The following is a 72089-nucleotide window of genomic DNA, read 5'->3' as shown; positions in this document are numbered from 1 at the left end:
CAACCCAATCCGCTGTATATATCACCCAGTATATCATGTAATAGCGTATAGCTCATCCAGTGCTAGTCAACCCAATCCGCTGTATATATCACCCAGTATATCATGTAATAGCGTATAGCTCATCCAGTGCTAGTCAACCCAATCCGCTGTATATATCACCCAGTATGTCATGTAATAGCGTATAGCTCATCCAGTGCTGCTAGTCAACCCAATCTGCTGTATATATCACCCAGTATGTCATGTAATAGCGTATAGCTCATCCAGTGCTAGTCAACCCAATCCGTTGTACATATCATCCAGTATGTCATGTAATAGCGTATAGGTCATCCAGTGTTAGTCAACCCAATCCGCTGTATATATCACCCAGTATGTCATGTAATAGCGTATAGCTCATCCAGTGCTGCTAGTTAACCCAATCCGCTGTATATATCACCCAGTATGTCATGTAATAGCATATAGCTCATCCAGTGCTAGTCAACCCAGTCTGCTGTATATATCGCCCAGCATGTCATGTAATAGCGTATAGCTTATCCAGTGCTAGTCAACCCAATCCGCTGTATATATCACCCAGTATATCATGTAATAGTGTATAGCTCATCCAGTGCTAGTCAACCCAATCCGCTGTATATATCACCCAGTATATCATGTAATAGCGTATAGCTCATCCAGTGCTAGTCAACCCAATCCGCTGTATATATCACCCAGTATATCATGTAATAGCGTATAGCTCATCCAGTGCTAGTCAACCCAATCCGCTGTATATATCACCCAGTATGTCATGTAATAGCGTATAGCTCATCCAGTGCTGCTAGTCAACCCAATCTGCTGTATATATCACCCAGTATGTCATGTAATAGCGTATAGCTCATCCAGTGCTAGTCAACCCAATCCGTTGTACATATCATCCAGTATGTCATGTAATAGCGTATAGGTCATCCAGTGTTAGTCAACCCAATCCGCTGTATATATCACCCAGTATGTCATGTAATAGCGTATAGCTCATCCAGTGCTGCTAGTTAACCCAATCCGCTGTATATATCACCCAGTATGTCATGTAATAGCATATAGGTCATCCAGTGCTAGTCAACCCAATCTGCTGTATATATCACCCAGTATGTCATGTAATAGAGTATAGCTCATCCAGTGCTAGTCAACCCAGTCTGCTGTATATATCGCCCAGCATGTCATGTAATAGCGTATAGCTTATCCAGTGCTAGTCAACCCAATCCGCTGTATATATCACCCAGTATGTCATGTAATAGCGTATAGCTCATCCAGTGCTAGTCAACCCAATCCGTTGTACATATCATCCAGTATGTCATGTAATAGCGTATAGGTCATCCAGTGTTAGTCAACCCAATCCGCTGTATATATCACCCAGTATGTCATGTAATAGCGTATAGCTCATCCAGTGCTGCTAGTCAACCCAATCCGCTGTATATATCACCCAGTATGTCATGTAATAGCATATAGGTCATCCAGTGCTAGTCAACCCAATCTGCTGTATATATCACCCAGTATGTCATGTAATAGAGTATAGCTCATCCAGTGCTAGTCAACCCAGTCTGCTGTATATATCGCCCAGCATGTCATGTAATAGCGTATAGCTTATCCAGTACTAGTCAACCCAATCCGCTGTATATATCACCCAGTATATCATGTAATAGCGTATAGCTCATCCAGTGCTAGTCAACCCAATCCGCTGTATATATCACCCAGTATGTCATGTAATAGCGTATAGCTCATCCAGTGCTGCTAGTCAACCCAATCCGCTGTATATATCACCCAGTATGTCATGTAATAGCGTATAGGTCATCCAGTGCTAGTCAACCCAATCTGCTGTATATATCACCCAGTATGTCATGTAATAGCGTATAGCTCATCCAGTGCTAGTCAACCCAATCCGTTGTACATATCATCCAGTATGTCATGTAATAGCGTATAGGTCATCCAGTGTTAGTAGACCCAATCCGCTGTATATATCACCCAGTATGTCATGTAATAGCGTATAGCTCATCCAGTGCTAGTCAACCCAATCTGCTGTATATATCACCCAGTATGTCATGTAATAGCGTATAGCTCATCCAGTGCTGCTAGTCAACCCAATCCGCTGTATATATCACCCAGTATGTCATGTAATAGCATATAGGTCATCCAGTGCTAGTCAACCCAATCTGCTGTATATATCACCCAGTATGTCATGTAATAGAGTATAGCTCATCCAGTGCTAGTCAACCCAGTCTGCTGTATATATCGCCCAGCATGTCATGTAATAGCGTATAGCTTATCCAGTGCTAGTCAACCCAATCTGCTGTATATATCGCCCAGCATGTCATGTAATAGCGTATAGCTCATCCAGTGCTAGTCAACCCAATCCATTGTATATATTATCCATTATGTCATGTAATAGCGTATAGGTCATCCAGTGTTAGTCAACCCAATCCGCTGTATATATCACCCAGTATGTCATGTAATAGCGTATAGCTCATCCAGTGCTAGTCAACCCAATCCGCTGTATATATCATCCAGTATGTCATGTAATAGAGTATAGCTCATCCAGTGCTAGTCAACCCAGTCTGCTGTATATATCGCCCAGCATGTCATGTAATAGCGTATAGCTTATCCAGTGCTAGTCAACCCAATCTGCTGTATATATCGCCCAGCATGTCATGTAATAGCGTATAGCTCATCCAGTGCTAGTGAACCCAATCTGCTGTATATATCACCCAGTATGTCATGTAATCGCATATAGCTCATCCAGTGCTAGTCAACCCAGTCTGCTGTATATATCACCCAGTATGTCATGTAATAGCGTATAGCTCATCCAGTGCTAGTCAACCCAATCTGCTGAATATATCACCCAGTATGTCATGTAATAGCGTATAGCTCATCCAGTGCTAGTCAACCCAATCTGCTGTATATATCATCCAGTATGTCATGTAATAGCGTATAGCTCATCCAGTGCTAGTCAACCCAATCCATTGTATATATCATCCATTATGTCATGTAATAGCGTATAGGTCATCCAGTGTTAGTCAACCCAATCCGCTGTATATATCACCCAGTATGTCATGTAATAGCGTATAGCTCATCCAGTGCTAGTCAACCCAATCTGCTGTATATATCACCCAGTATGTTATGTAATAGCGTATAGCTCATCCAGTGTACGCTGTCTAATGATACGCACAGGTGAAACAATAACACTATAATAATATGCACAAGCGCAATAATAAACAGGAGTCCAGAAGCTAAGCCAGAAACACAGTACTGAGACACAGACCAGAAAGGCTCAAACTCCCACAGGAACACAGGATACCAGACCAACAGCCTGGACCAGGACCTGGGGCCTTATTTTGGTTCATTCTTTCTGACAAAATCCTTCTTAGATGGGCAAAACCATGTGCACTGCAGGTGGGGCAGATGTAACATGTGCAGAGAGAATTAGATTTGGGTGGGGTTTTACTTCAAAGTGAGATCTATATTGCAGTGTAAAAATAAAGCAGTCAGTATTTTCCCTGCACAGAAACAAAATTACTCACCCAAATCTAATTCTCTCTGCACATGTTACATCTGCCCCCCCTGCAGTGCACATGGTTTTGTCCATCTAAGAAGGATTTTGTCAGAAAGAATGAACCAAATTAAGGCCCCTGGTGACAAGACTCTACAACCAGCATTGAGACTATGGGCTTTATTCTGGGTTACTCTTTCTGGCAAATTCCTTCTTAGATGGACAAAACCATGTGCACTGCTGGTGAGGTAGATGTTACTTTTGCAGAGAGAGTTAGATTTGGGTGGGGTTTTACTTCAAAGCGAGATCTATATTGCAGTGTAAAAATAAAGCAGCCAGTAGTACCTAGAGTCCTGGATCACTCCAAGCCGTGCTCTATTTCTCTATCAATGGTCCTGGTGACACAGCTTCACATTGGGATGTAGGAGGGTCCGCAAGAGCCAGGCACCTATCCTAAAGCTTTTGGAGGGTAGGCTCCTCCCCTACTGCATCCCAGACTCTTCAGTTCGTGTTAGGTGCCCACTGGAGTGGGTGCTATTCTAAAGGGCTGCTGGAGCAGCCGAAGGATTAGAGTAGTTAGGAGTTTTTATTATTTTATTAACTTTTACACTAGCTAGGTAGGCACAGTGTGAGGATTCTCATTAGTGAATCCTCACACTGCTAGCGCAGCAGGAGCTGACAGAAGCGCGTCCTGTCAGCTCACTGTGCACAGGGGAGATGCTGTCTGGCCTCCCTGTGCAGCGCTTACAGCTTCTTTTAAGAAGCTGCCTGGGCTCCGGGGCGCTCTGAAACCGGCTTCACGCTAGGTGGGGATCATGGGGGACAGGCGCTCTGTGATGGCGGTGGCCATTTTCTGCGGAGCTTACACACTGAGCTCCTATATGAGAGGACAGCAATGTGTTACAGGCATGTTCCGAGTGGTCCCCAGCTGAGGGGGAGATACTGGAACTTGGAGATCCTACAATGAGAGCGGCTGTCTGGGGGTAGTTGGTGCCAAAAGCCACAGACCCCGCAGCAGCAGGGACTTGGTCTCTTCCCTCACTCTGTTTTGGCGCCATTCGGAACGCTTGCAGCGGAGCTGAGCTGGCTTACAGATCCTGACAGAGTGATTGGATTTCCTGGGCATCGCTTTGCCTATTCTGAAGACTACAGACAGCTAAGTGATATATAATGTTTGTACATTTAATGCGCTGTGACTGTGTTATTTGAGAACATCATGTCTGAGCAACAGTCTGTAGTTTTGGGGGAGGGAGCCTAAAATGCATTGAGCGCTTGCAGTGGTTGTACACTGAAATTTACCCCGGAGCAGATGGCCAGGGGGGGCTTATGTATTTCTTGCGCTGCGGTGAAACCCATGGGGAGTGAACTCCAGAGGGTAGTGCTATCGGAGCTTGCGTGGGCCTAGTCCCTGGGCAGGTCTGTTAATGCTTTGGTGCATTGCTGGACAGGCAGAGTGATGGGCTGGTAACTTCCCCTAGACCATTGCCATTTTCTCAGCAGTCCTCTGGCTCCTTGCCTCTGACCCAGACAGATCCTGACTTATACAGGTCATGCAGGATACTGCTAAGGGAATCAGCAGGTTTAATTACTTGTGGGGCAAGTTTGATGAGATTCTGTGGGGACCCCAAAAAGGTCTTATTCAGTACCATTGTTAGCTGCTGATGAGAAAGGAGAGTACACAGACATACCCTGGGATCAGGGTGATGATTCTGAAGAATCCTCAGCCTCAGGGGTGGAGGATTTGATTACTGCTGTTAAACAGGCATTGAATTTGTCTGTGGATAAAACTCCTGCAAAGGGTGTTTTTAAGAGACAGCGTAAAGAAACTGATACTCTCCCTACAGACGAGGGTTTACAAGTTATTGGAAGGGGCCTGAAAAACCCCTGATAAAAGGCTTCAGATGCCTAAAAGATATTTAAGCCTGTATCCCATGCCTGAGACTCATGCAGACCTCTGGGAGAAAGTTCCAGTGGTAGATGCTTCTGTGGCACGTTTGTCAAAAGCCACTGTGCTACCAGTGCAAGGGGGAGCAGCTTGTAAGGACCCCGTAGACAAAAAGCTGGAGGGTAACCTCAAGGCAATATTTGAAGGGGTGGTGGGATACACCCTACGTCCTCTGATTGCTTCAGCCTGGGTCTCTAAGGCCATGATTGTGTGGGCCAATGATTTGTGCACTATGTTACACGCTGACCCTTGTCGGTTATTACTTGCGGAGAAGCTTAAAGCAGCTGCAGAGTATGTAATGGAAGCTGAGGAGGAAGCTCTCAAAATGGCCTTAGAGGCATTAGCTTTTAAAGAAAAGCTGTTATATGGTTCTGAACTGGAAGAGATTATTAAGCAGGCCACAGGTGACGAAAGTACCTTCCTGCCAGCCCCTGCAGCCAAGCAGACATCAAGGTTTTCTGCTTTCAGGCCGTCCTTTCGGCCCTCCCCTAGAGGAGGTGCGTCCTTTCGAGGGCAGTCTTTTAGGGGAAGATTTCAGTCCTCCAGGGGCAAGGCCCCAAAAGTCTAAATTTGGTTCCTTTCATAAGAAACCAAACACCAAAGGAGAGGACAAACCCTCCGCATGACTGCCAGGGGTTTTGTCCGGCGGTGGTCAAGGTGGGGGGACGTCTGACACTGTTCAGAGATGCATGGGCACTGTTAGACCGGGATTCTTGGGTGTTAGAAGTTATGGGGGACATTTACCAAAATGGATTCGTAGAAAAAAGGTGTATTCGTAGGGAGAAATACACCTTTTTTTTACGAATTTGTATTTTCGGGATTTACAATCCCAAAAATACAACAATTCATAGTCCTAAAGATGGGACATTCGTATTTGTAGTTACAAATACGAATGCCCTACACCATCGATAGGATACGACAGAAATTACCATTCAAAAGAATGGTGATTTCTGATTTACTAAGCAGCCGTACTGGTAATACGGCTGCTTAGTGGTGTGAAACACCCACGCAAATACGACAGGAAAATAGAACACCATTTTCCTGTTCTATTTGCGTTTTAGCCTGCACGGATCAGTCAGATCCGTGCAGGCTTCAGTGTAAAAAAATAGAAAAAAATTAAATATAAAAAAAAACGGCGTGGGGTCCCCCCCACAGCCGTAACCAGCACCAGGCTGACGGAGCCGGGGCCGGTAATTAAAAATCAGGGAACCCGACAAATAGGGGTTCCCCGATTTTTAACAACCAGCCCCAGGCTCCTGCTCTGGGGCTGGTTCCCAAAATACGGGGGACAAAATGACTAGGGGTCCCCCATATTTTAAGAACCAGCCCCAGGCAAAACCAGCCAGCAGGGTAATGTCACAGCCGGGGGACACTTATGATATAAGGTCCCGCGGCCAAAACATTAACCCCCTGACCGGTCAGCCTGGCCAGGGGCCCTGGGGGAGTGGGGACCCCCCCAATGAAGGGGTCCCCCCCCTCCAGGACTTACCTGACCAGGCTGAAGCCTGGTGCTGTCCTCGATGCCCCTGGGCGGTGGGCATCGAGCTGATTATCGTGTAAAAAAAAGATGAACCTATTGTTTTTTACTGTGGCACTACAAGTGCCAGCAAGCCTCCCCAGCAAGCTGGGACTTGGAGAACCACAAGTCCCAGCCTGCTGGGCATTAAAGGGCCTGCTGGCACTTGTAGTTCCACAGTTAAAAAAATAGTGCACAAAACACACTGACACACTTTTAAAATAAAACTTTATTACATACAAAGCCCACACATACTAATACTTACCTATCTTCTTTCCGTAGGTCGCCCTGGTCCTGTGTCGTCGTCTTCTGGTCCTGTGTCGTCTTCTTCCTCCATGTCGACCGTCGCTGTCGCCGTCCGGATCCGACGAAATCCATTTGGGAAGCTGTGGAAGGAAACCATACTCACCTGTCCCAGCGCGACGTAGTCCAGGTAAGTGTCTTGGCAAAAAAACAAACCGACAGCCCGAAACCAAGCGGACACGACGGAGACGCACGGTGTTTGTTTACATCGTGCGGCTCCGCCTCCCGAATGCCGCTATTGGCTGCCTTGCGGCCTAGCGGCCAATCAGGAGCCGCTAGGCCGCAAGGCAGCCAATAGCGGCATTCGGGAGGCGGAGCCGCACGATGTACACACCGTGCGTCTCCGTCGTGTCCGCTTGGTTTCGGGCTGTCGGTTTGTTTTTTTGCCAAGACACTTACCTGGACTACGTTGCGCTGGGACAGGTGAGTATGGTTTCCTTCCACAGCTTCCCAAATGGATTTCGTCGGATCCGGACGGCGACAGCGACGGTCGACATGGAGGAAGAAGACGACACAGGACCAGAAGACGACGACACAGGACCAGGGCGACCTACAGAAAGAAGATAGGTAAGTATTAGTATGTGTGGGCTTTGTATGTAATAAAGTTTTATTTTAAAAGTGTGTCAGTGTGTTTTGTGCACTATTTTTTTAACTGTGGAACTACAAGTGCCAGCGGGCCCTTTAATGCCCAGCAGGCTGGGACTTGTGGTTCTCCAAGTCCCAGCTTGCTGGGGAGGCTTGCTGGCACTTGTAGTGCCACAGTAAAAAACAATAGGTTCATCTTTTTTTTTACACGATAATCAGCTCGATGCCCACCGCCCAGGGGCATCGAGGACAGCACCAGGCTTCAGCCTGGTCAGGTAAGTCCTGGAGGGGGGGGACCCCTTCATTGGGGGGGTCCCCACTCCCCCAGGGCCCCTGGCCAGGCTGACCGGTCAGGGGGTTAATGTTTTGGCCGCAGGACCTTATATCATAAGTGTCCCCCGGCTGTGACATTACCCTGCTGGCTGGTTTTGCCTGGGGCTGGTTCTTAAAATACGGGGGACCCCTAGTCATTTTGTCCCCCGTATTTTGGGAACCAGCCCCAGAGCAGGAGCCTGGGGCTGGTTGTTAAAAATCGGGGAACCCCTATTTGTCGGGTTCCCTGATTTTTAATTACCGGCCCCGGCTCCTTCAGCCTGGTGCTGGTTTCGGCTGTGGGGGGGACCCCACGCCGGTTTTTTTTTAAATTTATTTATTTTTCTATTTTTTTTTACACCTTGCAGCCTGCACGGATCTGACTGATCCATGCAGACTGCTAGAAATAATTCGTATTAGCGGCCGTATATATGGCCGCTAATACGAATTGTTACACCATCGGAGGGTTACAAAGCAGTCGTATCTGGCTGCTTTGTAACTGACCCTCCGGAACACGAGTTTGCATACGACTTAAACAGTCGTATGCAACCGTAGGGGAAAACCCAATACGAAAAACTAGGTTTTTCATATTGGTAAATTTCCCCCTATATATCCAGGGTTACAGAATTCCCTTCAAAGGTCTTCCGCCGAGAATATTCATTCCCATACCACTACCAAAGGAGGCTCGGCTCCTTACGGCTCTTTTGGGAGCGGCTCACTCTCTTTTAGAGAAGGGCGTGGTAGTCCCGGTCCCCAGAGCGGAGTGGAAGAAAGGCTTTTATTCCACTCTGTTTTTGGTGCCCAAACCAGACGGGTCTTTCAGACCGATATTAAACTTAAAGTAATTGAATATCCATTCGTGGGTAGACCACAAAATGAGGAGACACAGGGGTTTTACTACTCGCACAGGACCCTCATCTATTGGAGGTTTATAGGACGGACCCCCACTTGATACATAGACTGTTCTGTATAAATTATTATGGGAGGTGTGCTACCACTGGACATCAAAAATTGGAAGATACAATGAAGAGAAAAAAGTATGTCCTTATGAGGTGCACCTATAAGGACATACTTTTTTCTCTTCATTGTATAGACCACAAAATGGAGTCTCTACGGTCAGTGCTGCTAAGCCTGGACCAGGGAGAATTTTTGGCGTCCATGGATGTCCAGGACGCATACCTTCATGTTCCCATCCACCCAGAACATCAGGCTCTATTGAGGTTTGCGATAGGAGACCTGCATTTGCAATTCCAGGCGTTGCTCTTCGGTCTGGCTACAGCGGCAGGGGTATTTAACAAGATAATGTCAGTAATGGCGGCGGTGCTTCGGCTGAGAAGAATCATGGTGATTCCATATTTGGACGACCTGCTGTTCAAAGCGGAGTCAGCAGAAAAGCTAAAGAGTCACTTGGCAGAAGCCATCGGGTTTTTGCAGGCTCACGGTTGGCTTTTAAATTTACAAAAGTCTCAGTTGGTGCCGTCACAGAGACTACAATTCCTGGGAGTTGTTCTGGATACCCACCTACATCGGGTATTTCTACCAGAGGCATAGGCCAGAGATCTGGCTGCCTTGGTCCAAGAGATCCTCGGGTCTCGGATAGAGGTGCCTCAAACTGCTGAGGAAGATGGTGGCATCTTTCGAGATGTTACAATTCGCCAGGTTCCACTCTCGAGTGTTCCAGTGGAACATTCAGACAGCCTGGTCAGGAAATACTCAGACCATGAAGTCAGAACCAATAGTGTTGTTGTCCCCAGAAACTCGATCCTCCCTGAAATGGTGTGGGGTCGGTCCCTACAGTCCCGGAACTGGCTGGTAGTCACTACCGACGCCAGCCTCAGGGGCTGGGGGGCAGTAGTCCTGGAACTGCGTCTGCAGGGCTGGTGGACTTCGGAAGAGTCTGTCTTACCGATCAACATCTTGAAACTGAGAGCGGTGTGGAAGGTGATTTCTCTGGCGGGAGAAAGACTGCAAGGGCTCCCTTTAAGGATTCAGACTGACAACTCCATAGCTGTGGCATATCTGAATCACCAATGAGGCACACGCAGCAAACTGGCTATGTGGGAGGTGTCCCGGATCTTCTGCTGGGCGGAACAGAATGTTCCAGCGTTATCAGCGATATTCATACCAGGAGTGGAGAATATAGAGGCCGACTTCCTGAGCAGGGAGGAGCTGATGGAAGGAGAATGGAACCTGAACCCACAAGTATTTCATCAGAATACTCTGAAATGGGGAACTCCGGAAGTAGACCGGATGACAAATCCAGGTTCAACCATCAGATACCCAGGTTCTATGCCAGGACGAGGTGTCCACTGGCAGAAGCAGTCGATGCTATGACCATCCCCTGGGAGGGGAATCTTCTTTATGCTTTTCCGCCAGTTCCAATGCTGGCAAGAGTTTTGAAAAAGATACAGGCCCAGGCAATCCCGGTGATTTTAGTGGCCCCAGATTGGCCAAGGAGGTCCTGGTTCTCGAGGCTTCAGAGATTGTCTGTGGACTCGTGGCGTCTACCTCTGAGGTCAGACCTTCTAAACCAAGGACCGTTCAACCATCGGGATTCAGCTCGGTTAAATTTGACGGCTTGGCTGTTGAAACCGCCATCTTGAAGAGCAAAGGGTTCTCAGAGGCTGTGGTTAACACTATGATTAAGGCTAGAAAGTCAGTGTCTTCTGCATATTATTATAGGGTCTGGAAGACCTATATTCGGTGGTGTGAGAGGCAGAAGTCACACACAGCACGATTTAGATTGGCTAAATTGCTAAAATTTTTGCAGGATGGTTTTTCCTAGGGGTTAAGCCTTCAGTCACTCAAAGTGCGGATCTCGGCCTTGTCAATTTATTTCCAAAGAAGGATAGCATTGTTACCGGAAGTACAGACCTTCCTACAGTGGGTTTCTCGATTGAAACCTCCCTACAAGCAACCAGTAGCACCATGGGATTTATCTCTGGTTCTGGAGTGCCTTCAAAAGGCTCCTTTTGAGCCGTTAAGGTCAGCTGACCTTAAATTCCTTTACATGGAAACTGGTATTTTTGTTGGCAGTGGCGTCAGCAAAAAGAGTATCGGTGTTGGGAGCATTGTCCTGCAAGTCTCCCTTCCTTATAATTCATGATGATAGGGCTGTTCTTCGGACAGTACCCCAATTTTTACCAAAAGTAGTCTCTGCTTTTCTTCTAAATCAGGAGATAATTCTGCCTGTGTTTCAACCCCCTAAGGGTTCAAGGAAAAGGGACAAATTGAGGAATTTGGATGTTGTGCGCGCGTTGAGCATTTATGTGGACAGAGTAAAAAGTGTCAGGAAGACTGATACTTTGTTAGTTTTGTATGATGTACACAAAATTGGTTGGCCTGCTTCTAAGCAGACCATTGCCAGATGGTTGCGTTCTGTAATTGCTTTTGCATATACTAAAGTTGGTAGGCCTGTGCCGGCCAGGATTAATGCGCATACCACCAGGTCAATCGCCACCTCTTGGGTGGTTCGTCATGGGGCAACAGCTGAGCAGGTTTGCAGGGCTGCCACTTGGTCATCTGTTCATACTTTTGCCAAATTCTATAGGTTCCATGAGTTTGTGTCGGAGGACGCATCATTCGGGTGAGCAGTGATGAGAGCTGCAGACCTGAGCGTACCCACCCAAAGGACCGGCTCTGGAACGTCCCAATGTGAAGCTTACCGTTAATTGAGAGAGAAGCTTGCATACTAAAGTGAAGCTTGAATATTTAAGTGACTTGTGAGTTGGAAACAGAAGCAGGTGAGTTAGAATACAGAAAAAGGTGAGTTTGAACACAAAAGCCAAAACATATTATTGTTATTACCTTACATCTGATACAATGTTTGGCCTGGTGCAGTGCAGTGGATGTAATGCATTTGTTTTGAGGGAGACATTCTGGAGACTCGGCTGCTGTCCAATCTGCAAACAATTTTCTTTGCTGCAGGAGGAGATAGCTAAACTGCATGCTGAGCTACGTAGGATGTCTTGTGTCCTTGCAACCACCACTGCCTCAGAGAGCCCCCAGAAGACATTCTGCCTGGACTGCTGTGGGCTCTGAAAGGCAGAGACTGACAGAGGGCATCAGACACATTCCCCAAGTGGTCACACTGCAAAACTCATATGCTGCTCTTGCAGGGTTGGAATGTATGACCAACATAGGCAATAAAGAACAGAAAGATATGAGGACTTCTACCTCTTCTAACTGTAGGACCAGGAAAATTTCACCTCCAAAAAGGACTGCACTTCTTTTGGGAGATTCCATAATTAGAGGAGTTAATCTGGGAAATGATACTAAAGTAGAGAAACAAGTAAGGTGCTTACCTGGAGCCACAGCTCCAAGAGATAAAGAACGCATGCTAAGAATTGTAAAGGCAGCAAGAAAAGATGGGGAGGTGGATGTCATCGTCCACCTTGGCACAAATGACCTGGTTAATGCTGAAGTCATGGCCGTAAAAGATGAATTTAGAAAGTTAGGAACTGCTCTAAAACAGGTGGCAACCACTGTAACTTTTTCAGAAGTATTGCCAGTACACCAAGGGGAAGATAGAACTCTGAGAATTAGAAACTTCAATGTTTGGCTAAGGAATTGGTGCAACGAGGAGATATTTGGATATTTAGGTCAAAGTCAAGCTACCTGGCAAGACAGAGCCTTATATAAAAGTGATGGCCTGCACCCATCTTCAAGGGGAACGAGAATATTAAGTGAGAAGTTTGGAAGCTTCATAAGCAATTATTTAAACTAGCAGAGGGGGGCAGTGAACCAAATAAGAATGAAGAAATCTGCTCCCCCAACCTAGAGGTATTTTCTCTGCAGGCAAATGGAACAGAAAGCCTATCCACTGCAACAGAAGATAATGCCGATAAAAAACGAATAGATATAGGCAGAAAGATGAACATAGCTAGCAGCAGGAGAAGCACAAACACAACTTTAAGAGCTATGTGTGCAAATGCTAGGAGCTTAGGAAATAAAATCCCAGAACTAATTGCAATAATGACAAGGGATGAACTGGATATTGTGGCTATTACAGAGACATGGTGCAATGAAAATCATGACTGGGACATAGCTATACCAGGATATAATTTATTTAGGAAGGACAGAATGGGAAAAATTGGAGGAGGGGTTGCAATATATGTGAAAAAATATATAAAGACTACCTTAATACAAAGTATTGAAGAAAAAACGGAGGCCCTTTGGGTGACCATAGAAACAGGGGAGAAGGCGATTCTTCGTATAGGGGTGATCTACAGACCACCAGGTCAGGAAGAGGAACTAGACAAGAGCCTATTGCAGGACATCAATAAAATGGCATTAAAAGGAGATGTGATAATCATGGGAGACTTTAATCTACCTGATGTAAACTGGGAGCTGCCTGTTGCAAGTTCCACCAGAAGTAGGGACATGCTGAATTCCTTGCAAGGAGCATCCCTCCAGCAATTGGTGAGGGAGCCCACTCGTAAGGACGCAATATTAGACTTAATACTTACAAATGGTGACAGAATATCTGACATAAATGTGGGTGAAAATCTGGGATCCAGTGACCATCAAGCAGTATGGTTCAAAATAAAGACAGAGACTGACTCATCGCACACAAAAACAAAGGTGTTAGATTTTAGGAAGGCTGATTTTGTAGAGATGGGAAACTCTGTAAGGGATTCTTTGGCAGAGTGGAAGAACTTGGAAGGAGTGCAGGATAAGTGGGACAAATTAAAAAGTGCAATTCTAAAAGCAACAGAACTTTGTGTCAAAAGAGTTAGGAAAAACACAAGAAAAAGAAAGCCATTGTGGTTTGCAAAAGAAGTAGCAAGTATTGTGAAAGCAAAAAAGTTGGCCTTTAAGAAATTTAAGCAGACGCAGAAGAATGAGGACAAAGAGGTGTATCTTGTTAGACAGAAGGAGGCTAAGAAAGTAATCAGATGTGCAAAAGCACAGGCTGAAGAGAAAATGGCCCAGTCAGTGGGTAAAGGGGGGAAAACTTTTTTTAGGTATATAAGTGAAAGGAGAAAAACAAAAAGTGGAATAATTAGACTGAAGACAGAGAGTGGAAGTTTTCTTGAGGGGGACAATGTAATAGCAGATAATATTAATAATTATTTTTGCTCAGTATTCACTGCTGAAAGAGAGGGGAAGGGGCCACAGTTAAGTTGCAAGTATAGTCAGAAAACTGAGGGAGAGACAAGTACATTTACAGAGGAGAAAGTCCTCACAGAACTCTCAAAACTGAAAGTGGATAAATCAATGGGGCCAGATGGGATACATCCAAGGATACTAAAAGAGCTTAAAGGGGAGCTGGTAAAACCAATAACAGAATTATTCAACCAGTCACTAGCTACTGGAGTAATCCCAGAGGACTGGAAAACAGCGAATGTAGTCCCACTGCACAAAAGTGGAAGCAAGGAAGAGGTAAGCAACTATTGACCAGTGAGCCTTACATCAGTAGTAGGGAAATTGATGGAAACACTCTTAAAACAAAGAGTTGTAGAATATCTCAAAACCAGCAATTTACAGGATCCAAAACAGCATGGGTTTACTGGGGGAAGATCATGTCAAACAAATCTTATTGACTTTTTTGACTGGGTGACTAAAGTAATAGATCAAGGTGGGGCTGTAGATGTAGCTTATCTAGACTTTAGTAAAGCTTTTGACACTGTCCCACATCGCAGACTGTTAAATAAACTTGAAAGCTTGGGATTGGATTCTAAGATAGTTGAATGGATAAGAGCGTGGTTGCAGGACAGAAAACAGAGAGTTGTAGTAAACGGAGTACAGTCAAAGGAGGGAAAGGTTACAAGTGGAGTACCCCAGGGATCTGTACTTGGACCGGTGCTATTTAATATCTTTATTGGTGATATTGCAAATGGAATTGAGGGTAAAATGTGCCTTTTTGCAGATGACACAAAGGTATGCAACAGGGTAGACACACCAGGAGGGGTAAAACAAATGATTGAGGATCTAGGCAGATTAGAGAAATGGTCAAGAGAATGGCAACTACAGTTTAATGCCAAAAAATGCAAAATCATGCACTTGGGTCTCAGAAATCCAAAGACTCAATATAGTATAAATGGCACTATAATGGAAACTACTGAGGAAGAGAGGGATCTAGGTGTCACTATTTCAGGGGGCTTAAAAGCAGGTAGGCAATGTAACAAAGCAATGAAGAAGGCAAGTCAGATGCTTGGTTGCATAGGGAGAGGTATCAGCAGTAGAAAGAAAGAAGTAATAATGCCACTGTATAGGTCATTGGTACGACCTCACCTAGAGTATTGTGTTCAGTTCTGGAGGCCATATCTCCAGAAGGATATAAATACATTAGAGACTGTACAAAGAAGAGCAACTAAAATGGTGCATGGCCTACATCACAAAACGTACCAGGAAAGACTAAAAGATCTTAATATGTATACTTTAGAGCAGAGAAGGGAAAGGGGGGACATGAAAGAAACTTTCAAATATATCAAGGGCTTTAACAAGGTACATTCTTCAGACATTCTTCACAGGAAGAGGAGCAACAGAACACGAGGACATGCACTGAAACTAGAGGGAGGAAGATTCAGGGGAAATGCGAGGAAGAATTTTTTCACAGAAAGAGTAGTAGATAAGTGGAATAGCCTCCCAACAGAGGTGGTAGACTCAAATACAGTAGTACAATTTAAACATGCTTGGGATAAGCATATTGATATCCTTACAAAAAAATAAGGATCAAATATGGTTTGAGGTAACATGTTTAAAAAAAGGGGCAGACTAGATGGGCCAAGTGGTTCTTATCTGCCGTCAAATTCTATGTTTCTATGAATCCCTTTCTCTGATATGGTCCTGGTGACACAGCGATCCCTCCCTTACGCTCAGTAAGTATGCCAAGTTCATGATGTTTCATGTTATATATGGTTGAGAAGTTATTTTAAAATTGTGCATATAATATGTGGCTTTGAAAGATTGAACTGGAGAGTCTGGGATGCAGTAGGGGAGGAGCCTACCCTCCAAAAGCTTTAGGATAGGTGCCTGGCTCCTGCGGACCCTCCTACATCCCAATGTGAAGCTGTGTCACCAGGACCATATCAGAGAAAGGGATTCGAACGGTAAGTTCTTACAAAAATCCCTTTTTCCTAGTCCTGGATTTCTCTGAGCAGCGCTCTATTTCATAGAGTCCTGGAGCCATCAGAGCAGCTCTCTATTTCCTATAGTCCTGGAGCTCTCCGAGCAGCGCTCTATTTCCTAGAGTCCTGGATCCCTCCAATCAGCGCTCTATTTCCTAGAGTCCTGGAGCTCTCCGAGCAGCGCTCTACTTGATAGAGTCTTGAAGCAATCAGAGCAGCACTCTATTTCCTAGAGTCCTGGAGTTCACCAGGCAGCGCTCAATTTCCTAGAGTCCTGGAGTTCTCAGAGCAACACTATTTCCTAGAGTCCTGGATCACTCCGAGCAGCGCTCTATTTCATAGAGTCCTGGATCACTCCGAGCAGCGCTCTATTTCCTAGAGTCCTGGAGCTCTCCGAGCAGCGCTCTACTTGATAGAGTCTTGAAGCAATCAGAGCAGCACTCTATTTCCTAGAGTCCTGGAGTTCACCAGGCAGCGCTCAATTTCCTAGAGTCCTGGAGTTTTCAGAGCAACACTCTATTACCTAAAGTCCTGGATCACTCCGAGCAGCACTCTATTTCCTAGAGACATGGATCACTCCGAGCAGCACTCTATTTCCTAGAGACGTGGATTACTCTGAGCAGCGCTCTATTTCCTAGAGACCTGGATCACTCCAAGCAGCGGTCTATTTCCTAGAGTCCTGGATCACTCCGAGCAGCTGTCTATTTCCTAGAGTCCTGGATCACTCTGAGCAGCGCTCTATTTCCTAGAGTTCTGGATCACTCCAAGCAGTGGTCTATTTCCTAGATTCCTGGATCACTCCGAGCAGTGGTCTATATCCTAGAGTCCTGGAGCTACATCTCATCTTAGTACATTTTCCCCCTACCTTTCCAGGTTTTATTGCTATCCAGGCTTGGGCACAGATGACTGAAGGCTATCCTTATACTGAGCCGCAGAGGTATAAAATACCAATCATCAGCTCCTAACTGTTATGATGCAGGCTGAATTTGAAAAATAGCAGTTAGGGGCTAGTTGGTTAGTATTTTATCTCTCCCCACTTTATCCCTCTCCAATAATTAGTACATAGGCCCTTATTTAGATCTGATCTCAGTACAAATTTGTTCTTAAAATGGGCAAAACCATGTGCACTGCAGGTGGTGCAGATGTAACATGTATAGAGAGAATTAGATTTGGGTGAGTTATTTTGTTTCTGTGCAGGGTAAATACTGGCTGCATTATTTTTGCACTGCAATTTAGATTTCAGTTTAAACAACACATCCACCCAAATTGAACTCTCACTTTACATCTGCCCCACCTGCAGTGCACATGGTTTTGCCCATTTTGAGAACAAATTTGTACTGCGATCAGATCTGAATAAGGGCTGTGAAATTCGCACCTTGCGAGTCAACCAGAATAAGGTCCAAAATCTCATCTTTATAGAGCACACAGCTACGGGTAACCTTGAGAGACTGCTACAGTACATCCACTGGAGTCCTGATGCTTCTCTTACAGAATTTAGGAACATGAACCAAACATTTGCTTCTCTGCAAAATTAATTGTGTCATAATTTTATTCTCCTGCGAATGTTGAATGTGAACAAGATCCCATAACACCGGCGATGCAAATTACAGCTTTATAGCGCTCCCACTATAAAATGGAAAATAAATTTAGCAAATAGCAGAATAGTCATTTACTGGTGAAGTCAAACAGTCGATGTTTCACTTTTTGCAATGCAAATGAAAAGTGTAAATGAGCAGCGGACATATCTGTGAGTATATATAGGTAACGTTGTACCCTCAATATACAGAGAAACCTTGATGATAGCTTGCGGCTTATTCATTATTTGCGCAAATGTGTGTAACCAAGATCTCTAAATTCTATAACAATGTATGATTTAAATCTGGTTACCGGTAACTTTCAGTGTGACATAATTAAACTAATTGAGCTTCTGCCACTATATAAAGGTAACGCTGTAGCACGGTGCCTCTGTTTCTTGATCCCCCTAAGTGACCTCACAGGAAGGTGGGTGCTGGGTGAATCCCCTCCAGGCAATTGGTGGCAGGCTGCCTTTTTGGGGTGCACCCTGGGCAGCAGTAAACAGTACGTTGTACATGCCCCTTTTTATAGGTGATGTACTGTAATAACTTCTCACCAGGGGCGGAACTACTGGCTGTGCAGACGGTGCAGTGCACCGGGGCCTGCACCGGGAGTAGCTGGCGCGCAGGCTGCCTGAGTGGAGACCAGAGCCAGCCACCCGCGCCGCAGCCGGTATCTCCATCCAGCCTGGCTTCTTGTGTGGTGGTAAGTCAGTGGCCACTGGCTACCAGAAGATGACCAACTTATCAAAAATAAATGTTATGTGGGATGTGAGGGTGATGGGTTGTGGTGTTGGGTACAGTAAGTGGAAGCAGGGTGTGTAATGGGAGTAGAGGGATTATAGGGTGTACATGGGTGGAACAGGGTGTGTGTGGCTGGGATAGAGGGTTATGGGGTGTATGTTAGGTGAAAGGAACTAAAGTGCAGGATGTGTTGGGTGTAGCAGTATATGGGGTGTTTGAAGGAAATAGGGGGAGTAGGGTATGTTGGAGTTAGGGGGGTATGGGGTGCAAGTGGCAAGAAATAGACAGCCTAGATGCTGGGTCCTGGGGGGGGGGGGGGGGGGCAGCACATGGCCACTCACCACCTGCTGCCATGGCTCTCTGTGGTGTGCGCTTAGCACCTTGGCTGTTGAGGGGCTCAAACCAGCATTGACGGACATTTGAAATATGGCACCTGCCCACCAGGTTCGCTAGTCTGCAATATATTTTAAATGTCTGTCAGCGATGGTATGAGCCACTCAGCAGCATAAGAGCTGAGCACACACCACACAGGGCTGCGGCATTGAGCCCTCTAATCCCCTCTTATATGGCCCTAATATGGTAATTCTGTAAGGGGCACTAATGTGGGCATTTTTTAAGGGTCAGTACTATGTGAATTATGTGTAAGGGACATTACTGGCATAATATGTAATGGACATCACGTGTGTGGCGTAATGTGTAATGGATAATATGGTGTGTAGCAATGTGTAATGGACATTAGGGTGTGCAACAATATGTAATAGGCACTACAGTGTGTAGCATAATGAGTAATGGGCACTGCAGTGTGCAGTGTAATTGGTACTGCGGTGTGTGGCAACATATAATTGGCATTACAGTGTATAACAATGTGTAATGGGCATTAGGGTGTTTTTAATCCTGGCACAGAATACGCTACCCCCAGTCATACATGGTAATTTGATCCTGGGTACAACCCTTTCACACTAAACCTGTGTCACCCATTATACACAGGGCAACCCGGGTTAAAATGCCGGGTTGGTTAAGCTGGTTATTCAGTTTAGCGCTTTCACATCTCACCTCGACTCGGCAATAACCCGGGTTATAAATACGATCTGAAAGGGTTGTGAGGGGCTCTGCCTGGCACAATTGGCCTTATTCAGATCTGAGCTCAGTACAAATTTGTTCGGCAAATGGGCAAAACCATGTGCTCTGCAGGTGGGGCAGATGTAACATATATAGAGAGTTAGAATTGGGTGAGTTATTTTGTTTCTGTGCAGGGTAAATATTGGCTGCATTATTTTTACACTGCAATTTAGATTTCAGTTTCAGCACACCCCACCCAAATGTAACTCTCTTTGCACAGGTTACATTTGCCCCACTTGCAGTGCACATGTTTTTGCCCATTTTCCGAACAAATTTGTACTGAGCTCAGATCTGAATAAGGGCCAATGTGTATATGTGTCACTGCTATGTGGTGTAATGTGGTTAACATTCCAACAAAACTATGCCCTAAATATTTGGCACCCGCCTTCGGCGCACACTGTTCCTGTTTTGAGTATGCAGGGGTGTGGGGGGTTAGGGGGGGTCAGGGGGCCTTGAAGCATATTTGTGCACCTGGGCCCACAACTCGCTAGTTCCGCCTCTGCTTCTCACCTGATAGAGGAGGCAGGATACCATACCCTTTATTATATACATTTTGCCATGCTGCCATGCCTGGGATTCAAATCTACAGCCCATTGCATTGCAGTCAGACACCCTAGTCCAGTGATTTTCAACCTTTTTACCTCGCGGCACATTGGCCCCCAAAGAACTAAAACCCAAATCTTATGGCCCCCATATAAAAAAAAAACAATCACACTGATCCCCACAGGTATCAAAAATAAAATACATTGGCCCTTTACATGAAAAGAAGAGACCAGTAAATAACAGATGAACTGGTGGTAGCTGTAAATTTGGTGTTGGCATCTCTAGATCTGGGGGCACACCTGAGAACAGCTCAAGGCACACTAGTGTGCCACGGCACAGTGGTTGAAAAACACTGCCCTAGTCATAGAGCTGTTTGATCCTGTATAACAACTCTTGAGAATTTTAACTATATGAAGTTGTTGTACTTTGTAAAATATAATCTACATTGCAATTGAGCAGATCTATGTAGTGTGCAGCCATTGAATAGAGTGTCTGGCTGCAGTGTCTCAGGTAGTAGGTTTGAGTATCGAGTGTGTGAATATCTTGATATATAATAAGGAGCTGGGTGGCAAAGAGCTCTCAAGTTGGGTTTATGAATGTTGTATAGATTATAACGAGGGAATCTATAACTGATTATAGCGAGGGAATCTATAACTGTCGGAAGATGTCGGGCTTCAAAGAAGGGAATCTATAACTGTCAGGAGATGTCGGGCTTCAAAGAAGGGAGGGAGGCTCCAAGTGAAAGCAATTAAAACACACTAGGTGATTCATCGCGCCCTACGGGCGCTCTTCACACCGTCGTAAGGGGCTGCGCCCTCTTAATTTGTGAATGCTTGTATATGAGAAATATGGTTAGAATTTATGAAAGATGGCCTGTATTGCAACTTGAGTTATAGGTGAAATGTGTTAAATAGAGAGCATACGATTTGGAAGGGGGTGTGTATTGTATTGTTTTGTTTAATTAAAAAGCGGTTACAGAGTAAGATGTACATTGATAGTGTGGATAGTACAGTGATATTTGTGGGTGTGGGGGGGGGGGGCTGTGTGTGCGTGTTGTTTAGGTGTGTGTGTGTGCAATAGTATAGTAGGGTGTTTTTGAGTCAGAGGCTCCCCACTGGCGGAGGTAACGACACAGGAAAACAGGAGGCTGGGTAGTGATAGGGGTGTGTGGGGGGTCACGGGGTGGGGGGGGTACCACAAATCGTGGGAGGGGGGGGGTCGTGGGGGGGGGCGTGAATCGCCACAAGAAAAATAAACACAGAAAGGTCAACGCATGTAAATGTTGACATAAGTGTGGCACTTCATTGGTGTCCATGTCGACACATGAGAATGAATATGAAAACATTCAAAAATTTAAAAATAAATCTTCAGAAACTCATGTCAACCTTTTTCATTGTCGACCATAGCCATGTCAGTGTTTTGCATGTGCCATTTAATCCTAGGGTTGCTGTGAATCGCGCTGGGGGGGGGGGCGTGAATCGCGGGAGGGGGGTAGCGGGGGAGCGGGGGGTGGGTGATTGTGCAGCGAATTGCGGGGGGGGTGTCACGGTTGTGGGTGCCGCGAATCGCAGGAGGGGGGGGCGCGGGGGTTTGCAGCGAATTGCGGGAGGGGGAGTCGCGGGGGCGGGGGGGTTGCCGCGAATTTTTGGAGGGGGGTCACGGGGGTTGCCGCGAATCGTGGGAGGGGGGTCGCGGGTGGTGGCCGCGAATCGCAGGAGGGGGGGTCGTGGGGGGGCACGAATTGCGGGGGGTGGTCATGTTGGCGTGTGCCGCGAATCGCTGGAGGGGGGTGGTGGGGGGTGCCGTGAATCGCCACAAGAAAAAATCAAAACAGAAAGGTCAACACATGTAAATGACATAAGTATGGCACTTCATTGGTGTCCATGTCGACACATGAGAATGAATATGAAAACATTCAAAAATGTAAAAATAAATCTTCAAAAACTCATGTCAACCTTTTTCATTGTCGACCCTAGCCATGTCAGTGTTTTGCATGTGCCATTTAATCCTGGGGCTGCTGCGAATCGCGGGAGGCGGGGTCGTGGGGGGTGGGTGCCGTAAATCGAGGGAGGCGCGGGGACGGGGTTGCCGCGAATTGCGCGGGGGGGGGTGTGTGCTGCGAATCGAGGGAGGTGGGCTCGCGCGCGGGGGGGGGGGGGGTGTGCCGCGAATCGTGGGAGGGGGTCGCTACACAAGCCGCCGCCAGAGGGGGAGAGTGTTAAATTCGAGTTGCACACAAGCCATTTTAGGATAGTATGGCCGCCATATTGGTTCGCAGAGTTGCGCAAATAAAGTATTATACCCGAGCCTATACCAGCAAAAGGGTGGAAGTGATCATTTAACCATTGCTAGAGAGGCCAAGTCCGCGGCGGTACAGGGTTTGAGAGGTGCTAGCGTATGAACCCGAGGCATAATAAGTGAAATCCAGAAAGAAATTATGTTACGTGTTTAAAGTATATAAAGTTTTTAATAAGCTGTACTTCTGCCTGCCACAAGTAGTTTAACGGGGTATAGTGTCTTGAATTGCTTGTTTATTATAGTATATGTGCCACGTGCGATAAAGTTTCGCACACGTGGAGGCAAAGGCCTGTGTTTATTATAGTACATAGAGGATCCCTTCTGTGCAAAACCATAATCTTTTATTGTAAGTTACTGTAGGGCCAAGGACTCCGCCACGTGGTGATAAGTTCTAGGCCTTTTACAGTAACGTAAAGCGTCTGCAGTGTATTACGTAAGGTACACACACACGTGGTTACGTTAAGTATATTTTCGCATCTTTGTACGTAATTTACGGATTTAGTGCAGAATTTATTTTGCATCTTTGTACGTAATTTACATATTTGTTTTGGGATTATTTTCGCATTTCTGCGAAATTGCTGTGTTTAGCGGAACCCGATCGCGACCTTACAAATACACTGTAGAACACGTGGGTGGCCGATTCATCGGCGGCCTGTGAACGGGTTTTAGCAAACACACGTGCATATGTGGCTGTTCGCGGGCACTGCACATGCAGCACACATAGGAGCCCAGAGGTGGCTAGTATTAATCACAAGCTCTATTTAAACGGTATATAAACATACTGTGGATAAAGCGGTAATTAATAAAAGTAAATAGTTTTTGGTTCATTTTTCAAAAACAAGCAACTCAAGCATTACTATAATATATCCCTATAGCCATTTAAGGGGTTTATACTCGCATAAGCATCTAGTGAGAAACTACCAACCAGGGAAAGTTTTCTGTACAGAAATCTTTCAAGTTTAAGCGTAAGGCCAAGGTGTAAATAGCATCCAGTGTGAAAACCATTGGGTGAACGGGCGTATGACGATGCGACCCACAGCGCAGTCCAGATCAGGATAGTATTTGCGTGTAGAAATAAGACATATAGGTGTGCGTGACGACGTGCCCATAGCAACTGCCCCTTTCGTGGATCTACCTATTTTGATCCACCGGAAGGGTACAAGTAGCTAAATCGGAACCCAGTGATCTGATTAGCCCCTTTAGGAAACCAGTTTTGAAGGATACAGGAAAAACAAGTTTTTCTGTGTTCAGCAAAATTCGGCCACACCCCGCACCCTAGCGATTCGTTTCTAGCCGAAAGCGAGTGGTGATTGAGTACACATCCTCGTAGACTGGGTGTCACGCTTGAGTGCGGAAACGCTTCAGGATATTGAGAAGGAGTGTTTTGGGTACTGCTCACTGATAAATTACCCACCGGCCTCTCTTGACGCGAACCACTCATTCCCATAATAGGGAACAGTAGCTCGCACAAGGGGTTCGTGCAACATAGGGAAGAATTACGCCGACCACAAGGATCGGCGGCATTCATAATGTGCAGGAAGCACGGTGAACGAGCAGTTGTTTACCAAGATAAATGGAGGAAGATGACACAGGGCAGCAAGCTAGAATTTCCCAGTGTTGGTAGTTTTGATCCAGAAATCTTATCAGCGGTCAAAGATGAAATATGTTTACTCTCCTCACGTAAGAAAAGAGTGAAACACATTGAAACTCTTAACTTGTGGCAGAAGGAAGGTCAGGAACAAAGGGGAACTAGATGTCCAGCAACTGCAGATACAATCAGCCGTAGGAATGCTACCGCAACCGCTCCCCCCCCCATATGTGCCGGAGGGGTTAATAACCGCTAAACAGAATATGAGCCAAAATGTAACTGTTACTAACTTGTACCCTGTTTTATCCCCTTACAAGGACATCACAGAGGAAAATTATCTGCTGTTGGTATCAGCCGTCTCCCATGCAATTAACATGCATGAAGGGAAGGCTGAACCAACAAAACCTGCTGCTGGGGCTCCAGCACAGGAAGAGGAGACGGCTGATGCCAACCGCATAGTTGTAGACCCAGGTAAGAAAGCCCCGCACAGCACAGACACAATCGACTCCATACCAGGACCCAGTAATACGGACGTGGTGCAAACATACCCAGTACGCACACTGGAGGTTCCCTATGGTAAGGCAGACAAAGAGGGTGTGATACCTACAAGGAAAATGACCATGTTAAATCCATGGACACGGTTGGAGCTGCGGTCCATCATTTCAGATTTCCCTGATCCTAGGAAAGATCTGGCATTGTGCCAGAAATTTGTAAAGGATCTGGGAAACTCTGATGAACCCACCAACAAGGATTGGAGAATCATGGTGAGGGCATGTCTCCCTACCCATATAGACATCCTGAAATTCATTCAGGATAGTGGGTTGAAAGTGGACAAGGAGATAAATGATGAGATCAACCAGGAAAATATACGCCTAATCAACTTACAATTGGGAGTATATTTTCCTGCGGCAGTGGAATATAGCAAGATATTCACCATCAAACAAAAGGATGTCGAACTAGCTTGCGATTATTTCATCAGGGCCTTGCAAATGGTATCAAAACACACTGGTGTCTCCGAACCTAAGGACAACCCTCACCTGAGGGAGATGATTGTCGCTGTGCTAGTGGAAGGGCTTAGAGAAAACCTGAGAGTATGAGTTTAGACATCCTTCGCAAATTGGCGTGGAATGACAGAAGATGCCCTACGGGAATCTGCTGTCGGACACGACCGGAACATAAAGAAACACAGAGAGCTGCAAACCGATAAATTGATGATGTTTAGCATCCAAGCTCTCAGTAATGCCCCTAACAAGGCCACACACCACCAGAACACCAGATACACAGTTAGAAGGCCAATAGTATGCTACAACTGCAATAAGGAAGGATATTACTCCAAACACTGCAGGTCAGGAAACCCCAGGAGATACAATGCACATAGGCAAGAGTGGGAGCCTCACCAGGGTGAGACACGGAGATACCCAACCCCTAGACAATGGGAGGAGACAGACAGGTCATGCAACATGCCTCGTCCCCATTTGATGGCTGACACAGTGCTAAGGGCAACACAGGTGCAACAATAGGAAACAGGTCATACCTGTATCCTACAGCCAGTTAGATTAACGCAACACCTTAGAGAGGAACCTCAGGTAAAGGTTGATATAGCTGGAGTAAGGCAAACCTTTTTGGTTGATACAGGGGCGGCCAGATCTGTTCTCAATACTCCTCTAAACCTGGGTTTCACTGATCAATCAGTAGCAGCAATTGGGGTAACAGGAAAAGTGCAACATTACCCACTGATGAAACCAGCAGACGTTACAATCGGGCCTCTGCATACCAAACATTCTTTCCTGTTGGCTGCAGCGGCTTACTATGTAAGATGGGATGTCTCATCTGTTGCACCCCCGATTGGGGTATTTCTGGATACTCCTAGAAATCTTGCACAGGAAGTGCAAGATTTGCTGGACACTCCTCAGAGGCTAATGTTGCATTCAACTGTTCAAATCCATCTAGGGTAGCTGAAATAACAGCTCAAATACCGAGTTCCCTTTGGACTAAAGATGGACAGGATGCTGGGTTGATGGCAAACGTAGCTCCAGTAGAGATTAGTTTAAAAGAAAGCAGGATAGCCCCAAAAATACCGCAATACCCTTTAAAACCAGAAGTCGAACTAGGTGTGTACCCTGTGATCCAACGATTACTCCAACAAGAAATCCTAGTTCGAACCTCTAGCACAGCCAATAGTCCCATTTTTCCTGTGAAAAAGAGTGGGGGGAGGGGCTACTGACTACTGCAGGATCTAAGAGAGGTAAACAAAGTAGTTGAGAGCCAATTCCCCGTTGTGCCAAACCCAGCTGTCATCCTGATGCAAATCCCACCTCACTGTACACATTTTACAGTCATTGACGTGCTCTGCTTTCTTCTCTGTCCCTTTGCACCCTGACAGCCAATACCTTTTTGCTTTTACTTACAGAGGAGTACAATATACCTGGACTCGACTCCCTCAGAGATTCATAGACAGCCCTAGCATCTTCTCCCAGGCTTTGCATGATTGTTTACAATCCTTTCAACCCTTAAGTGGTTTGATACTAATACAAAATGTTTATGACCTATTGTTGTGTTCTGAATCACTGGAGTCATCAGTGGATGACACTCGACAGCTGCTGATGCATCTCTCAGAGACAGGACATAAAGTATCAAAGGATAAGTTACAATTATGCCAGACCAGGGTTAAGTATCTGGGCCACTGTCTTACCCAAGGGTTGAGACACCTCACTGTCGACCGAATCCAGGCGATTCAAAACATGGTACTGCCGCAGACCCAGCACCAGATCCGTACGTTCCTAGGCATGTGTGGATACTGTCGCAATTGGATCCCAGGATTCTCTATTCTGGCATTACCACTACAAGAAATGGTTTCCTCAACTAAGCCAGATCGAGTTTCTCATACTGAGGAATCTGAGTTGGCTTTCTAGGAATTGATGGTGAGCCTAACAAAGGCCCCAGCACTGGGAATGCCAGATTACGGGAAACTCTTTGAACTGTACGGAACAGAATCAGCTGGGTGTGCGGCAGGAGTACTTGTCCAAAAACATGGTGATGCCAACCGACCAGTAGCATACTACAGTGGCCAATTGGACACAGTAGCACGCTCACTCCCAACTTGCTTATGAAGCGTAGCTGCAATAGCACAACTAGTAAGCAAGAGTGAGGATGTGGTGTTAGGACACGATTTAACTGTTCATGCTCCCCATGCTGTCTCTGCCCTCCTAAACTCTGTAGAAACTCGACATGTGTCCTCAGCGCGGTTCACTAAGTGGGAACTAGCGCTGATGGCCCCAATAAATATTACCATAAAGAGATGCAACACACTAAACCCAGCCACATTCCTGGAAATGGGAATATTGCTGAAAATGGTAAGGCATAGTTTAGTGAAAGTGAGGACAAACATGATTGCATGACCTACCTGAATCAGACCTTTACAGCACGTCCTGACATAAGCGACAGCCCATTAAGTGAGGTAGACATAACCTTATTCACTGATGGTAGCTGTCATAGACAAACGGAGACGGGAGAGCTGTGCACAGGCTACACGGTAGTAGATGGAGAAGGTATTGTGGAAGCTGAACCCCTAGGACCACCTCACTCGGCACAGGTAGCGAAACTGGTGGCATTGACCAGAGCATGTGAACTGGCCAAAGGGAAATCAGTCAACATATATACTGACTCCAGATATGCTTTTGGAGTAGTGCATGATTTTGGTGCCCTATGGCGCCTCAGAAATTTCATGACGGCGGCTGGCACACCAGTGGCGCATGCAACATATATCAGAAGACTTCTGGGAGCTATCCAGCTTCCAGACAGAGTGGCTTTTATCAAGTGCAAAGCACACACATCAGAGAAGGACCTGGTGTCACTTGGTAACAGCCGCGCTGATGAGGCAGCGAAAAGGGCCACATGCCCTGTAAATATTTCTACTCCCCTTACAAACCTTTGTACACTAAACATGGTATCCACATCAAAACTGATAGACATGCAGAATTTGTGGTGCCCACAGGCAAGAGCAGTATGGAAGTCGAAGGGATGTGGCCAAGAGTCCACCGGACTTTGGAGAGATGGACATGGGAAACCAGTGGCCCCCAGGGCATACCTTCCTAGTCTAGCCGAGGCGGCCCATGGGCTGACACATCTTGGGAAGGTAGGTATGTGCAAGCTGGTAAAGGCCTACTGGTGTGCACCAGGGTTCGCTTCTAAAGCAGGTAGAGTGGCAATGTCATGCCTCACCTGTTTGAGGAAGAACACTGGAAAAGCCATCCCAACAGAGCCATCCCACATCCCTCCTACAGGAGGCCCTTTCCAGGTAATACAAATCGACTTCATACAGTTACCACCCTGTAGAAATTTGAAATATGTGTTAGTATGTGTTGACATGTTTTCCAGCTGGGTGGAGGCTTTCCCCACTGCCTCCAACACTGCTACTTTTACAGAAGAAAATATGTCAAGAGTTTGTCTGTAGATATGGTATCCCAAAGGTTATCGAGAGTGACAGAGGCACTCATTTCACAGGAGGATTCTTCCAAATCATGTGTAAACTCCTGGGAATTAATAGGAAACTTCATTCTCCATATCGACCCCAAGCGAGCGCCAAAGTTGAGAGAATAAATGGTACTATTAAGAACAAATTGGGTAAAGCTATGGCCGAAACAGGGTTGTTATGGCCAGAGGCACTGCCCATTGTGCTGTATAGCATTAGGACCACTCCCAGAGCTCCGCTTAACTTGTCCCCCTTTGAGATATTGTTTGGCCGGCAGCCACACGTCTTGATAGACCCACAGGATGATCAAAAATGTAACAATGAACTGACTGTGCAATATATCCTAAAGCTAAACAAACAGCTGAGGAAACAGCAAAAAGAACTGAACTTGTTGACACCTGACATGCCTGTTGAGAACTGTCATAATCTTAAACCAGGAGATTTAGGGCTTTATTCTAGTTCACTCTTTCTGACAAAATCCTTCTTAGATGGACAAAACCATGTGCACTGCAGGGGGGCAGATGTAAAATGTGCAGAGAGAATTAGATTTGGGTGAGTCATTTTGTTTCTGTGCAGGGTAAATACTGGCTGCTTTATTTTTACACTGCAATATAGATCTCACTTTGAAGTAAAACCCCACCCAAATTTAATTCTCTCTGCACAAGTAACATCTGCCCCACCTGCAGTGCACATGGTTTTGTCCATCTAAGAAGGAATTTGTCAGAAAGAGTGAACTAGAATAAAAGCAGAACATTGTGGTTTTTTGAAGAGACAAAAAGCAACAGGAGAATGTCTCTGTGTGGTGCACCAAAGAAAGGATGAATAAAATGTAACTTTTAATTGATACTTAGTAAAATTAAGCGAAATAAAAGACACAATACATATACACATAAACATACAAGGACAATGAAATAAAAAGGATAATCAAATCCTCACAACGTGGGACCCCCCTTTAATTAATGTCCAGTGGTAGCACACCCTTTTGACAAAATGGTACATGTTCTATAAAAAATTACCTAATACAAGGGGCCATATAAAAATCAGATATCAATAACCTGTGCGATTAACACCCCCCTTCTTTTGTGTGAACTAGAATAACCCCCTTTGTTATGATCCGAAATTTTTTACGCTCAGGTTGTTTGATAGACCGTTGGGAAGGACCGTACCAAGTTTTGTTGACCAGCACTACCTCAATTAAAGTCGCAGAGAGAGAGACTTGGATACATTCGTCCCACTGCAAGAAAGCCAGTAACCCGGAATCCCCTTGTGTAGAGAGCGAAAGAGAGGAAATATCGCTAGAGGCATTGTTCCTGGAGGATTGAAAGGCAGCCAAGGTCAAGCAACCTGTACGAGCAAAGTTAAAGGACAGAGCAGTAAAAGACCCCTGGTAAAGAGGACGGAAGGACTACAAGCAACAGGTTCATGGTTCTATTTCTATTCCCTTGTTTTCCTTTTATTTCCCCTTCTTCACCCAAAGATACTCGGTGGCTGCCACACCCTAGAGCGATCGGAGCGGAGTTCTGACAGTGTACTAATCAACCCAGATCAGGGTGAAGTAGAATCCCTAAGTAAGCCTGATACTTTACCCATAACAGGAGATGGTAAGAGGTATGAGGGGAACGTAGTTCAAGGGCAATGTGATGAGTTATTGTCTGGTGAATACTGTGTTTGTAGATATTTTCAACCAAAGATGGAAGAAGAATGCATCCAGCGATGTCAGTCGATGGGTAAGGCAACTACGAGCCGACATACCTTGAGTGATTACCACTCATTAGTGGGTAAGGTCTTAAACCAAACAGAATGCTGGGTGTGTTCACAAGTATTACATAAAAGGAGTAGTGTAGGCCTAGTCCCATATCCTTTAAATATACCTAAGATAAGCGTCTTAAATAAGGGGAGGCCACTGGATAAGAAATACCTGTATACCAGGTCCCCTAGTCTTAGATTACATCCATACCAGGTGGATAAGTCCCTGGTGTGTATGAACTTCTCTAGTTCCAGACAGATTCATACTTGGGAAGTGACATGGTACACCCAGATGATAACTTACTCCCAGCGTCCAGATGGAGAGCCTATTGATAAGGAATTGTTATAAAAGATCCGCACCAGTGGAAGACACTATAAATGTTTACACTGTAAAGAAAAATAAAATGATGGCTGGCAGAGTATCCGCCGGTTATTGTAATATGACCATACAAACAGGAACCTGTGAAGAACAGGTCAGGGAGCAGGGGACGGGAATGTTCTTATGGATAGTGTGTGATAAAATCATGAAATATTCTGTCCCTTATTTTCTCCTGACGATGTTTATTATATTTGTGGTAGAATGGCGTACAAATGGCTCTCCATGAACTACATTGGAATTTGTTATTTAGGTAGAGTGTTACCCAAAGTAATGACCCTTACACATGATGAAATGGTAAGCATACACAAAGGTATACCTCCTCCTTACACTCATACCCATTATGACCAAATCCACAAAAGGGATTTAACAATCAAGAAGGAACCCCTAGCCTCTGAATTGATACACGAATCATTCGGTATCCAACTCCTCATTGCGTTAGACATTACCCATACCGATAGGGGAGTCATTAATTTTAAGTATATTCAAGCATTAGCAAGCTTGGTAGACAATATTACTGAGATTTATGATGACACCTTTAGATACACTGGGAGGGAGTTACAAGCTTATAAAAGAGATCTAGTTCAACATCGGATGGTGTTGAACTATCTGACAGCCATGACAGGAGGATATTGTGTCACCCTCTCTACACAGTTTGGGGTAAAGTGTTGTACTTACATTACCAACAATACTGAAGACAAAGAAGAAATCATCGATCATCGGATGGATGAGATTTTTCAGCTTAAATGGGAATTTAGAAGGGAACACAATATCAGCCTGGCAGAAGTAGGTGATAAGGTCAGCGAATGGACCTCCTGGTTGAACCCAATGCATTGGTTCTCCGGGCTAGGAGAATGGGCGAGAGGAATCATAGCTAATATCGGAAAACTACTCCTTTGCATCGGTGGTGCCATCATAATCTTTGTGTTATTGTTTAAATGTGTTAAAATGGTGACCCGGGGAAAGACCAAAAGTACTGAAATCATGAGTGTAAGAACGAGGGATGCAGAGGAAGACCAGGGTTTGGTATATGACCCTAGAATTGAAACCATCACCCAGTAAAAGATACCATATCTGAAAAATTGTATATATTGTAACCTCCCTTGTTTTTATTTTTATCCCAAAAATTGTATATTATCCTTCGTCACCCTGAGTAGATTGTTCGATAAATGTGGCCCCTCGTTTATCCATAATCCTGGATTGGCCTAGCGCAGATGGTTTACTCCCCTTTTATGTAAAATTCAAAGATCCCAAATTGTTTTGTTATGATTATGAATTTCTGGTGTGTTTTTAGGAAATATTTTGTACTCTGACAGTTTTGTATTTACTGTCAAAGTCGAGTTGCACACATGCCATTTTAGGATAGTATGGCCGCCATCTTGGTTCGCAGAGTTGCGCAAATAAAGTATTATACCCGAGTCTGTGTAGCAAAGTGGACCATAAGCACAGCCATACTAATAAACATAAATTCATAATACCAAACTTACACCAAATAAAATATAGTTTTATTAAAGGTTTAGTGCACCACACATAGGTTAATCAGCAATACACAATTATGTCTGTATAATGTTTAGTATCGTTATGTTCCGTTTCTCATGCGCAGCACTCCGGTCATAGCGAAAACTGCAAATCATATGGTCCTGATAATTACGGACAAAATCCATATTCCCTGTACTATTTCTGTTAAAACTGTGTGAGACAAAAGAATCAAGTTATAACCGGGTCTTGTTGCTTTTTACGACCCCGACGATGATGCCAACACACAAAGGACACCGAAGTACACTCCCCCTGCACCAATCCAAATCAAGTGTAATACTTTGCTCCAATCACTGAGGACTGGACATTTGAACCCTTGACCAATTGCAACGGCCTTTGACCCCCCTTCTTGGACCCTATAAAATAGCTATCCCTGTGCTGGCTCGGTCACTTCGGCACTGCATCTTTCCCTTCACCATTGACCGGGCTAAAGTTCTATTTGAACATAGCGAGCTCCGACCGGACTGCGCTGCGCATGTCTGATGAGACGGTAAACGGTTGCATTCCTTGTGCTTACTTATATTGTTTATTGGCTGATTGTATTCTGTACCTGTTTTCTTTCCCCTAGTAGTATTTGACTTGTATTTAGTATTGTTAAGATAATTGTATCATGTGTTATCCTGTATTTCTTCTTTCTGTAACCCCCTGTCGTCCGCTAGGGACTAAATACACTATTTGGAGAATCTATCTCCTCACTTTGTTATATCTTTGTCTCGTCTATTATTCGCATCTAGCGATAAGGTATATTACAGACATTGTCCATAAAAGGTATTCGCAGTTTAGGTACTAAGTACTGCGAAGGGATATTCAATAACTGGTGTCGATCCAGCGTGTACATTACACGGAAAAGATGCGCTACGCTTTGTTTGCACGTAGCAAGGATAAAGTGTACGCAAGTTACGGAAAGAGTATGCAACTGCGCATTTCACTTATTGTCCTTCTGGTTACATTAATATCAGCTTTAACAAGAGCCACCCAGGAGAACCCCCCGGGTAGAGTGACACGGGGAGCTGCTAGAGCCGCCTCCTAGCCCACCTGCAGTCAATTAGTTTGCCCAGGGGCCCTCAATAATGTTAAGACGGTCCTGACGATGATGGTGGTCATACATATATAGAGGATTATGGAGGATCTAATAATGAGGTCATTATATACAAATATGCTGTGTCACATAGGTCACCCCTCATCTTGTTCTCAACATCCAAATGCGTACATAGGTACAGCTATTGTGTTTGTGGCTGTATTATTATGTAGAGTCTGCTACAATGCCAAATATTATAGCTTTAAAAAACAGCGTTCAACAGCATCTCGCATGGACGTCAAACTTGGATGCTCACAGTATCTAAACTTTCCTTTGGATGTGCCTCAATATTATTAAGTTTTATTAACCTCAATTGAAACATTAAACATTAAAATCCAGTAATCTCCTGTCAATATTGGGCACCTACCAGCTTACAATATTGTTTTCACCAGTATAAGGCTGCAGTGAGCTGGCTGGTTAGCAACAGAGCAGTGGCACAAACACACAGCATTTTATAGCACATCTATGAAACATTGCCTCCCACCCACCTTATAGAGGCAAGTAAACAAGGTGCACCAAACAGTACAAACTACTGTGTATACAGGTACACCACCGATTTTCCGGCAACCGTTGGTCCGGAACCTCTTTTTATCCGGACAATTTTGATTTGTCGGATTAAAGGAGTTTAGGGACCTCCTTTAATCCGGATAAAGCAAAATTGTAAATTGTCTGGATTAAAAGAGTTTGATGAACTCTTTTAATCCGGAACACTTTCTGCGAATGGGCGTAACACGCAATAGGCACAAGTGTCAGTGAGTACAGCTTCTGCTGACACTGCAGGTGACACAGGAAGCATCATGTTGTCTGAGGTCAAAGCAAGTACCGCACATTGGTGGAACACAGCATGAGCAAGTGCCACTGGGTACAGCTTCCAAGGATCCCGCAGGTGACACAGCAGGCAGCAGTGGGGCTGATATGGCGTCCAAGGTCACAGCAAGACATTCATTCATACTGCACTTACTGTTAATGGTTGTTCAAAATATACCTGATACCTGTTTTGCTTATACAGCACTTAGTACACTGTAATAAACAGTTTTTTATACACTACTGTGCTTATTTATTCATTAATATTATGCTGTAGGTGCAAAATTAGTAAAAACTAGAAATCCTTCTGTAATCAGGCAAAATTGATATTCCGGCATGGCATTGGAACCAATCATACCGGAAAATCGGTGGTGTACCTGTATATATAGTTTTAGTTTTTTAACTTGCAGCTCGGTTCAAACTGCGTGGATCACATGGCTTATAGGTGCATGTGACAAAAGTGCACTAACGTTAAGAGCACCAAAGTACAATTTACAGCAGAGTGCAGCAGTGTGCTCCTATACACAGTCACTACCCAGAGCACAGCCACTTGTGAGTCTGGACACAGCTCTCCTATATACACTCTCCAGTGTTTAGAGCAGTTTGTATCTCTATATAAAATACACCTTGACACTTTTGAATATATGCAATCAGAACATAAGGAGACTCGCGGATCAGTAACTCACTTTGGTGCCACCCTGTGAAGTCTTCACAATAAAATGGGATAATTTCCCGTTCACGGTATTAACCAGGGCGCTGTGCAGATGTGAAGGTGTTAAATGAACGACGTGCCAGAATGTGTCTTGCAGCTGCACAAACCGCGTCCCTTTGTCTATGTAGCATCGCCGCCTGCGCGTCACTTTGAGTTACAATTCTGACATGGATTTGTGGGGATATGATTGTTCGCCTGATAGACACAGGAATGAATGCAAGCGATTGCCAGCCTGTAATTATATGGCTTTATATTAGGATGGCAGCTACGTTTAATAAAGACAATGCTACTTTATGTTCTGCTTTCAGGCCATCTCCCCATTTAGGATCACTTTATCATCCCTTCATCATGAAATCCCACTGACACGTCCCACTTTCCATGCTCCAACACCGCAGCTGATATGCCAAAACAGCGCAACTTCGGAAAGTAACTTTGCTTTATGCAACACAGCCCTTCACTTTTCTGCTGTACTGTGGGGACATCGATACATGGTAGAAAGCAGGGGACAGCTATCACAGCCACACAATGCTAGGGAGCAACCGATTGCCCCAATAACCCCTCCCCCCCTCCAGGATCTGCCCATGGTGGGAAACAGGTATAGGAACAAGGTTCTGGAGGGGCGTGTCCATGCCATCGAGCACAGCTATAGCCAAACACAATCCTTCAGTGCTGTACTATGGGGATTGGGAAGAGGAGATATTAGATGAATAACAGTCTCAGTGGCGTAACTTGAAATATTGCGCCCCCCCGCCAAAAGTTTCTGATGCCACCCACCACATATATACTTACATACTCGCAGGAGCTGGGCTGCCAGCACTTCAGCGATGCAGTGGAAGCTGGAATGCCTGTCAGCGCTGCGGGTGGGATGTCAGTGCTGCGGGCGGGTTCCGGGATTATATTTCCAGACCCTAAATGAAAGATGACCCTAGATGAAACGGGGCCCATCCCATTTTGGGGCATGAGCTTCAACCACTTTGACTATGTGCGTAGGCCCATCACAGCCACCATGGACCGGAACACAGAGTCCAGTACATCCGTCCAAAAACATTTCGTTTTTGTAATCGTTATTTTTTGTAATATCTTAATCTACATAAAAATGGACACAACAAGGTGAATGATTACCACAGTAGCACATGAGCTGCTCCATGCGGTGATGAGATCCTGCGCTGCCGTCTGCAGAGAATAATATCTGCACCCATTGACCTTGATTCTATTTTAAAATATCCCATTTCTGTGCTATTGGCCTTATACGGGTTTATTAATAAATCCCCCCAGCATTAACGTTCCTCTGTCTGTGAGTGACAGGCGGCCTGTTCCGGACTAAGGCAGAATTACGTTTTCTCTACTCTGACGCCTAGAAATATAATTTTATTAGTCATTAAAACGCAGCCGTTCTACATGCAGAAATCCTAATGTCAGAATTCCTCCTCCTGGGCCTTTTTAGTTTATATTTTTGTGCTATTTTTATTTGATGTTTTTCCCTTGCTCTCGGCCTCAGCAGTGAATAATAGGGTCTGGAGATTGCCTGAACCGGAGGTGGGCGATGTGTATTGCTGAGCTCCAGGTATTGCTGTTCTGCAGGATCATTTGGAGGATTCACGGCACACTGCGCTCAGCCAGGCATAGAACAGCTAATAAGCAATAGCGGCGCAGGACATAAATGTGCAGAAAAGCAACATTTTATTAGACACTGATTAGCATTACCTATCAGACAATGCAGCAAGCTCCTACCTGCATTACACCCAGCACATTCCCAGTGCGGAATCCTTGTCTGTAAGCCATAGACTCACACGGAGAACAGGCTGCATGTGCTTCTTTCTGGGGGTTGTCAATTTAATTGGTAGCAAAATAGACTAAAAATATCCCAAGAAAAACACAACAATCAAAAAGCAGAGTTTGAAAGTTTGCACATGCACCTCTCATACCTCGATTACATCTGCCGCCTGCAGTGCAGCATGGTGTTACCCAGGTGCTCAGTTACTGACTGCTTCTGCATGTAGCCCACACATGCTGGGCAACTCACACTGCAATGTAGCTCAGAGCTAGGACACACCCCTTCTATACCTACAGTATCTATCTGCACATGTTACATCTGCCCCCTTGCAGTGCAGCATGGTACTACTGGGTGTATCTGCATGTAATGCACATAGCATAGCGTTGAGCTAAGACTCATCCCTCCCACACCAAACCCTGTACATTTTACATCTGCCCCCTGCAGCGTAAATTTGGCACCCATACAACAATCAAGCGGATTCCCGAAGTCCAGTCAGATGTGCCGATTGCCAATAGTCGATCATCCATAAAACACAGCATGTTACAATCGCAGACTGGCCAATCCTTATCAACAATTTTCAACTAGTCTGTCTTTGCTGATGTTGTTGAGCCCAATCGCTGCCACACTGAACACTGGATTGTGTCTATTGCCTGTTGTGTGTCCCAACACGTCACCAGCCTTGTGTGTGTTATACTGAGATAGAATCAGTCTGCTGTGGACACAAAGCAGACGAATTATGAATTATTGGGTTTTTAATAAATGCAGAGCATGATACAGGATCATAGGCCCGTTTGTTCTGTAACCGCAATATATTAATATATCTGATGGCACACTGATAAGCAGCTTTATTAGCCCTACAGTTTATGAATAATCATTGCTGAAATATTCCGATGTTTATCTCTGTATCTTCCGTACAGCCACGTCCCAGCAATGACATCACTGCTGCTGCGTGTACCGGATATTACAAACTTATGGGACTCAATTGTGAATCAAAATATATTAGATATGAAACATAAATTGAAAAAAGCTGCAATTGATATATTTACATCACATTTTAATATTCACAGAATTTCTTATCTTTATATCCCCAAAAAACCCACAAAAATTGTACATCTGCGTTATGGCCAATTGTGATTGTTGCTTTAATGGCATATTAAACTCAACAATAACTTCACTGGAAAATTCAGTCCCATTTGTTTGTTATATCACAAAATATAAGTCTAAAACCTCCTCACCTCTACGAGGTGTAGTACTGCCAGTGACCAGCTGGCAGTAGAGGCTGCTCTAATGAAACCAAAATGATCTATTTGAAACTTGCTGAATATGGTGAGAGGGAGCTGTGAAGACAGAGATTGGAGGTGGGAGCAGATGGGGACTACGCCATAATTTGGAAGGGCTTTTAACTAGTATCACTATAAAAGATGTACAACAATTAATTAAATAATTTACTGAATTGGAGACCTAATTAATTCCATGCCAGCGGCAGGGCCATCTTGACTTATAGGCACATAGGGCAGTGACCCACAATGCCAGAGGCCTCCGAGCAGAGGCCGATGGTGGTCTCACAATTAGAGTGGACAGAAAGCATCTCTACCCGCCTTCCAGCCAAACAGCAAATAGCTGTCAGCTTGCTGATTGGTGAATGGCTGGACCTCTCCACCAATCGGAGTTCACCATTCCCTACCTGCCTCCCAGCCTGCATCCAGGCAGTGCATAGCTGGTAGCATGCTGATTGGTGGATGACTGTATGTCTCTCACTGTATGGTTCATGTTCTGTTTTGAATTTTAACACAAATAGGGGGGGGGAGGGGGGTGTGTGTGTGTGTAAAACAAATAAAAAAATGTTCGGTCATTGATGTATCTTAGTGATATCACGCAGTAATGTAGATTCAAACTGCAGTTACACCACCAGCTGTAACATAATTACATAATTACAGTGTGAATATATTCTTTCTAGGTTTGTGAATAAGTATTATACATCATTTCAAACGTCTCATCCAAGTTAAAATATAACACTGCTGCACACACTCAGTGGTAGCAACTTCTTCTAACAGGTGTGAGGATCGGAGTCCTTAATCAGTGCACTGGACCAGAGAGCAGCTTCCAGGAAGAAGAGACAGGTGCCTTACCTTGAGGTGGGAGAATGTGAGCTTAGGAAGTGCAACACTGGTTCTATTATGTTTGCCTATTTATTATGGTATGTGTAACCTTTTCCTGACCACTTATTTATATTATGTAAATGTGTGATACAGCCTATACTATAGACCATCAATAGTGTTAGATATTAGTACTATTTATTTTATTTATTAACAGTTTCTTATATAGCGCATACATATTCCGCAGCACTTTACAGAGAGAATATTTGAACATTCACATCAGTTCCTGCCCCAGTGGAGCTTACAATCTATATTCCCTACATGCACACACAAACATTCTAGGGTTAATTTTTGTTGGAAGCCAATTAACCTACCAGTATATTTTGGGATTGTGGGCGGAAACCGGAGTACCCGGAGTAAACCCATGTAAGCACAGGGAGAATATACAAACTCTGCACAGTTAGAGCCATGTTGGGGATCGAACCGATAACCTCAGTGCTGTGAGGCAGTAATGCTAACCATTACACTGTCCGTGGTGCGCATCTAGCGTATAATAAGACCATTGTGTACATTAATGTCCAGGGTCGTTACTAGGTTCTTCTACCGCTCCCCCAGGCTCCCGCACTTGCTCCAATGTTCCACAGAATGGGAGATTGTGGATGGCGTTTAGAAACCCCCCTCTAGACATCCTGCCTTTGCCATTGGGTCGGTGGTCAGAGTGGACCTTAATCATTTTTATAATGCCGAATCAGTAGCAAAGCAGCTATATTGCACAATTCTGTTTATGCAAATGTACGGTTCCATAAGGCTGATGTGCAGCTTCAGCGGGGAAGTCGCTCCGCCAACCTTTTCCTCCATTTACAGCCACAACCATTGTGATAAGTAATCGGCATTTTCACCAAATGCAAGAGGTCCAACGGTTACAGGTTCCCTTTCCCCTTATGCACGACACAATGCCCAGTTTCCACCCTGTAACACCCAATTCCCACAAAAGCGAGATCCAGCACAGAAGTAACCTACTCACAATCAGAGATATGTATATATGTGACTCCTCCTAGTATCGCTATTCACGTGCCAGATGCCTCATTCTGTATACGCTGGAAATCGGTGCAGAGTTACGTTTCTGTGAGCTCTAAACTTTCTGGCTGTGTTTATAAAGCTCATGTGTGGTCATGCTGAAGCTCTACTCACACAACGTGGAGCCTTCACCAAAATCTGGGAACCCCTGGACTGACATTTAAAAGCACCAGCATTAAATTAGAAGTTCTGCTGTGTCTAGGTGGACAGTCATTGGGTCAACCATTGTCAGGACAACCTTTTGAACCTTATGACCTTTAGCCCTGTTGACCCAATACATGTCACAATATGGTGTCAGATCGACCCTGCTGACCTATCATGGATAACCTTTATTGTAAGGAAAATAAGTTACAGTTTGTTTCTACAGTAAACAACTTTGGAACATTTAATAAAACAAGTTTGATTCATCGCTCTATAATACTTTGAGAACTTTTCCCCAGTAATAATAGAAGCATTTTATAAGAGGTAACTGGGTTGATTTATATATAGTTCCATGACATAGTCCAATATTACGGTCACACTACAGCGTAACGGAACAAACACGTTGTTATGGAGCTGATTCGACCTTTGTGCTGGAAATCAGACGCTGGAGAATATCTGCTCTGGTTGTAAAAGTCTCTTATGGTATAGTACATTGCGCATATCTTAGAACTGGAAGCTTGGGGAAAATACAACCGTCCGTGAGCGGGAATAAAAAGAAGAAACAAAAAAATCCAACATGAATCGATCATTGGACTAATATTCTCGTACAATTCAGGTTAAAAGAAAAGGTTTCTAGAATCTCATTTTATGACGCTTGTTCTGAGCTCAGGTGGCCGGATCCAGGTCATTTATTGACGACCATTCAAAATCGAGTGATGAATCTGTTTTTCTTAGTCCTTAATGAAGACATTTTACATTGTACCCACTGACCACTGCCATGACATGTCCTAAACCTATATTGTAAGTCATGGGTCCTCAAACTGCGGCCCTCCAGATGTTGTGAAACTACAAATCCCAGCATGCCTTGCCACAGTTTTAACACTGCCTTGTAGCAAGTGTGGCAAGGCATGCTGGGATTTGTAGTTTCACAACATCTTGAGGGCCGCAGTTTGAGGACCCATGTTGTAAGTCAATGATTTACTCATGGACTCTGGATCTCAGGACGCAGCAGCATCATGAACCTAAGCGCTACTTATCAAAATAAGCATTTTAAAAAAAAAATAATTATTGGTTGAGTGATAAACAATGGCAGCATCCACCATGTGTAGCAAGTAAGGCGGCACTAGAGGTGGCAGTGGTCATGGCGTCATTTGTAACAGGCGTCTGGAAACAGATTTAGCACTTTGGCTGCTGACATCAAAGCTCTTCCAACTTTAGCGCTGCATGTCTTAAAAACACCAACAGCATCCTTTCCCCCATTGGCCACTTCTCTGTCTTGGAGCTGGCTGTTGTGGGTTTCAAAAGGTGCAATTAAGTTACACTGGCACCATTGACAGTCCCTGCTTTGGGTGTAGCGGAAATTATGATCCTGTCTATTAGTTCTTGCTGCTGATTGTTTTGAATATTTTTTTGTTTGCTCCTGTCTTGACCCTGACCAATTTATCATTACTAGTTTTTATCTGCTGCCAGCCTTGACCCCAGTGTGTACCACTGATGTATGGCCGAATTCAGAGGTGGAAAGAAAAAATGCACGCCTGCGATTTCTCCTGGATTCGCTAGAGCGAAAATATGCAAATGTTAGCTTTGGCATTGGTTGCTGTGGGTAACTACTCCACTTTATCTCACTCAAAGGATTGATACATCTACCCATCTTGTGTTGGTAAGCCTTTTACACCTACAGTTGAAGAGCTGGGGCAATCGGAGTATCAGTAAGCACGTATAGGGGTAGGCGTTAGAGGGTTACTATAGGTACCTAAGGGGGGAGGGTTAGGGTAAGGCTAAGGGTTAGGAATCCAGTAGGGAGGGTTGTGGGGAGAGGGTAAGACACTGATAGGGAGGGTTGTGGGGATAGGGTAAGGCACTGAGGGGGGGGGGGAGGGTTAGGCATCCAGTAGGGAGGGTTGTGGGGAGAGGGTAAGACACTGGTAGGGAGGGTTGTGGGGATAGGGTAAGGCACTGAGGGGGGGGGGGGGGGGGGGAGGGTTAGGCATCCAGTAGGGAGGGTTGTGGGGAGAGTGAACGGCACCGAGGGGGGGGGGGGGGTAGGCATACGATTGGGAGGGTTGTGATGAGGTGTAAGTGTACTTACATAGTCCCTGTCAGGTTTCTATGCACGGATTATGTGACCGCTGGCATCCCATCCGCATACTGCATGCAACCAGAGAGTAGACAACTGATGTACACAATCTTGGTTCTCACTGTAGGAAAGTTTCTAGGTTGCAGTTCAAAATAGCTTCTCATAATCTAGCTGTATATGCTTAAGGTGTGCGTGAAGCTGGGAGGCCTAATAATGATATTTCTCATGCAGGCCACTAGTAGTAGCAAAAGATACAGTCCAAGATGGTGGCACCCACGATAAAGAAGAGCAGGAACCCCCAGGATTGGAATGCCAGACACAGTTGCAGATAAGTTACTGAACACTTTGGGGGTTCTGCAGGAGAGACATGACTGGACAGGAGAGAACAGTGCTAGTCCAAGTATCGGGGTCCTAGACTCCACCATTCTTTATACATCTATCCTTCAGCGTAATTAGCTTCCAGTTCTTGGGTCTTCTAAGCCTCTGTACATATACTGTGAATACTGATGCCGCGGCACTAATATGCTAATTTATTACATTTTCATAAGCACCAAAACATTTCCATAATTAGTTGCGATTGCTCTGAGCAAACCTAATATACCAAGTCACTTGTGATTCCGATTTAGTGGTGATCCACGGACCTTCCACCCACCCCCACATCTCTACACTTGGAGCATTGTGGGGGCAGAAGGTGGCTAATCGGATTGTCACACCAAGGCAATGAGAACGGATTATCTGTGGTGGACACATTAATCCTGGAGCTAAGGAGGCACCACGCTTTAAGGGGATTAAAAGGTATAAACTTGGAAATCTGATTTATCTAGCCAGACCTTGCAAAATGCAAGGCTGGGAGCATTCCGCCAGCAAGCACTGACATCAAACAGAAGACTCCGAGCTAAGCAAATGTTTAGCAAAGTGGATCTTATAAAATATTCAAAAACGACATATAGAAGATGTTTAGTAGAATACGGTTCTCTCGCTTCATGAATTGTGAATGTGCAAAACGATCGCTCAGGTCTGTTATCGGCCTGGATTGGGCATTCAGAAAAAAACATTCTGCATTAAATAGAGCCTTTACAATGCACCTGTTGGTCTGGGTTCTCAGTCACCTAGGGGGCGGAGCTCCAGGACAAGGCAACCTATCATTGGACTGGGAATTGGGTGGGATATAAATTGCAGCTGATTTATTCCATAAAGGGGGTCAGATTTTTTGTTATATTGCTAGAATTAAACAAGTATCTATGGTGCTCCCAATGCCCCCCTCCCTAACTAGGGGTTAAAGTACAAATTAAACCAGAGGCATCTGTTTGGAGTCTGCATGTGCGCTTAGTGTTTTTTTTATCCCACCATTCCAAAACATAATGGTAGGCGAACTGGTTTCTGAAGATTAATGTGTGTGCGTGCAGGGAAAGTCACAGAGTATAATTACTAAGGAGTGGTCGTCAAAGTCGCTGACTGCGAAGGTCGACGTGAGTTTGCCAAGTTTTTGTTGACACCTGTCAACATGGATCCCCAATTAGTGTAGTGCTCCGCTCAGCACGCTGTATCATTCCCAATAGTATTCCACATGGATCGCATGAAAAAAGTCCAAAAAAAGGAAACAAAATTGTTATAGTCATGTCAACATTTTCATTTGTCGACCATCTCCATGTCAACCTTTATCTTGTGTTGAACTTTTGTCCATCTTGATCTATGATCCAGATAACTAAAAAAAAAATCTTCACATCAGAGTACGATCATTTATCCCAGTGGTTCTCAACCTCAGTCCTCACAGGTGCACCCATTTATCACTGACACATTTTAAAAGATCCACAGGTGGAGCAAATTATTTCACTTGCGATTCTGTGTGGAGACTTGGAAAACGTGAACTGTTAGGGGTCCTTGAGGACCGAGGATGAGAATCACTGTTTTACCCCACCACAAATGATGCAGAGGGAACTTTAAATGTATAAAATGAATATTTGTTCCAACGTGAAGAACCCGCTCCACATAAATCACCCATCACATCATTGCTTTCATTCTATGCTGACGGGAACACGGAATACATCAGTGAAGCAAACGTATAATTGTACCAGTATCAGGCTCCGGTATTACACCAGACCATTACGGCAGCATTACTGCAGCGGATGGGAGCGTTGCACGAGGTAAATCTGCTGTCTTCTCTCCTTCCAGTCTATAAACAAAAGGAGTTTTCTGGTCTGTTTCAGGGGCGAATGTTGCATTCAGGATGGGGACAGAAAACTAAATTCTGGTTTATGGGGGGATTTTTCACATGTAGTCCGGAAAAGCTGACGGCGTTTCACTTCCAATGCTGAAGGGTCCCAGTTATATTCACAGCGCCTCGTCCAAGTTTAATAGAACAATTTGAGGACTTTGCTTAGCGCAGCATCTTTGCAGACAATATAAATGTTGCAGAATTTATCTCCTCCACCTCCCCCAACCAGAGCAGTCAGAGTTTAATGGGACAAGGACTTAGCGTTTACAGCAGGATTTTACTCTCAAAGAGCAATGGAACGCTTGTTTTTTTTAAAAAAAAGTCGGTACTCTTTACCTAGAACGGCGCCCATCGCGGTGATCGCGACATCGCGGGCAGCACATAAACGGCCGCGACGCGGTGCCCGCGATCACCGCGATTTTCCCATAGGGAACAATGTTAAAAAGCCTAATTGACCGCGATTTTGCATTCAATGCCTCAATGCCTGCGATTTTCCCATAGGAATCAATGTTAAATGGGCTACAGAGCCCAAATAGCCCCAATTAACCCTTAAATGTCCCCCAAATTTTTGTACGCCACCCCACGATCCACGCCAACCCGAAGCGTGGCGAGCGCAGCGAGCCCGCGAGGGGCGGCGGTACGCGTCCTCCGACCTTTTCATGCCCTACTATCCACGTCGGCGTGGAGTTGAGAATAGAATAGTGTGGCGAGCGCAGCGAGCCACTGAGCCCGAAGCGTGGCGAGCGCAGCGAGCCCCGCGAGGGGACGCGGATACCTTCACAGTTATACGCGTCCCCTCGCGGACTTCACAGGTGTCCGTGGCGACGCGGACACCTGTGAAGCCCGCGAAGGGACGCGTTTACCTGTGAAGGTATCCGCGTCCCCTCGCCACGCTTCGGGCTCGGTGGCTCGCTGCGCTCGCCACACTATTCTATTCTCAACTCCACGCCGACGTGGATAGTAGGGCATGAAAAGGTCGGAGGACGCGTACCGCTGCGCTCGCCACGCTTCGGGTTGGCGTGGATCGTGGGGTGGCGTACAAAAATTGGGGGGACATTTAAGGGTTAATTGGGGCTATTTGGGCTCTGTAGCCCATTTAACATTGATTCCTATGGGAAAATCGCGGGCATTGAGGCATTTTACAGTAAAATCGCGGTCAATCAGGCTTATTAACATTGTTCCCTATGGGAAAATCGCGGTAATCGCGGGTACCCGATTTTGGTGTACCCGCGATTTACCCGCGATGCCCGCGATTTTTTACCCCCGACGCCCGCGATTCTGATCGCGGGCGCCGTTCTAGGTAAAGAGTACCAAAAAGTCATTATTTGGAATTTTTTTATACTTTATTCTCCACGTGGACACTAGGGGCGGGATTCCCTAATCTAAATGTGCGGTAAAAACTCTGTAATCTTGGTTTTAACCACATTTTGATATGCAGCAAAACCCGCACGGCTTCTTAACGCACCCACGCCGCCCTGACGGACCCCCGCCGCCTCGCGCCTCCCCCCCACCTGTGTCCGGGCAGCACAGCCCGAACCTGTGACCTCCTCCTCCCTGCACTGAAAATCCTCTTCCGGGAGCAGGGAGGAGAGCCTGCCTCCCCCACAGCAGCAGCAAAATAGCCGGGAAAGCGTGGTAATGCGGTAACAAACGGTCCCTGTGCTCAGGTGATGACATTGACACCAAAAAAAGTGCAAAACTCACGTTAAACTTTCCCTTGTGTCAACCCAGTCATTGTATAGGTCATTAGGTCAATATCTAATATGTCGGCAAAAAAAAAAGTCAATGTGGGTTAGGTCAACGTGAACAAAGGGCAGATACAAGCAAAATATCAACATGAAAATGGTCGGCATAGAAAAAGATCAACACAAGGTTCTCATTTTGAAATGTACATGTCGACATGGGCAGCATATTCATAAACACAGCAGACAAGGTGCCTCTGTGCACTATTATAATTTAATGCTATGCCCACTTGGATCATGAAGAAACCGGTTAAAAAAAACAAAACAAATGTCAATCTTCTTCATGCGTTGACCGAGGTCCACCTAATGACCCATACGAGTGAGCAGTGTTTTTCGACACTGGAAAGAAGTTGACGATAAACTTTAGACATTGTCGACTTAATGACCACATACCACTGTCCCACAACACAAAAGCCAAGTTCTTCCCAATTGCTGGAAGGAGGGTCCTCTGGCTGCCACTGACATGGGGTGCTGTGCCCCCCAGCAGCATCGGCACACTAAATAGGACTAGGCAATGCTAGGCTACTAGTTGACACCGTAACAAAGGTAAAATAGTTGCTGTATACAATGCGTACCAGAAACAAAGTGCTGTGTACTGTATCATCTCACATAAAGAAAGCACAATTAGTCACGTACTAGATACCCAGCTGCCAATCACCGCACCACTTAACTGCGCCAAGAGATCGTCTGTTCTACAATACCCTGCATCAGTTACTAAACGCGGCTCATCTGTAACACAGCATAATTAACTTTATATAAACCATTGAATTGAAATGTCCCCCAGCCTCCCTTCAAAAGAGGGAAGATACAGACAGACAATGGAAGAGCAGAATGCCGGTATTGTCTTAGAAAACGTTATCGGCTTCTAGGAGAGATCTCTGGGCTTTTATTGGGCTAAATATAGAACAAGACGTTTACTCCTTAGTGTCTGTTACAGAATAATAGAATTCACCGTACAATGTGCAGAATAGAACGTTAGATCGTAGTTTGGTCTTATGGAGAATTGTAGAATGTATTTTCGCTAGACTTGGTTTCAGTATTTTATTTCACTGTATAAAAGTCTAGGTGTAAATCTGGGTCCCATTAGCCGATGTGTGTACCCAATGATCATCGATATCGTCTAGAATGTATGCGCCTTTAGTTTGTAGCAAGCTTTTATTTCATTCAACAAAAGTTTAGGACTTGTAAAGTATTCACGTCTTTTACATACGGTTTGATGTCAATTTATACATCGGTCACACATCTGTTTAAACAAACAGGACCAAAAGCGCTGCCTGAGATCCCTCTTTCCTCCGTAAACCCTGATAATTCTGTAATCAGTGATAGCGCCATAGGGGTTGAGATAATTTGGTCTACAGCATGATGGTCAACACCATCAGGTCGATATGGGAAAAGGTCGACAGGTCATTAGTTTGACAATGTCTAGGTTGACATGGGTTTTTTCTCTGTTTTTTTACCTGAATGTCAACACAGTAGACATGGACACAGTTTAAAGTGCACCGCATCCCTTCGCCATGCTTCTGGCAGGGTGCCTCGCTGCACTCGGCACACTATTTTATTCTCCCACCACATCCTAGTGGATGGTAGGGCATGAAATACCGCCTGTTGGCACATGCTGGCTCAAAAAACAGTGACCTGTCGACCTAATGACCTGTCGAACTAAGGGCTTTTCGACCTAGAACCATATCGACCTAATGACTGTCTACCATCATGCTGTAGACCAAATGACCGCATCCCACACCCTACCGTCTTTCCCCGATAATTAGACCTACCCCGATAATAAGCCCTACCCCAGATTTTGGACGCTGGTCCAAAATAAGCCCTCCCCCGAAATTAAGCCCTACCATTTTCCCAATGTTATTGTATGTGCACCATATGTGCAGTCTCCGCTCAGCCCCCGCTGACTCCCGCTGACCCCCGCTGCCCTCCGCTCACCTCCTCTTACTCACCAGCAGCACCGCAGCTCCCGTTCCCAGGGATGCATTGCGGTAGGCGCGGCGTGACGTCACGCCGCGCACATCACGCGGCTGAACTGGCTGGCTGCTGCTCACCACACAGCGCCATCAACGGACATCAAGTTAAACAGGTGGGGGCATGTAAAATACTGGCACAGTACCATAAATTATGGATCATTTGGGGGGCATTTCATAAAGGCGCAGTGTGGAATGTTTTAAAGGCGCAGTGGGGAATAAAATAAGCCCTCCCCCGAAAATAAGACCTATGGTCTTTTTTGAGGGAAAAAAAAAAATAAGACAGTGTCTTATTATCGGGGAAAGACGGTAGTACTCGCACAGAGGCAATAATAACCATGACAGAGCTGACACCATTCTCCATAAAGAGGCCATAAACTGTAGGGTTATTATTGCTGGGGTTGAACACATATATCCCGGGTGTACTGTTATATTGCACACAGATGTGGCTGACCACACACAATAGAGGTCAGATATGGGGGGGGGGGACACTTCCATTAAAACCAACTTCTTACCATGACTCCTGGGCAGGGAGCAGGGGGGGGCAGAATACCAGGGAGCCGGGCAGGAGAAGACGCGAGTGCAGCGCGAGCAGCAGAGCACTTCCAAAAATAGAAAAAGCCCATACAAACGCATAGGAAGCCATTGATTGTCTGGTACCTCTCTCAGCCAATGAGCAATTGGCTGAGAGAGGTCTCAGCCAATCAATGGCTTCCTATGAGTTTGTATGGGTTTTTTTTGTAAGTGCTCTGCTGCTGCTCTAACCACTCCCGCTGCCACATCTTCTCCTGCCCGGCTCCCTGGTACTCTGCGCCGCCCCCCTGCTCCCGCTGATGGCAGCGGCTTCCTCCTCTGCCCGGCTCCCTGCGCCTGATCCCTCCGCCCGGCTCTGGTAGGTCCCCGTTGCGGGGGAGCACCGATCCGGTACGCACGGGGCCACGCATCGGGTCGAAGGGGATGTCTCCATATGCGATTTGGGACAATTTCACGGCCGATTCATCCGAATCGGGCAAAATCGTGCCCAAATCGCATAATGTATGGGGGCATTTAGGGTTAAGAACAAGGAGGAGGGGAGGTTAAGCACTATGGGGAGGGTAAGAACTAGGGGGAGGGAAGGGTTAGGGCTAAGCAATAGGAGGAGGTTAGATTTTATTGTCCAGTAACTTTAAATATGGCACTACAGATAAAAGCATACCTCCCAACATGACCCCCTGCAAGGAGGGACAAACTACTCTACTTCTGGACTTTCTGTATAATTGCCATCACCTGTGTTGAACAGGTTTACCAATAAGAAAAGTGTTTCACCACAGGTGATAGCAGTCATACATTAGGAGGAAAGTCCAGGAGCATGGCATTGTGTCCCTCCTGGAGAGTGTCATGTTGGGAGGTATGTAAAAGCTCTGCAAAAAAAATGCACGGATAATACAATGTATGGGCTGTCTTATTCAGGACACCTGGGACTATAAAAACTGTTTGGAACAATCTACCCAAAATAATCCTTGTTCCCCACACAGCCCTAATGATCAGATTGTTACAAGAGCGCCTCACGGTGGCTGCTGGAAGGAGCTCTGTGCACATGATGCTATTACCAAGTAGCAATGCCTCCTTCCGCCTCCCGTCTGATAAGAGATTCCATATAGGTACAGAGGAGAAAACTGCCCTTTACTTATAGTGAGTGTACAAGTAACAGTGCACTGCCGGGGTCATTATCGCAGGCCAGAATAACAACATTTCCACAGGGGATAAATAATTATTAAACATTTGATGAAGGGATATTCCCTGCAGACTAAATTTGGCCGATTCTACTGGTTTTTAAAGACTAACGCTCCTATATAAAGCCAAGATGGCGGAGTGCGCATATTCCATACAGCTGATCTCACACCTATATCCGCTACCACCTGCCAGTGATTACAGATCACAGGTCTCATATATTATGGGCTTATTAGCGGTAGGCAATGAAAGGGGTTACCGGTTTTGTTTTACATCATAATTGACAACCACAAAAATTTATATATGAATAATTTCATGAACGACAGCATTATGGTCACAATACAGTGGGCATCCCAGTAAAGACTATTCCAAAAGGGAACACAAAGCCTATGTGTAACGGTATTGCATATTTGAAGAAAGATAAATGAAAAAGTAATGATACATAGCTTTTGTATGCGATGCATATGTAATCATGCGGTTACCCATAGCAACCAGAACATTTTTCTCCAACCTGTAATGAAATATGGCATGATCCCCATTGCCACCCCTTTCTTAATTTTAGCTGCCTGCTGTAACCCTTGTTGGCAGAACCAAGCCACCAGTTCAACCGGAACTAGTGACATTGCTGAGGTGTGAGTCTTCCAGCACCTCTTTGGAAACCATTCCTAACATCTCACCCCAAGATGCCTCGTAAACTGTACACTTCATGCACTTGCTGGTGCTTTACTGTGTAATCCACAGATCATTTATAACTTTTACAGTACATAAAAAGTGTAAAAGAATAAAAAAGAAAAAAAAAAAATTTCTGTTAAATAAAATCCTTTGTTTTATAAAAAGAGTCCTTAATCCTCTGTAATGTGATAGCGGCTCAGTCCTGCGGCTTTATGAAGGATCTCTTTGCTTTGCTGCTCCGTACATGACTGTTCTCATCGTCTCGCTGTAGGACCTTGTGATCTCGCTTCTTAGCAAACTTCTTTTTGATGGTGCCCACTAATGACTCGTATCTGCAAAGAAGAAAGTAAAGGCACATCAGTCGCTCTCCGTTACATCCTGACGCTATGGGGACAGGCGCAGCCAATGTGTCCCCTGTAGGCTGGAAAAGGAACTACAGCATATCAAATACAATGACATGAGAGTTCAAGGTCACGCCAGTTTGCAGTGGATAAAATGACGGGGTAATTAGTATTGTATCATGCATATAATACATGCCTGTTCTTGGAGCTTTTCACTGCATGGATAATGTGGTCTATATTAATTATCCACCATACGCCGGCCCTTCCCCCACTCACATACCAGAATCCTGACAGTTCCCCTCTGTGATTCATTGCAGTGTTAATGGACTCATCAGAATACGTACTGCATATATTAATGACACACCAGTAATAATTCACTGATCACAGAGCAAGATGATAAATCTCACCTGCGGACCATTTCCTCATCCGACACGTCTACATCCATTGTCTCCTCCTCCACATCCTCTTCTTGTTGTGACTTGGAGTTCATTAGAACCATCAACTTCTGAAAAAAAGGATTGAAGAAAGACGTTGAAGCACTTTTTATTAGAATGGTGACCCCTAGGCCACTCGTTATTCACCTGTCAATCACGAGTGAGACTCCATAGAGTCCTTCCGACCACAGCCGGTAAAATGGGATTATGGAAGAGGCCCGGTCACCGGTTTACAAATTCCGAGGGATGTAGACGGAAGGCAGAAGCCTCAGCACAGATTAATGCTCGATCTTGTTTGGTACAAACAAAACTACTTAAATAATAACAAACGTGAAGACGAACCTCACCAGTATTAATATCAGAAACCCAGAAAATGAAAATATAAATGCAGTACAGTAAATTAAGAAACTGTGGTCAAGAAAGGGGGAAGATAAATGCCAGGTATTCCACTGTTCACAGAAGGGATTCTTTGTGGGAGGCAAACTTTTGTATAGTATAAGATGAGTGAAATAAAACTTAGCTTTTAATTCCAATTATTTAAAATAATGGCTCAAAAAATGTTTTTGCATAATAAACAATTTGTCATAAGAGGTTAGACAATGGGCGGTATTCAATGAGCCTGATTCGCCAGGTTTTTATGGCGAATTTGTGCTGTTTGGCGAATTTCTGTCAAAAACGGTGAATCACCCTATTCAATGACCACATGGCGAATACATTTGAAGGTTTTTTTCGCCATGATTCACCGAGTAGCAATCGCTATCTTTTTATGGTGAAGTGGAATGTGAACTTTTAAAATAAAGTGTTTTGTTTTTTACATTTGGTGTCAAAAAATCAGGAATTTTATTCTGAGGAGGGGCATGCTATTTTTATTCATGTGCTGTAAGCACATGAATATATATTTAATTTTAAAAATAATATATTTTTTTTTTTACACAGCATCCAGCAGGTGGCGCCAGAGCGGAGCCGCTCATTACATATTCATATATTCACTGCACGATCATTACGATCCTGTGTAGTGAATATACGCTCGCCTGCTGGCACCTCGGGGGGGCAGCCTGTGCTGCCTGGCACCCGGGGAGCACACCTAACCCCCCACAAAGGTCTGGGCTAGGCAGAGAGACTACCATCTCTCTGCCTGGCACCGTCCTGAGGCTCCCTGCGGCAATCGCCGCAGGAGTTCATATTCGCCAGTCAGGGGCTCGCTGCCCCTGACTCGTTGAATACCGGAGCCCGCCGGCTCCGGAACGTGGCGAATGTGCAGCGAATCCAAAAAAGGATTCGCTGCACCTCGCAGGTATTCACATTGAATACCGCTTAATGTATACTTCTAGAATTGTGATCAAAACATTGTTGCCACTGAATAATCAAAAATATTTACATCTGAAAAGTGACAGTTGGTGGTGTTATTAATTCACACACACACACTGTTGGTGTATGATTGATTTGTGTTCTTAAATAGGACAGCAGATGACACGTCCAGCGTGTTTAATGGTTGTAATTTCATTAATTATCAAGTTTAAGAATAAAGTACAGTATTCATAACAACACCCGTTGGTGGTAGTGAGCGATTTATGGGTTCAAAAACCCTTGTTTAAAGTATTGGGGCACAATAGGTATCCTTAGGGAGATGGGAAAAGAGAAGTACAGTGTGTGGGATTCAAATCTTTCTGCTGCCTAACGTCTTCAAAGAATATTTGGTACTTGTGTATTATCACGGCGCCCGATTTAATCTAAATTGCATACGATATCGCATCCGATTTCGGCGGTACGCGTCCTTTCGACCTTTTTATACCCCCACTATCCACGTCGGCGTGGAGTTGATTTTAGATAGTGTGGCGAGCGCAGCGTGCCACCGAGCCCCGCGAGGGGAAGCGGATTACTTTACATGTATTCCGCTGCGCTCGCCACGCTTCGGGCTCGGTGGCTCGCTGCACTCGCCACACTATCTAAAGTCAACTCCACGCCGACGTGGATAGTGGGGGTATGAAAAGGTCGAAAGGACGCGTACCGCCGCCCCTCGTGGGCTCGCTGTGCTCGCCACGCTTCGGGATGGCGTTGATAGTGGGGGTGGTGTTAACAATGGCGGTGCATTTAACATTGTAAGCACCCATCAGGGTGATTGTACAATTACAAATCGAATCGCTTTACATGCATCGCATGGCATGCATCACATGCCACTATATTGCATGCAATGCACTACGATGGAAATCGGGGGTGTGCAAGGATGGAACAGCATGCAAATCGGCCGGAAAAAGTGAAAAATCGGACGGAAATCGGACGCAAAATTGCATCCGATTTTTGCATGCGATTTGCGGCCCAATTTCGTGGGCGCCGTGATAATACACAAATACCGAATATTTTGAGCGGACGGAGGGTCAGAGAAGAAGTTGACACACCGACAGAAAAATAGATAAATGTAAAGAGGATATTTCTGTGAGTAGTGTTAGGTCAACCCTGATACAACAGTATTGCAGGGCCGAAATACGCTACCAGAAAGTCTCTCCTACACAGAGTGGAGAAAAGAAGCGAACAGTTGTATGCAAGGATAATATTTGTCAATTATGAGCGTTCTAAGTGGAGTGACAAAAACAGTTTGGTGGATGTATAATAACCTGTTTGCAGCAATAATTAGCAACTTGGTTTGGAGACTAAGAAATACAAATCTTCTGTACAGAAATGAATCACCAGAATTGTTAGCAGTTTAAAGGTCTATACAGCAGTTGAAACAGTGGATTAAATATAAGCATGTGGCTGACAGAGCAGTTTATACGTCTCACTAATATCCAGCATTTATTTAAACCAGTAGATGTATGCAAATGCATAGATATCAAATAGCCTCGGGATGAAAATCATTTTAAATATATGCATAGGGTTGGCAAATAGTAATAATAATGGTGAGGCTAAGTATAAATGCCGAAAGAGATAGAAAAGGGCAGTGTATGAGACGCCAATGTCAAAGAACACCCTCCCGTCTTCTAGGAGCGGCCGGGAGGTATGACTGACAGAGCGGCACACTGCAGGGAAAGCAGAGGGAAGCGTGTATGGGGACACCGGCTAAGGGCGATGTTAGGTCAGCCCTGGTGTCGGAAGAGTGCAGGGCTGAGACACGCCGCTGACGGGTCCCACTGTGCACGGAGAAGGAAGGGGGGGAATATATTATCAATATTAATACTAGTTACGTTGGTTCTTCTAAAATTATCTGTCTGATTCTTTGTCCTGTGCATGATACTATTTTGGGTATCTGTGTATTTTGGCGGCGCCCATCGCATCGCATACCATAAGGCATACGATGGTATGCGATGCGATATCGCGCGATATTGTACAATGCCATACAATTTTAAAATTGTATGACATTGTATATGGCATACAATGCGATGCGATGCAACATTGTATAAGCACCCTAATGGGTGCTTACAATGTTAAATGCACCCCCCCGCCACCCCCCCACTATAAACGTGAACCCGAAGCGTGGCGGTACGCGTCCTCCGACCTTTTCATACCCCCACTATCCACGTCGGCGTGGAGTCGAGAATAGAAAGTGTGGCGAGCGCAGCGAGCCCGAAGCGTGGCGAGGGGACGCGGATACCTGTGAAGGCCGCGAGGGGACTCAGATACCTGTGAAGGTATCCGCTGCGCTCGCCACGCTTCGGGCTCGGTGGCTCGCCACACTTTCTATTCTCAACTCCACGCCGACATGGATAGTGGGGGTATGAATAGGTCGGAGGACGCGTACCGCCGCCCCTCGCGGGCTCTCTGTGCTCACCACGCTTCGGGTTCACGTTTATAGTAGGGGGGTGGCGTGGGGGTGCATTTAACATTGTAAGCACCCATTACGGTGCTTAAAAGCACCCTTTAGGGTGCTTTTACAATCTTTCATTGTATAGGGGGCAAAAATTGCGTTGCATCCCATGCCATCGGGTGCATGGCATGCGATGCGAATAAAACATCGCGCAATGTGAATCGGGGGCGCCGCTATAATACACAAGTAGCCTATTTTGTTTTGCTACTAGGTATTCCACTGTACCAGGTAACAGTAACAGGTTACTACTGCCACCTTCCTTGGCTCTCTAGAAGATCATACTGGCTACTAGCATTTACAGTCTGGTATTTCCTTCCCTTCCTTGCAATATTTATGTGGGTGTGTCAACAATTACCCACACTCCAGTTACATTAAAACACCAGTTGGTCGCTGTCTCCCCAGTGACTGCTGTACAGGTCTGAACATATTACCTGACCGCAGGGCAAGAAAAAATGGCTGCCCCACTTGTGATTTGCATGAAAGACGACTAGAGTGGTCTGAGGGTGGTGCTGGTGCTGATATGTATCTAAGAGTTTGTGCACAGTATGGAGAAAGTATTTTGTCGTGAATTGTGTATGCATGGATAGAGAATTTAAAAAAAATAAGATAAAAAAAAAAAAGCCCATAAAAGTGTCAGACTGAACTGATTCTATTGGATAGACGAGTGACAGTGGATTATGCTGCAAATCATTTTGAAGGCAGCGGTGCATTCATGGCTGGCAGCTCAGCCTGAAACATAGGGCCTTATTCTAGTTCACTCTTTCACTCTCTGCACAAGTAACATCTGCCCCATCTGCAGTGCACATGGTTTTGCCCATCTAAGAAGGATTTTGTCAGAAAGAGTGAACTAGAATAAGGCCCATAATTACACAAGGGGATACAAACGATTGTTGACCAATGGACAAAGTGTATTGAAAAGAAGGGAGATTGTCAAAAAATGATTTGTCTTTTCTGAAATTTGATTCAAATAAATTTGACTGCCAGATTGGGAATCATTTTTGAATCACCCACGTATATAACGAATATGTATATTTGTCAATCCCACTTAAAGACAAAAGTACACAGTGTACACATTTACTGCTTATTATGATGGTTCAAGTCAGTCTATAAATAAGAAAAAGAAAGTACAGGAACCATTTCTGGGACCTCCAAGGTGGTGAATAGTTTCAGGAAAGGTCTGTGCCTGGTCTTCCATAACCCCCCTGCATAGTGTCACCACTTCAACCCTGCGTAAGAGCTAGCGGGATACGCATGCGGTTTTCCTAACAGCGACATTGTTACCTCGATCTCCGGGTTGAAGCCTTGAAAGGACATTCTGCCATAGAGGAAATCTTCGCACGGAAGAAAACTTCTTTCTTCAATAATAAAACTCCTGTAAATGTGAAGAGAGAGAGAAACCCATCAACATTTCAAATAATAGGCGAGAGCTTTTTATTTACCTGCTATTAGGTCCTATTCCGGGAAGAGCTTTTAGGATTGCAGAAAATACTGCGGCACAGAAGCGGCTCAGCCTGGGCTGTAAAAATCAGCTTTTCAGACACGGGTGAAGATTATTCATAGATGGTTTTTGCTTCTACCTCAGAAGTAAAGTAATACATTTCAGAATACTTATATTCATGAGGATGCGTTCTGAATGTTTTCATATAATGGGCCGAGGATGCAATCTTTAAAACTGAAAACTTTCTGGGATATTTTGCATTTGGCAAAGAATGAAACCGTTTTAAGATCAAAATATGTACGTACAGGTCACAGTCAGCCATGGGGACAGTCACTTGGGAGGACACCTTGCACATAATTATTATTATCATCATTCTGTTTGCATAGGACTAAGCCGCCCCTCTATTGCAGATGGTCCTACCTGCACAGTAACGGCTGCGCTGCATGTCCTGTTAGACTCTATGTGAGGGAGATCATGTATAGCGGGGGCATTGTTGTGTTCCAATCTACAATTTAGGTGCTTCAACAAGATTGCTGATTGTTTTTTCCCCTCAACAAAACCAGAATTTTTTTTATTACTCAATAAAATGTAATAATGAATTTTTTTTTTTAATCTAGGCCCTATTATAACCCCCCCCCCCCCCACTGGTCTCAAATACCAATAGTAGAAAGCCCCTTAGCAGTAATAGTAGCCCCCCCCCCCCCCCCCCTACACCCATTAAAAGTCAATTTTCACCCCTCCCTTTTTTGAATGATTATTATTATTTTAACACCCCCCCCCCCAGCAAGCATAATTTCTATACTTACATTCATCTTCCAACATCTGGTTATATTAGGTGCAGGGGGGGTCACCCTCCGTCTCCCCTAATGCAGAGTGCAGCAGAGTAAGGTGGGACTGTTGGTCAAAAGTTCCCCTTCCTGCACCGTGCATCCCCGGCCACACGTGATGCGCCCAAGTCAGGTAACGCACACCTGTCTCCGGTCACATCACATTCAACTACACCAAGTAAGTGGTTAAGGAGGATTTATCAAACCTCAAAAGTAAACAAGGACAGCGGACCATAGCAATAAATCAGCTTCTAGTTACCATTTATCTGATACATACTATAATATTATAGCAAGAAGCTGATTGAATGCTAAAATCATTAGGCGAAGTTAAGACATCTAATTGAAGTTCTGTAACTCTACTTGAAAAAGTACATCTGCCTGAAATTAACTGTTAAGAACTCAGAAACACGTTTACCATCAAGCAGTTTGTAGAGTACAGACCTTCCTTAGCAACATCTGTAACAGTGGAAACACACTGTGGACTTTGGTTGCAAAGGTGGCTAAGGAGAGATCGTTCTTTACAAGCCGTCAGCCAGCCGGCAGACACCGTGAATGTATGAGTTTTCAGCAGGCAATTTCTGGCAGCAGGGAAAGCACAGAGAAAAAATACAGAACAAAGCTGGACTGTAGCAGAGTGTGGAAAAGACATCACTGCATGTCGGGTGTGGAAGTGTACAGACAGGTGGGAGCCAGATGCATACAACTCTGCATATGGGGGGAATACATGCATGTGGATGCCTCTGCAGCATACAGTACCTTATCCAGTCATCATTGTGGTCATAGCTAATCTGACTGGCCCGTCTCCCCTTATTTATTACAGTGCACTACCTGGGGCATGCAGGTGTAATGAAACCGCATGCTCTGCAGCGACTGCTACTGACTGAGCTACCATGTGAGAGAGATTCAATAATATCTTCATCTCCGTGGCACTGCACCTTTAAAACGGGGGGCCAGGGCAATCTGATTACAATGGATGGATGTATTTAATGAATTCCGAAACCTGTCAACTGTTCCGATGTCTAAAATAACAAGGCAGAAATAAAAAGCCTCTCAGGCCGCGGATTGCCAGGCAGACTGTAAATGAGAGATCCTGGAAAGCTTATAGCGGTGGGCAGGGGGGCTCAGAGCTTTCCGAGGAGTACAGGCTGCAGCCACTGCATTTAGAAACCCAATAAACAGAGATGTCAGGTTCTAAGTGCACAAAATGCCTAGCACACGTTCCAGCTGTACATAGGCGCAGGCAGGGCGGACTAATAGCGAAGGGGGCCAGGGTGGGCTACAACTAAATTGCCCAAAAATACCATTGGGCAACTGCTCACTTACTCTTTCTCTTTGAGCTCTGACAAGTCCAGACACCAGTGCTCGTCGCTGATCACCTTCTTCTCCTCCTCTTCCAGATCTTTCTTAGTTTTAGGGTCGAGGCTTCGATGCATGAACTGCAAGCGGGGAGAGAAAGATGTTGGTTTCTGAATAGTCCATTTGACACTGTGGTGTTCCCCGACGTCCATGCATCGCACGCCCTGAAGATATCATTACACTCTAGGGCCACTGGGGCGTTTGGGATGCGATGACACCTGCCATAACTTGTAAACAGGAACAGGGCCATATGCAAAAATTGCTCAGTTAAAAATCAATAGGTTAAAAGTCAACAGCTCAAAAGAGGCAAAGTAAAAATAGGCAACATATATGTACAGGTCACAGAGCCATCAAGTGCCCTACGGAACAATTCCTAAGTATCATTTGTGACATTCATGGAGCGCATCAGAGAGGGGGTTTGGATTTATCCATGGGAAAAGAGGGTCGATATTTCCCTATGCACAAAAGGCTGGGGCCAGATTCGATATGTGCGAAACGCCGATATTTAAGCATCAGAGCGTTTAGTGGCCAACGGTGCATGTGCCGCGTCCAAATAGCGCACGCTCCAAGGTAACTTAGTGCAGTTACTCACAGCCAGGGTTTATTCACAAAGGGATTGGCAGTTGGGAGATGGTTTGATAAATGGGAACCTTGGCAAAAAAGCAGGCGGGTTGCATCGACAGCATTAGCGCACATATATGAAATAGGACTATTATCTGTAATAAAATGAAAGGAACCTGCAGAACTTTCTTAGGCGGCATATGTATGGTGACCAGCTCCACAAGGAAGGAGGTGTCAGGAGAATAGAACTTTCAGGCATGACTACAGGATCGCCTCACTCTTAAACCCACAGAGACGTACTACAGCAGCAGCGACGAGGCTGTACGGACTCCGCTATGTGGCCGCCAATTAATCACAGGAACTACTGGATCGTGCCAAGATCACTATAAAAATCAATGGCTAAACAGCGTGGCTAGTGACCCGCTCCCTGGGCTGTCAAGTAAAACAAAAGCATCCGTCACTGTCAAAGGACAGACACAGTGGTTGGCAGGTTTATTGCAATTCTTGTTTCCCCAATAGATGGGACCTATTTGTCAAGTACATTATCTTATAAGAGTCTAACGCTGCTCCTCACCTCTTTATTCAGGTGGCACGGACACAAATATACACAGATTCCATATTACTGTAACATATCTAGCTTCTCCTGGAAGAGCCGTCCCCCATCTCAGGACCTGCCCACTACCAGGGCATAGCCCGCCGGGCTATAATGACTTACTGTGCCTGGAAGCCCATCACTATGGCTCCGCAACAACGCTAACACCTTTCGAAAAGCTAGATTCTGAACCATTGAAGTACAAAACCGCGGCAGTTGCGCATTTTAGTGCCAGAAGCAGACTGGACGCAGGGCCGGCATTATGCACAGATGATTACAAATGGTTTAGATTAGTTTTGGTCTATAGAATTAACTTAATACACTTCCCAGCAGGTGGTGACCTGGAACACAAACAGCAACCTCATGAATAAATAGCATCAAAACACGTGAGTGGCTGCGCACAGACGTCCTCCGCAATCACATCGCACTGAGCACTAACAACCAGAATATTATTTAGCAAAATTATACCTGAAGGGTCTAATCAAGGGATGCTCCAAGTGTGGTCCTCCAGCTTTTGCTGAACTACAAGTCGCAGCATACCTTGAAAATATGCTAACATTTCCAAATAGCAAAACTGGGAGTAGTAGTTGCTGGAGGGGCGCATGTTGATGACCCCTGGTCTAATGAGTAAAGACCTCTGCCAACTCTCAGAACTAGGCACAGACTGAAATTACAGGTGTCTCCCTTAAGGAACCCGGATAGCCAACAGTCAATAATACCTCTTTCCTATCGCACAAATAACCAGGTGCGACCCGGGTCTCTGTGCAGTGTGAAAGGGTCTTTTGAAATTACCCAGGTCCAGCACCTGGCATTCTGACCTGGGTTAAAAAAAGGGTTAATACCTGGTTAGACCTGGGTTGCTGGGCAGTGCAAACGGGTAACCTGGGTCCTGTTCACACCATGGAAGAGGCGGCCTCATCTCCAAGTGCTACATCCTCCCCCCCCCCCCAATGATGCACTGCTGCCCCTCCCCCTTTCTGCCATCAGTGACCTGGCTTATTGCCGGGTCGCTGTGGGGGACTCATCACAAATGCTGGGTTGCTCCCGGGACGGACACCTGTCCAAATCCGCATGTGATCCGGCATTTGCGATGTGAAACAAGCAAAAGGTTGAATGAGTTTTTCACAATTTTCTTACATTTTTTGGACTTAATCATACCTGACCAGCAACATGAACCCCGATTGGGAACGGTAACGTGCGCTGAGCAAGGCGCCTTTCCCGAAAAATGTCTCGGGATGGGAAGCTGTGCACTAATTGGGGGGCCACGTGCTCAACTGCTGATATTAACACACAAAACAAACCACCACAACATTTAAAACTCATGTTGACATTTTCCAGTGGACCGCTGGCAAGTTGGCCTAGACAGGGTCTGTGAGCTATAGCACAAACCTCACTTCACAGTCTACATTGGGAATAAACGTCAGCAGGACAGCTCCCCCAGTGGCCAAATGAGAACAAGCGTGAGCTTGCTAGCCTGACCTCAACCTAGTAATGAACAACTCCATAAATGAAGGGTAACTACTTGTTTAGAAGGTTAAGAGAACATGGTGATAAAACAGGCACACATTTAACATAAATGAGATCTAATTGCACAGAACATTACTGGGGCATTTACAGGCATACAGTATTAGCTTAAGCAAATGCCCCTAATAGCTGCTGCACAATCAGTGGTGTATTAAAGATACAGTACAATGGTTACTGCCGAAGTCTCTGTACAATTTCCATCCATTAGCATCAACCCGAACCTGGGAAACGCAGCGGATTCTAATACGCCACATTTACATCCTACAATTACTCCGGCCCACGACAGGAGGCAGCGAAGTCATTTAACCAAATGGTCACATAAGCGTTACTCAATAGTGGTTATACGCAGGGTTATTCGGCAGCAGGGCCCTCCCTCCGGTTATTAGCGTTCCATTAGTCGTACTTTGCAGACCTGGATTGCATTAGAAATGGAATCTTTTAGTGCATGACCAGAGATAGCAGCGTCCTTCCTAATGGAGCTACAGGTATAATGTGGGTCAGCCGCTTCCAAGGCTCATTATTCTGTATGTGTTCAGTAGATCCAGTGCGTATTGCAGGCACTTACCGGGTAATGGGGCACCCCGCTGCTTATAATGTGCAGGTATAAAGGGGCGCAGTCCGCCTTCATCGTAAGAACCTTTTACTGCTGAATAATGCACACAGAGGTGCGATGCAAACCCCCAGAGGAACAGATATCCCTGCCAGGCCCTATCGGATTCGGTATGAAATCCCGACAGTCAAAATCCCGGTACTTCTTTACTTTCACGGCGCCAGCATGGCGCCGTGCGTCTGAGTCCCCTTGCGGGGCTCGCTTCGCTCGCCCACGCTGCGGGCTCAGTGGCTCGCTACGCTCGCCACGCTATTTAAAATCAACTCCATGCCAACATGGATAGTGGAGGTATGAACTATCCATGTTGGCATGGAGTTAAGTTCCTTTATTTTACATAGTTTGTGGCGAGCGTAGAAGCCGGAAGTAGCACGGCGCCGTGAAAGTAAAGAAGTACCAAATCCAAACAAGGACAAAATCCCAACATTTAGAATATACAGGTGAAACAGTTAACATGACATTGTGTTGACAGCTCGACATGGTTTTTTCCAATTTTTTTTACCCGAATGTCGACACTGTCGACATGGACACAGTTGAAAGTGAACCGCAGCAGCTTGCTTCGCTCGCAATGCTTCAGGCACACTATTTTATTCTCCCACCATGCCCTAGTGGATGGTAGGGCATGAAATACTGCCTGTTGGAACAGGTCAGGTAAAAAAAAAGAGTGAAAAAAAACCATGTCGACCTCGCGACACAAAGTCATGTTGACTGTTCATCATTCTTAATGTCGGTGTTTTGCCTTGTCGGGATTTTAAATGTCAGGGTTTTGTCCTTGTCGGTATAATGACCCATTCAGGATTTTGATCCTGTCGGGATTTTGACCGCATCCCGAAATATCGCCCTATTTTGCCATGCAAATCACTGGCCAATTGCAGCAATATCTCTCCAGCATCCATTAGCCCACAGCTAAGGAAACATTCCCCCTATGGGCTAGATGTATCAAGCTTCAAAAAGTGAAAAAAAGTGGAGAATGATAAACAACCAGCTCCTACAGTAACTGTCATTTTCAAACTTAGACAGGTAGGAGGTGATTGGCTGGTGGTTTATCACTTTTTGAAGCTTGATACATCTGGTCCAATGTGAGCTAGAATCCGTGATAGCTACCATGCACCAGGAATGTATGCTGCCTGCAGATCGCGCACATACATAATGCCAGTGGTTTCCAAACTATGGCCCTCAAGGTATCCGGACAGTCCAGGTTTTTTAGGATAACCCTGCTTTAGCACAGCTGGAGTTTGGAGTTCTCCCATACACCTTGCCTGATCCGTATGCGCCCTCCCAGTAAGCCGTCAATAACTGGCGGCTACTGTAGCGGGGGAACGAGCGGTCGGCGGATCACCATTACACACACAGAACGATGCACTAATATATCGGACTGTGCGGCACAGCCGATGACATATATCTGTGAACTATGCCGTTGACAGATATATAAAAAGGTACACACTGGCCGACGCTCCGGCTATATATTGGCTAGTGTGTGCTTCGAGAACAAAGTTTGTGAAATGCTGTATGAATATATGAAACGCCAGCTCTACCACCATGTTACTAGGAAACCGTGTTCTTTGGCATCAAATAAAGCTTATTTAATAAACCTTCCCGTGAATCCCCACAAGAAGGACCGGGCACTGGACAGCGTAGAGGAGGCTTTGAAGGCCATACCTCCCGCCATGCCACAGATTGATATGTTGGCTACATTATAATCCCTTACAGAAGTTCCTGGAGATTACACGGTTCTTAAAGGAAAACAGTGCAATCCGCTTGTATCAAGCACAGAGAAACGCCTGCAGATTTCCAGCCCATGCCCTGCTGTGCCAGATACGTCTTATCACTTTACTATATCTGTCACGACTCCTTTTAGCGGACAAAGAATATTCTGATAATACACCAATACATAGGGCAGTGTGAGGGCGACAGCAGCGAATGTAGTACCTGCTCCTAGTGTACATCTGTTCTATATGTGCGCATCGATGAGACTGAGACGTAATTGCCACAAGCGCTGGCAGAGTGACCTTGCCACCACTGTGACAGCCGAAGCCAGGGCATCTGTAATAACAGCACCCTACCAGGACTGGTTTAGGTCGCCTTGCTTGGCATCATCAATATGGAAGTACAATGGCTTAAGCGATCTGCTTCAGGCATGTTTCCTATGGCACATCACATTATTTGGGCACTGCTATGGTATTCTTCTAGGCACAGGTGAAGATCTATTGCCTTCTGACCTATTTATTTACAGTTTCTTATTTAACGCAGCATATTCTGTCGCGCTTTACAATTGGAATCAACAGTGATTAAACAAACTGGGTAGATATAAACTGACATGGAGGTAGGAGGCCCCTGCTCGCAAGCTTACAATCTATAGGGATAATAGGAGGGATACATAAGGATAGAATACCATAGTATGGCAGTCCCATCAGATGGGATGCAATTAGATATGAATGCTACTGGAGGTTGTGTGGGGGTCCTGAATCTCATAAGCTAGCCTGAAGAGGTGAGTTTTCAGGGAACCCTTGAAATTTTGGAGGCTAGAGGAGAGTCTTAAGGTCCATACACACTGGGTGACTATGCCCAGCGTGTATGGACAGCGATGATGTCAATCACCGCTGCGGGGAAAGACGCTCAGTGCATACACACTGAGTGTCTTTCCCCCTGCCCGGCGCTGATGGAGGGGGGGGGGGGGATGGCATTGCATAGCGCTCAGCTATGCAAAGCCGTCCTAAACGCTGCTCATCTGCTGATATTACCAGCAGATGAGCGGCTTTCCCGGCGATGATGCGGGAGCACGCAGCAGCACTCACCGCTCATCGCTGGGGCATACACACTGGGCGGCTTTGAGCTGAAAGCCGCTCAAACAGGCTTTTTTGAGCGGCTTTCAGCTCAAAGTCGCCCAGTGTGTATGGGCCTTTAGTGTGTGTGTGGAAGGGCATTCCATAAGGTGGGTGCTGCCCGACAAAAATCCTGCAAGTGCGAGTGAGTAATGCGTGTGGATGAGAGACGCAGATCTTATGCAGAACAGTGAGGTCGGGTGGGGATATATTTTGAGATAAGCCAAAGAGATATAAGTCGGTGTAGTCAAGAGTGATGGCCTTGTATGTAAGTAGAAGTATTTCACTGTCAAGCTTATGAGTGCATACCCTAAGGGGACTGGGTCCCTACAAACTGAACAGAGACCAAACTAGGCATTATTCTGGTATGGTGCCAAAATATATATGGTCTCTCCCACTATGTATAGGTTTTAGTAAATGCATGGCTAGAAGTAGTTACATTACATTGCTAGGTCAGCAGGATGGGATGCAAAAAAAACACCCACATTTGTAGACAATCCTTATGGAACTCATTAATATAGTAACATGCAGCAATTATATCAGTGCCCCGCACGGTGTAATCTAGTGGTGTAAGCGCAGGGATAAAGTAGTCCTGGAGAGGTGATGGAACTCCGTTCCCCTAACACAGAACCCCCCCCCCCCTCCCATTAGGCATAGCCTAGACCTGGGGTAGCCAACCCTAGTCCTCGAGAGCTACCAACAGTGCATGTTTTGCAGGTCTCCTCACCCGAATCACAAGTGAGCTAATTAGCTCCATCTGTGTATCTTTTAAAATGTGTCAATTATTAATGAGTGCAGCAGCTAGGTTGTCTGGAAAATGTGAACTGTTGGTAGCTCTCGAGGGCTAGGGTTGGCTACCACTGGCCTAGACCATTGCCTGGGAATTTGTGCCCTACATGCCATAAAGGGATAGTGGTCCCACAACACACAGTAGCACAATCATATACACATTACACTGCTTGTATCAAGTGCCCTTGATTCATATTAAAACACACAGTAATGCCCCTTATACACATAATGTCAACAGTTGTTCATCTAACTTTACATCACATACACTGTGCCAGAAGAAGAAGCTGCTGGGACAGGCTTTTCTGTTGGAATTACTGTTCAGTACTGTGGTAGAGGTGGAACTCAGTTCCCCCTACCATTAGAGGTAGTGGAACTCAGTTCCACCCCGTTCCCCCTCACTTTAACCCCTGTGTCAGCAGAAATTGCCCTGCATTTATACTGTATATGATTACTGTACATGATACTCTGATCTGAGGAAGCCGGCGACACCGTAGAGTAGGCGGGGAAACGCGTCATCACTTATACCTGACTGAAATGCAAGGAGGCTCTGCCAGGAACCTGCACCAAAGGCAATTTAAATATACCCCCAGCACTTCAAAACAGTGCGTTACTGCTGAATACAAACTTCAACATATAGGGGTTGCCACGCTGCAGAATCTGGAGAGGTTCCTTTTCTGTCTGGCCAAACATGACACAGTAAAGGCCCGTACACACTGGGCGACTTTGAGCTGAAAGTCGCTCAAAACAGCAGGTTTGAGCGGCTTTTAGCTCAATGCTGCCCAGTGTGTATGCCCGAGCGGTGAGCGCTGCGGCGTGCTCCCGCAACATGGTCGGGAAAGCCGTTCATCTGCTGGTTATACCAGTAGATGAGCAGCTTTCAGGACGGTTTTACATAGCGCTGTGCAACGCAACGCCGTCCTCCCCTCCTCCGTCGGCGCCGGGCAGGGGGAAAGCCGCTCAGTGTGTATGCACTAAGCTGCTTTCCCCGCACATCATCGCTGTCCATACATGCAGGGCATAGTCGCCCAGTGTGTATGGACCTATAGAGACTATTTTTTCTTTTTTAAGCCATTATACAGTGCATATCTACTTTAATAACTGGATAAACCGAGATGGATCCCAAAATATAAATCTAAGGCACCATAAAATAGTCTACTGACATCCAGCTGATAACCGGTCTAAGTCTGTATATGTACCTGTTTATTAATTTTAATTGTCTATTAAATGTTTGTTTGTGATATACCACTTTTAATACTTTCACTGGCCAGTAATATTAATGAATTGATCGATTAATTTTCAAGTCATCATAATTTTGCTTTCTCCGCGGTTCTTATCTGTTTTACTGTATATGATTAGATGTATTCTGTAGTCCCTGGGAGGAGGGGGGAGCTGATATATTATAACCATCCCAGTTAGTACAGTGGTTCTGAGCTGTAATAAGTGCTGCTGACACTGCAGCGTTTTATCCGCCCACATCCACGGACAAAACAAAAAAATAAACTTGACGCAAGGCGGCCGCTCCGAGACTTGCATTGTAACCGTCCCCAGCAGAGCGCCTTTCACTTCCAGCATCTGACAACGCCACGTCTCCATACACAGCTTCAGGAAGAAACAGAATCATAATGTGCCTACTTAGCCCAATCAAACATTTACCGCAGCTGGAGAAGGATTATTGAGAAGCCGTCGGCAGAACCTCAGCAATTAGAATTCGGCCAAGTCTGACACCTATTTTCAAATCGGAGAATTCAGCAAAGCCAATAACTTTCATCTAAAGTGCAAACATCGGGGGCCCTATTAACCTCGGTGACGGACGTGCCTATAAGACCCTTCAAAGGAAGTATTCTTGGGTTGGATTGTCACCTGGATGGCCGATAATCAATAGTGGCATTAGGGGTTAGTAGACAAGCTTGTGGGGAGAACTTTTCAATCTAATAATCTAGTGGAAGGGAAAAATATGTGATTTATTGCATTATGCAGCACTGTATCTTGTATATTTATTGGTATATCCAAAGGAGACACTGCAAGAGCTGCACAAATGTAAAAGTACAGCAATAAAGAAAAGCCTACACCCGCCTTGGAAATGTATTTTTACCATGGAGTGAAACTTGCTTCTGGATGAATTTATCCAAACAAAATTACGGTTTGTTACTAGTGACTTATTAATTACAAATAAAAGAGATGGGGACATAAGATTTCACTTGTTTATGCCAATATGCGTAAAGTGAACAACTGATGGGCTTTGCATATATACACCTGTTTCTGAGAGCCCATTGTTAGTGGATTTCAGAGTAAGCTGTTGTTTGTGGACGGTCCGACGGGTGTACGGTCGGTCGAACGGTCGCAAGAAAACAGGGATTGTATATATGTGTGCCCAGCTTTAAAACTTCATCATGAAGATCAGAGAACATTCAACACACATTAGAGAAAAGCACTAATTGGAAGAAGCATAAAAAGGAGTATAAAGGGTATAATCCAGTTAGGTGAGAGCTGGACCCGGCGAGCCGCTCTTATGGAAAAAGTGCACATTGAATGCATCAGCGAGCGGGTGCCCGGTGCGTGTGGGTGATAGAGGGTCATAGTGACTGCACAGATCTGTGTCAAATCTAAATGCCTGCTCTCGTTTTCTGTACAGTGACAGAGCCCAGACATTCACTGTCCCCTGAATGTGGATAAAAGGTCCTTAATTATGAGGAAAATGCCTTTATTGGGAATACTTTTATCAGTCTGCTAAACGCCTGTAACATATCACTAAATCTCGATACACACTATGCGATTGTAATGAACGATATGCACGATAACGATATTATTAACGATATCATCGTGTATATTGTTCTATGTGTACCCACTATATCACTAACTATGCATGCTACCGTAAATCATTAACAATAAGCCTGATCTTCTGAACATGTCTGACGATATAGTCAGTGACAACATGTTCGGCAGGGGTCCTGGTGATGTCATTCAACGATATCATTCAGTGTTTACCCATAGGTGGTTTGTTTTGGCAGCACTGGACGATATCATTGATGACTATATTGCACAGCCCCATGCGGACTTTTACTGTTTATGGGGCTCCTGGAATTGAGTTATTCATCAGTTACATAGATACGATCTTGGTTTCAGAATAGAAAACAGAGAGTTGTAGTAAATGAAGTGCAGTCTATGGAGAGAAATGGCTGTAGATTATTTGGTTGACAGCGTCTAGGTCGACAGTCAAAAAGGAACAAAGAAGAAAGGTTGATATGCAATTGGTTAACAGTGACAAAAGGTCTACACAGGAAAAAGTCATCATGGTTGTCACTGTGTCTATGTCAGCATAGGTCGACAAACCCTCAATTGGTGTAATGCGTTTGCTCACTATTAGAATTTCACCCTATTTATTTATTAACCGTTTCTTCTATAGCGCCCACATATTCCACAGCGCTTTACAGAGAATTTTTGAACACTCACATCAGGCTGACATGGATGGAGAAAAACAAGTTGGTTTAAAAAAAAACAAAAAAAAATCATGAAAAACTCATGTTGACCTTCTCTCAATGTTGACCTATTGCATGTAAAATTATTACATTTTTATGTGTCAACCTACCGACTCGTCTTAGACATTGTCAATGATTGTCCGGAAGAGAGGGAACTGTTACCAGTGGAGCACCCCAGGGAGCACTTAATATGAATATGGCCCACAATGCACTCATGGGTTATATGGTTAATAGACGCTGTTTATGGACCCCATTAGAGGTGGCACAGCTTAGCCGGACTCTCCCATGTCAGAACTACCTAGACGGGCACACAGCACATAGAATTGAAAGAGTAAATAAATTACCAAAGCATGCTGGGACTTGTAGTACTATGCGGGAGACAAGTTAAAACACACTCATTGAGATTCATTCATTTTAGATAAATTTTGCTGTAGAACTACAAATCCCAGCATGCTCTGAGGTACAGATATCACAGCAGCTGAGGAGAGGCTGCCTGGGCCCACGATAAGGTGAGTGGTGGCGGCTGGGCACAGGCAGGAGCCCCCTGACTCTGCACCCTGGCTGCTGCACTTCCCTGAGCCACGTGTGTCCCTTACCAAACATGGCGGCCTGGGGCTCACCTCCCCCGTTACACCGGCTCACCTTCATGCGCAGGAGGTTCTTAGACAGCTTGCCCACTTCGCTGGCCATGGTCGCGTGAAGCAGACGCCTGTACACCGGGGAAACCGCAAATAACCGGAGCTGCGGCCTACTGCTGCTGTGTACACCGACAGGCAGTGCTAATCCACCACAGCCGTCATCGAGCCGGCCAGGAATAGCAATCAACGCCCAGCGCGTCGATCGGGGATACCACGTGACCTGCTATAGTGCAAGACAAGTAGTAAGTGCAGTGAGTCAGTGACAGGAATAGGAATAACCGTGACGTGATACACAAAGTGTACCCATGTTAGTATATATAGCAGTCATGTCCACTGCTTCTGTCAGTAAGGTACGTATAATTAGTCAGACACCTGTCAGTAAGGCATCAGGAATACCTGTCCGTAAGGACGAGGCTCGTTCCGTAAGGTATAAAGTAGTGAGACCTGTAAGTAAGGCATAAATCAGTCAGATATCTGTTAGTAAGGCATCAAGATACCTGTCAGTAAGGTATAAAACAGTCGATGCCTGTCTGTAGGGAATAATGCAGTCAGATACCTGTCAGTAATGAATAAATCAGTCTCAGATACCTGTCAGTAAGGCATCAAGATACCTGTCAGTAAGGTATAAAGTAGTCCAGTGGTTCCCAAACTTTTTTGAATCACAACACCGCAGAGTATCACAAAAAAAAAAAAAAAAATCCAAGGCCCCCCTAGGATAAAAAAAATTCTTATTAAATTAAATAAATTGTATTTATATGTCATCCTTCGCTTTAATTATGTGGGGAGGGACAGGATTTATGATTGACAGGCACCAGCACTGGTTTTGCCTAGTACAATGACCATACATTATGGGCCTTATTCTGCTCGATTCGGGGGACCGTATACGGGTGGATCGGGTTTTTTTTCGTGCGGCGACCTCACACTGCTCACGGACGGGTCTCTCCGTGCGAAAAAACCTGTCCGCAAGAGTACGGTCATTGTGGGCGGCATGGGGGCGTTTTTAGGGGAGCGGCTGGAATAATGAGGAAAACTGGGCGTAAACATGGGCGTACACGGGGGTGTGCACGGGGCGTGACACACGGGGGTGTGTCATTGTGGGCGGCATGGGGGCGTTTTTAGGGGAGCAGCCGGAATAATGAGGAAAACTGGGCGAAAACATGGGCGTACACGGGGGTGTGCATAAAAAATGTATGGTGCTACAACTGCTCGATTGGCGAACGCACAGTGCATTTTGGGCCAAAAACAGGCGGAGGCCAAAGATAGCTCCAGACCACCCCTAGAGATACCGTATGAGAGCGGACGTCTGGGTCTGCTAATTAATGCTGATTAGGACACAAACACATACACCTGAATGTAATAAGCAATGCTGCACGCTATTAAGTGAAAACCATTATTTCACTACCTGCAAGCCACACACAGCCCTCAAACGTTGGAAGCATATCTACACTTCAACATGTAAAGGTTGGTTTCATTTTAGGTAAGATTCATTCAAAGACCTGCTTATATATGTCAAGGTAGTTATTTTATAACCATCTACACCCATTCAGAATGTGTTTAGGTATACTTTAAAAAGCAGGACACTCAATTCACAGAAGTCGACATGTGTCAACTTTTTCACTGTAACACCAACATAACTTTATTTAAAAGTTAAACCAATGTGGGGACACATAGATAGTGATTAAAATGCCACATTAGAACATAATAAATATACATGTAATGAGGGTTAAAATGTTGTTTTATTAGGGTGTTTATTAAGGTAGACAATTGAGTTAATAGAAAACAATTATTGAATAACAGTTAGAATAATTAATTGTCTTAATTATAGTTGAAAGGCAAGATTTGCAGTGCCATATATGTGAAGGGTATGCCACCCTGCACTCTCACGATCGGTTACACACGCTGAGTTTTCCATTGAAAAAAGGCGAGACCCGTCCTTGCACTGTGGCGTACGCTCCGATAAACGGAAGATGTCGGTGTGAAAACGGACGTGCCCCGTCCGTACACGGTGGCGTACGCTCTGTTGTACGCCAGTTAACGGTGTCTAAGCGGAGACCTGTCCTTATACGGTGGTGTACGCTCAAGTGTACGCCACTCCCCATTGTCGGTGTTTGTGATCGTCCGTAAGCGGCTGTTCTGTGGGCGGACTTACGCTCACCATCCGCGTATGGGAAACATACGGTGAAATGGACCGTACGTACGTTGCACTGACCTAACCAGAATAAGGCCCTATATGCATTGCTCCTGAACCACCAACTCGAGGCACCCCTGCAAAGGTCACCCCAGGGTACCATTCTCCACTCTGCATGTTACGGGAGCAAGCTTCCCCCTTGCTGCCCCTCTCCCCAAACACTGCTGTCACTGTGATTGTGGAGTAGGGTGATATACGATTGCAGCAGCAGGTGTAGGATGCCAAACACATCTGACTGTGGCGGCCGGCACCTCCTCACTGCAGCAGAGGGCCCCACCTTTAGTGTCCTGTGCTGTGCTTCCCACAGCTGATGCTCTGCCTGCTTCCAGCTGGAGGCTGCTGGCCGCTTGAAATGACAGCACGGGCCGCAATTGGCCCCCGGGCCTGACTTTG

The 72089-nt window shown here is 45.3% G+C and overlaps 1 protein-coding gene across 1 annotated transcript; it reads right to left on the bottom strand.

Moving 5' to 3' along the window:
* Positions 1 to 49909: 49909 nt before the first annotated feature.
* MPHOSPH6 (M-phase phosphoprotein 6) lies at positions 49910 to 69774 on the bottom strand. Its single transcript, XM_083163689.1, has 5 exons — positions 69513 to 69774; positions 58467 to 58579; positions 56160 to 56250; positions 51053 to 51150; positions 49910 to 50636 (listed from the first exon to the last, which is right to left on the bottom strand). The coding sequence occupies exons 1-5, from the start codon at positions 69558 to 69560 to the stop codon at positions 50501 to 50503; spliced, it is 486 nt and encodes a 161-aa protein (XP_083019815.1). The 5' UTR covers positions 69561 to 69774; the 3' UTR covers positions 49910 to 50500.
* Positions 69775 to 72089: the final 2315 nt, after the last annotated feature.

This window comes from Crinia signifera, chromosome 11 (genome assembly GCF_055691185.1).
Source record: "Crinia signifera chromosome 11, ASM5569118v1, whole genome shotgun sequence".
In the NCBI taxonomy this organism is placed as follows: domain Eukaryota; kingdom Metazoa; phylum Chordata; class Amphibia; order Anura; family Myobatrachidae; genus Crinia; species Crinia signifera.
This window is presented reverse-complemented; position numbering and strand designations above follow the sequence as displayed.

Coding starts and splice junctions, on each gene's coding strand:
- MPHOSPH6 (XM_083163689.1), bottom strand. CDS start 69,560: ATGGCCAGCGAAGTGGGCAAGCTGTCTAAGAACCTCCTGCGCATGAAG. Junction 56,251..58,466: donor TCAGAGCTCAAAGAGAAAGA/GTAAGTGAGCAG, acceptor TCACATTTACAG/GAGTTTTATTATTGAAGAAA. Junction 51,151..56,159: donor GCTTCAACCCGGAGATCGAG/GTAACAATGTCG, acceptor CCTTTTTTTCAG/AAGTTGATGGTTCTAATGAA.